The 72089-nt window shown below is 36.3% G+C and overlaps 2 protein-coding genes across 6 annotated transcripts; both read left to right on the top strand.

Moving 5' to 3' along the window:
* Window positions 1-38136: 38136 nt before the first annotated feature.
* Window positions 38137-43510, top strand: LOC110872026 (putative zinc finger protein At1g68190). Of its 5 annotated transcripts, none has more exons than XM_022120784.2 (6): window positions 38137-38287; window positions 39591-40029; window positions 40592-40903; window positions 42029-42175; window positions 42975-43180; window positions 43258-43510. In XM_022120784.2, exons 2-6 carry the CDS (start codon window positions 39598-39600, stop codon window positions 43400-43402), a joined length of 1242 nt encoding a protein of 413 aa, XP_021976476.1. In that variant the 5' UTR covers window positions 38137-38287; window positions 39591-39597; the 3' UTR covers window positions 43403-43510. The 5 variants fall into 5 exon arrangements, with proteins under 5 accessions (XP_021976476.1, XP_021976475.1, XP_035832317.1 ...); XM_022120783.2 differs by having other exon boundaries at window positions 38176-38287; window positions 39575-40029; XM_035976424.1 differs by having other exon boundaries at window positions 38272-40029; window positions 43009-43180; window positions 43269-43510.
* A 5761-nt stretch (window positions 43511-49271) lies between these two features.
* Window positions 49272-51591, top strand: LOC110872025 (zinc finger CCCH domain-containing protein 15). The gene is made up of 2 exons (XM_022120781.2): window positions 49272-50062; window positions 50946-51591. Exons 1-2 carry the CDS (start codon window positions 49457-49459, stop codon window positions 51234-51236), a joined length of 897 nt encoding a protein of 298 aa, XP_021976473.1. The 5' UTR covers window positions 49272-49456; the 3' UTR covers window positions 51237-51591.
* The last annotated feature ends 20498 nt before the right edge of the window (window positions 51592-72089 follow it).

The raw sequence follows: 72089 nt of genomic DNA, 5'->3' as shown, positions 1-72089 counted from the left end.
ATATATATATATATATATATATATATATATATAGGGGAGGGTTAGATAGAAAACCCAACCTCCCGACTTTTTTTTTTGAAAAAAATAACACATGTAATATACATGTTTTTAAGAGTTTTGAGCCAAAATAATCAAAAAGCGCCGAGTGGTTTTTTAAAAAAAAATAAACAAGTTTTAGCACTTTTTGTCTAACACATGTTAGTGATGAAAGTTGCTGAAACTTGTCAGCCGTCCGATCGTACATTATGTACGCTACAATCTCAGCCGTCCGATCATCTTCCCGCATTGAATTCGCATGTTGTTTTTTTGTAACAATTTCGCATGTTGGTTTTTTAACATGCGATTTCATCAAAATTACTACATGCAAAATTGTTACAAAAAAAACAACATGCTATTTCATCAAAATTATCACATGCGAAATTGGTACGAAAAACAACATGCGAATTCATCAAAAATTATCACATGCGAATTCATCAAAAATTATCACATGCGAAATTGTTATAAAAAAACAACATGCTATTTCATCAAAATTATCACATGCGAAATTGGTACAAAAAAACAAAATGCGAATTCATAAAAAATTATCACATGCGAAATTGTTATAAAAAAAACAACATGCGATTTTAAAATGCGGGAAGATGATCTGGCGGCTGAGATTGAAGCGTACGTAATGTACGATAAGCAATATTGTATAGTACTCTTTACCTATATATATATATATATATATATATATATATATATATATATATATATATATATATATATATATATATAGGGAGGGAGCCGCTAAAATAGAAACCACTTGCAGTTGTAAGAACCGCGAGAATCACTCTCAACCAATCAGATTATGCCAACTAAAAGGGTGTTTTGGTCTTTTACCCCAAATGTCTAATCTCTCACTATCTCTCTTCATTAATACCACCAGACACCCTTCTCTCTCAAATATTCAAAACCTGCCATTCTCTCTCTAAAATCAAAACCTCTCTCTTCTCTCATACCCACCTAAATCAAGAACAATGTTTTGATCGGTGGTGATTAATACCATCTGATGTCAACTTCTTCTTCATCAAACACCCACAACAAAGAAACAGCAGCGGTGGGGGTGATGCGGTGGGGTTAACGGCGGTGGCGAAGGCGGTGGAAAACAGTGGTGTGGAGGCGAAGGTGGTAGAACAAGTTGATGGTGGTCGCCAGAGCTGAGAAGGTTGGCATGAGAACGACGGTCGTCGGCGGTGATCGATTTCGGTTAAAAACCCAAAACACATAAAGATCAAACCCAATCCCTCATTACCCACATCTTTTCTTGCATATTGCTCGAGTTTCTTGTTTTTTTCACTGATAAAGTTTGGATCTTTGTGTGTAAATCACCTTGATTTCCATCTGGGTATCCAAGATTTCTGGAGAAAAACCCATAAAACATTAAAAAGATCGAACCCCAATCCCTCATTAGGGTTTGTTTCCACTGACCCATTTTCAAGAAACCTTAAAAGCCCTTGAATTTATGGTCAAATCATCAAAATACAAAATGGCTGGAGGGAATGGTTTGTTCTTTCCAATACTTGGATTTGCATCCATTGTTGCTTTTATGTATTTGTCTTTTGGGGATTTGTTCTCTGTAAATTACAAGAATGAGATCAGTTTGAGTTTTGTGGGAAAAAATGGGAGTAACTTTGTTGTGGACTGCAAAAATGGGTTTGACTGTTAATTTTTGAAAAAGTTTAGATTTTTTGTTGGCTTGATTACCTGTCTTCGGTAGTCGGTGCTGGTGCAGGTGGCTGGTGGGGGTCCAAAGGTTCGATTTTTGTTTCTGTTGGATTATTTACCTGTACAGCTTGTTTTGTTTTGATTATGTTTGTTGGATTTTTTCTTTGATTTCTGTACAGCGGTGCCCGGTGGTGCCCCGTGGTGCCCGCTGGTGCCGGTGGTGCCCGTTGTGCCGACTGAAACTTTTTTTGCCGACAATTGATATTGACGATCGTTCTTGGCAGTGATGATGCAAAAAAAACACATATTTTTAAGACGATGCCGCGGCAAGGATGGTGGAGGGTAGGTTTTTGAACGTGCAACCCCACTTTGCAGCCTCTGATTATCGGAAAATCTGAGCCAAACCGTGTTTTTTTTCTGAGATACACATTGTTTTGATGTTGTTGGTTTTTAAATTTTTTCCACCCAGTCGATGATGATAACAATCTATCTGAGACACCTACCGAGTTTGCGATTTATGGGTGCGTTCGTTTTAACGTAAAAACGTAAAACGTAAAAAGTTTTACGTAAAAACGTAAAAAGTTTTACGTAAAAACGTAAAAAGTTTTACGTAAAAAGTTTTACGTAAAACGTAAATCGTAAAAAGTTTTACGTAAAACGTAAAACGTAACACGTAAAAATTTTAACGTAAAACGTAAAAAGTTTAACGTAAAACTTAAAACGTAAAAAGTTTAAAAACTTAAATGTAAAACGTAAAACGTAAAACGTAAAACGTAAAAAGTGTAAAAAACGGCGCGTCAAAAAACATGAAAAAACGGCGCGTTAAAACAACGTGTAAAAAAACATGTAACAAACGGCGTGTAAAAAACAGCCCGTTTAAAAACGTGTAAAACGATGTTTGAAAAAACGGCGCGTAAAAAACAAGAGGCGTGAATGTGGTGCATAAAAACGCCGCGAAAAAAAACGGGACGTAAAAAAACGTCGTGGTAAAACGGGACGGCAAAAACCGGCGCATAAAAAACAAGAGGCGTGAATGCGGCGCATAAAAACGCCGCGAAAAAAAACGGGACGTAAAAAAACGTCACGGTAAAAGGGAACACCAAAAACCGGCGCGCAAAAAAATTCTCTTGGTTTAAGAAATCTGAATTCAAAAAATGCTTTTAATAAAAAAATTGTTTTTAAAAAATAAAAAGTAATATAATAAAAAAAAGTAATAAAAAATTAATAAAGACAAAAAGACAAAATAGAGTAATTTTACTATACTACCCTTTTGAATTGAAATATTAATGACATAATAAGACAAAATCTATTTAATTAATTTTATACTTTAAATCTCATCCATCCATCTTCTTGATCTAAATGCTAGAAAGTGGTTCTCTCAGTTCTTACAACTAGAGGTGGTTTTCATGTTAGCGGTCCCCTATATATATATATATATATATATATATATATATATATATATATATATATATATATATATATATATATTGTGAGGTTCATTGGGGAACACTAAAAAAGTGGGGAACCGACTCAAACGAACTCCGATTGGACTCATTCCAGTGGCGTTGAAACCGGCTCGTCGAACCCTAACTAGGATCTTTTAACCCGAAACCCTAAATCATAACCCCTAAACCCTAAATATATTAGGGTTTGGCTTTTAGGGTTTAGCTTTACGGTTTAGCTTTAGGGTTTAGTTTTAGGGTTTAGTTTTAGGGTTTAGCTTTAGGGTTTAGGGTTTAGCTTTAGGGTTTGGGGTTTAGCTTTAGGGTTAGCCTTTAGGGTTTAGCTTTTAGGGTTTATAGTTTAGGTTTTACGGTTTAGCTTATATTAATTTAGCCTTGTTTTTTAGCTTTAGGGTTTAGAGTTTAGGAGTTAGTATTTAGGGTTTAGGGTTAAGAGGTCCAAGTTAGGGTTCGACGAGCCGGTTCCAACGCCGCTGGAATGAGTCTAATCGAAGTTCGTTTGAGTCGGTTCCCCGCTGTTCCCCACTTTTTTAGTGTTCCCCAATGAACCTTCCCCTATATATATAGGGGAGGGTTTAAATGAGAACGCTAAATATTGTGAGAACCGTGAGAACAAATGAAAAAACTGCGAGAACTTGGTCAAAAACGAATCAAATTCAAATTTTTTTTCTACATTTGTCATTATTATTCGAATACAATGTTAAAAATTTAATTTACACGTTTAGATTTACGTGAATTCGAAAATAAAGAAAATTTACACATGTGTAATTTTGTTATTTACACATGTGTAAATCTGTTATATTTACACATTGTAAAAAAATCTGAAAAGAGTGATTTTGAAAGGAGAAATGGATTATTTGATGTTGTAAATTCTTGTTTTGATGTTGTATCTTAATTACAATGAGGTGTGTATTAAAAAAATTGGTTTTGATTGGTGTTCTCATTCGTTCTCATGGTTCTCGCAATATTTAGCGTTCTCAAGATAACCATCCCCTATATATATATATATATATATATATATATATATATATCTATATATATGTATATATATATATATATATATATATATAGGATTAGGTTCAAGAGTGAACACTAGTGTTGCTTGCGAACTGAGTGAACTAATCCTGGCCATACACATGTGTAGATCAATGGCTAGGATTTGAAGTTGAAATACACTAGTGTATTTTACGATTTGATGACGATATCCTGGCCATACATGTGACAACCCGAACTTTCAAGGTCGGTAACGTTCCATCTTTTGATCCTTACTTCTCGTTACCTTTCTCAAATATGTTAAAACATTCTATTTGTATAACCGTTGTTGATTTAATTGAGTTGTCGGCCATTGTTGTGTTTATTGATATGATAAATTGTTATCATGTGATAGTTATAAATGTCTAGTATGCTAAATCAGTTTGTCAGAACCACTATCTTGGTCCAATAGAAGGACAATAGGATTAATGTTGGTCAAATAGCAACATGAAAGCTATATACAATTGTCGGCCATGGTGGATATTTTAATGATGATTTTGTGAGTAAACCAAACAGTAGGTTAGTAAATCTAGATCACTTATCATATGGTTGTGTTACTTGAGCCGATTCCGAGCCCAATTCCTTATGTATATCATGGCCGGTCCACTTTTTAAATGATTGGCAATAGTACAAGCCCACAAGGAAGCCTGATAAGTTGTTAATAAGTATATCTTTAAGAGTAAACTTGTAGGATACGTCTACATATTTTGCGTATAATAAACAAACCCTACCCCTACATCCTCTTCCCTGATCGCACGACTACAGCAGCGAAACACCCCCCTTTTCTACTGAAATCATCTTCTTGGCCTGGCACTTCCTTGTTACATCTTGATACGGGTTAGTATGGTCGCTACGGTTCTTGCAATATTTCTGTTGAACATACATGTGTATAATCTGAATTATATTGTGTCACAAATCACACGTGGAATAACCAAATGGTCGGGTGTGATTATGTGAAATATGATCGAGTTGATTAGTTGTTTATAATTAGCTTTGTCTTGTCTACTGGGTATTCGTTGGTGTGTACGTATGAATTGTAATCGGTTAGGGTTGTGATCATGTACATAGGCACTAAGGTTTGATTTATGAATTTTGGTAATGATGAGGTTTGGGTTTATATTGTGATTTCGATTGATTAATTGCTTGAATCATAACCTGTTGATGTGTTATTAGTGATCTCTGAATAATAGGGATACCATAATTGCCATAGATGGATGCCTAAAATATGAAACTATCTGATTTAAATGATAGCAATTATTAGATAAAGTGCACAAATTAATTGAGGTTGGCTTATTGATCAGAATAATAACTGCGGTATAAAATTCATATCAGGTCACATTGGGTTAAGACACTTTTATGGGCCGCACATGGTTGCTGAACATCCACACACCCACTTAGATTAGTTTGTTAATTTTGGGCCACAACAATGGCACTAGGCCACGGGCTGTAGTGATCACACAATCTAGCCGGGCCTAAATCAATGGAACCATGTGAGTGGATTTGGGCCAGCTATGTTTGGGCCTTACACGATTAATAGCTGGGTTGAAGTGTGTATTCGGGTGAGAAAGTCTCAACTCGTAAAGCCGTATGCAAACAGTGAAAGGATGTGGTATAATTTGTTTTATATGACTCAAGTGTCTAGTGTATGGAATGGTTGGGATTTATGCTATGGCTAAATGTGTTATGTGATTAATTATTGCTAGTGGTGTATATATATTTCATGAATGTAATTTGTGATAAGTTACGTGATTAGATGCGAATACTAAACTCATTGTTATTGGTAAACCATGATAGGACGTATCTAATCAACTGTTAAACAAGTAACATAACCTACCGAGCACTCTAAGGTGAGTTCATCTTTCTTGAGCATGCGTCCCGGTGGTTGGGACAGTCAGTGGGTATCCCGTGGAGGGATAAGTCTTTTGGGTAAAAACGGGAATGTTGGATAATATACTCTTCCTATCACCTTTAAAGTCCCTCCGTGTTGTTTGGTTACCTGGGAGGTAACAAGGTGTTAGTTAGTAGCGCTACTTAGGTTTGGCAACCTCACCCCGTTCCTGGGAGGACGGGTGTTGAACTAATGACCTAGTCATGACCAATGCTTTGATAGGAGCATTGGAGAAAGGGTAAAATAATCAGAAGCCGTCTTGTATTGGGGTATTATCAACATTGTTTTCAACATTACTTCGGGAATTAACTTCAATGGATTAATTTCATACTTGGTAAACAACGTTTTCGTAAAACCATGAACTCACCAGCGTTGTCTGATACACTTGTTGCATGCTCGCAGGTCGTTAGATTGTATGGATTTGGAAACTTGCTGTCTGAAGTAGCTGGAGTGGTCATGGGTCGTGCTGGTTGGATACAAATGATGGGTTATTGATTTCATACATTTAATTTGAAACAGTTAACTATGTTTTCTTTTATTTGCTTCCGCTGAACATATTGGTTTTCATTTAAACATATTGATGGTATTTTAATAATAAATGAGAACTTTATTTAGAAACTTGTATGGGTTCAATGTGATTAGTGGCTCAGTGTTGGTACGTCACACGCCTAACAGGGATACTCCCTAGGTGGTATTTTGGGGGTGTGACAGTTTGGTATCAGAGCTACTGGTTATAGTGAACTTGGTTTTAAAACGTTTTCATAAAACCAGACTATAACCGAACAGTACCGAAATCGACCATGACACTCAGCTCCAGACTGCAAGGTTCGTTTCTCGTTTACTTGCATAGTATATCTAGTGTTTGCATATGAATAACATCACACGTGAATGCACACTTAGCACTGCAGTATGAACCTCTATGTTACCAACCCATGTTACGTGTTTTAAGAGTGCGACTCTTCTTGAACTTTCATGATCTATGTTGTGGCGTCATCTGTCTTATTGCTCGAATTCGGGGAACCTTTCAGCGCGAGTTAAGAGGCACTGAGATAAGCATGCAAATTGCCTTATTATTATGGGTGCACACATAATAATAACGTGAGGTGCATGTAAGTCCCAGTGAGGCTTAACAAACGTGAGAAGGATTCTGCCCTATTATGTGTAAACTTGATAGTTAGTATATTTCAACGTGATATTTGACTTTTACCTCGTTTCGACCCTTAAGATAGTTCCCCTCTCTTATTTAGAACCATGAGTGGACGAGGAGGAGGCCGAGGTGGTGGACGTGGCCACATTGCTATGACGCAGGCCGAATTAACCAACCTGATCAACACTCGTGTAGCTGAAGCCCTAGCGGCTTACCAGGCTGGTCAACCTGCGAATCAAAACAATCCACCTGCTCCACCTGTTTGTACGTACAAGATGTTCATGGATTGTAAGCCACAGACCTTCAGTGGGATTGAAGGGGCTGTAGGACTCCTGCGATGGTTTGAGAAGGCAGAATCGGTATTTGCAATGTGTAACTGTCCAGCTGGGGACAGAGTGAAGTATGCTACGGGCACACTCGAGGATGGTGCCCTGACATGGTGGAATGCCCAGGTTCAGATGTTGGGTATTGAGATGGCGAATGCCACTACTTGGGATGATTTCAAGGAGTTGATGCGAGAGGAGTATTGTCCTCGTGATGAGATTCAGAAACTGGAGAACGAGTTCTACAATCTGAAAATGGAGGGATCTGAGATTGAAGCATACACTAGGAGGTCTAATGATTTAGCAACTTTGTGCCCTAACATGTCTCGACCCCCACCTCGGCGGATTGAGTTGTATCTCAAGGGCTTAGCACCAGCTGTTAAGGGGTACGTTACTGCTGCAAACTTAGACAATCTGCCCCGTATCGTCTGTTTGGCGCATAAGATTACTGACCAAGAGGTCGAACGTGGCAACTTGCCGCCACGTGTTTCTGCTACTACCTCGACTGCTACAGCTACCACACCTGCTAGTGATCACAAGCGAAAATGGAACGATGCTGACAAAGCAACCAGTGCCAGCCAATCCCAGAAAAGGGCAGACAACAGCATCCACCGTAGTTTCAGCCAGTCGTCTTCTGTGAACCAGAATCAGAGCAACAATTCAAATCAGGGTTCTTACGCGGGAAAGCTACCAAAGTGTGATAAGTGTATGTTCCACCATCGCGAACCGTGCACCCGGGTATGTCATAGGTGCAACAAGGTGGGTCATATGGCTAAGGATTGTAGGGTCTGGCTCCCAAGGCCGCCGCAGCAACAGGAGAGGCAGCAGCCCCAACAGAACCGGGGAAATCAGAAGGGGTGCTTTCAGTGTGGTGAAGAGGGCCATTTTAAGCGGGATTGCCCTCAGCCTAACCAGAGTGCTAGCAACAACAACAACGCAGGGAATAACAACAACGGGAACAACGGTGGGAACGGGGCACGTGGAAGAGTATTTACTATTGGCGCTGGGGAAGCTCGCAATGAAGGGTAATGCTGAGAGTGGTACGTCTTCTTTGAATGATCTTTTTGTTTCTATTTTATTCGACTTTGGTGCCGATTTGAGTTATGTGTCTCTGGGGTTCAATCGTTAGCTAGGACTGACTCCCACCCTTCTTGTAAATAAACATGTAGTAGAATTAACTGATAGTAAATCGATAGAAGCTTATCATGTTCTTTTTGGTTGTAAACTTGATCTCGTGGGTCAAGTGTTCGACATTGACCTACTTCCCTATATTCTTGTAAGTTTTGACGTAGTCGTTGAGCGAAAATTCTCGGTAAAGAGAAAATCATGCGTATCCCTCTCCCTAGTGGGGAATCCTTATCAGTTCAAGATCATCGTAATGGTGCCATTGTTGGCATCGTCTTAGTCATGAAAGCCCAGAAGTGTCTACTGAAGGGCTACCCTGCTATTCTAGCTCTCGTCACCAATTCGCAACCTTACGAAAGGAAAATCAAGTATCTTCCAGTCATTCGTGAATTTTCTGACGTGTCTTTTGGAGAGTTATCTGGTTTACTTCCACATCGTTAGGTGGAATTTTAGATTGACCTTAGGCAAACCCTGATTTCCTTCTGGGATACAGCAATCCCTTGGGTTCGCTGGATACTATCGCAGATTCATCATGGGATTTTCGAATTGCGCAGCCTTAACCTCGTTAGCACAGCGGGGAGCGGTGAACTCATGGGAACCAAAGTAGCAGGACGTCTTCTCAGCTTTTGAAACCCAACCCTGTAACGCAAGGAGCATCACTTCTATCCGAGGGTACTGATGATCTGGCAATATACTATGATGGTTTGAATCAGAGTCCCAGTCACACACCAATGCAACATGAGAGGGCAATGGCTTACGTGGTGGACTTACAGGAAGAACTGCACGAGTCACGACCTACGGTGGAAACCATGGTCTTTGGATTTAAGTTGGAGGAATTACTTGGACGGTACCAAATACATCACTTAGACCGATCACGAGGGCCTCCCGTGTATCGTTGTTTCAAAAGGACCTAAAGCCTGCAATGACAGGTTAGGATGAACCTCTTGAATAATTAAGACTGTGAGACCGGAACGTGCACGATCTTTGCAACTCGCTATCCACTCTAACGTACCCGATCAGACTCGCTTTGTTCAAACGAAAGAACTGAAGGAAGAAAGTTCACAAGAATGGCTCATGCGGGGCATGGGGAAGCAACCTTTGGCAGAACGGACGATATTTTCTACTTCATGGAACGAATATGAACCTCACTATACAGCAACCTTACGGAACTGGTACAGGCGAAGCATACGGGTCTCGATATCCTATTCATCAGAGTTTTGGTAGGATGTATTTAAAACCTGAAGACCATGTGCGGGTGATCGGGCCTGAAGGCCCACATAGGGACACATGGGAACGATGTTTGGCGTGTGGGAAAGTCAAGGTGGGATATTAGTAGCCAAAAACGCATATATGGAAAGTGAGAACAGACGGCCATGGATTTTGTCACTGACCTACTTACAACTCGAAACGGAAACATTATCGCCGGGATGATCGTTGATGGACACACGTTACTAGCATACTTTTTTTTTTTTGCAATTAAGAGAGCGGACGAGTCTTCACAGCTATGAATACTCCTCGGAGAGGGGCGACTTTTACGTACGAGGTGCCAACTCCTATTACCCCTGTATTTGATCGAACTTAACTGACGTCACGATGGACCATTCAACAGTCTGGGAAGAATCGGTAGCGTAACCTACAAATTCGATAACGTACACGACGTCATTTATGTCACGAACCTAAAGAAGTGTCTGTTTGACGCAACACTTGTGATACCCTTGTTGAGAGACCCACTGTTAACACAGACAAATTTTAATCGTGAGAGTTCGTTGGAACTCAAGACGTGAACTGAGGATCCTGTGAGAACACAAAGATCAAGTGAAGCTCTGTTATCCCTGATTGTTCAAACGGTGGGACCGACTTTCGATATCATTGGCGAATTTCGGGACGAAATTCCCTTTCAAGTTGGGGATGATGTAACACCCAACTGACCTCGCAATCCTGTTTTACAATTTGGTTTACGTGGTGTCTGTGCAGTTATCTGGATGCCTAGTGATTGCGTGTAATGCTTGACTATTATTTGTAATTATTATTTGTGTAGTATTACATATAGTTTAACTGGAGTTTCTATCGCTTCATTTTTTCGTGCTTACTTATCAAATTTCGGGACGAAATTTCTTTCAAGTTGGGGATGATGTGACAACCCGAACTTTCAAGGTCGGTAACGTTCCATCTTTTGATCCTTACTTCTCGTTACCTTTCTCAAATATGTTAAAACATTCTATTTGTATAACCGTTGTTGATTTAATTGAGTTGTCGGCCATTGTTGTGTTTATTGATATGATAAATTGTTATCATGTGATAGTTATAAATGTCTAGTATTCTAAATCAGTTTGTCAGAACCACTATCTTGGTCCAATAGAAGGACAATAGGATTAATGTTGGTCAAATAGCAACATGAAAGCTATATACAATTGTCGGCCATGGTGGATATTTTAATGATGATTTTGTGAGTAAACCAAACAGTAGGTTAGTAAATCTAGATCACTTATCATATAGTTGTGTTACTTGAGCCGATTCCGAGCCCAATTCCTTATGTATATCATGGCCGGTCCACTTTTTAAATGATTGGCAATAGTACAAGCCCACAAGGAAGCCTGATAAGTTGTTAATAAGTATATCTTTAAGAGTAAACTTGTAGGATACGTCTACATATTTTGCGTATAATAAACAAACCCTACCCCTACATCCTCTTCCCTGATCGCACGACTACAGCAGCGAAACACCCCCCTTTTCTACTGAAATCATCTTCTTGGCCTGGCACTTCCTTGTTACATCTTGATACGGGTTAGTATGGTCGCTACGGTTCTTGCAATATTTCTGTTGAACATACATGTGTATAATCTGAATTATATTGTGTCACAAATCACACGTGGAATAACCAAATGGTCGGGTGTGATTATGTGAAATATGATCGAGTTGATTAGTTGTTTATAATTAGCTTTGTCTTGTCTACTGGGTATTCGTTGGTGTGTACGTATGAATTGTAATCGGTTAGGGTTGTGATCATGTACATAGGCACTAAGGTTTGATTTATGAATTTTGGTAATGATGAGGTTTGGGTTTATATTGTGATTTCGATTGATTAATTGCTTGAATCATAACCTGTTGATGTGTTATTAGTGATCTCTGAATAATAGGGATACCATAATTGCCATAGATGGATGCCTAAAATATGAAACTATCTGATTTAAATGATAGCAATTATTAGATAAAGTGCACAAATTAATTGAGGTTGGCTTATTGATCAGAATAATAGCTGCGGTATAAAATTCATATCAGGTCACATTGGGTTAAGACACTTTTATGGGCCGCACATGGTTGCTGAACATCCACACACCCACTTAGATTAGTTTGTTAATTTTGGGCCACAACAATGGCACTAGGCCACGGGCTGTAGTGATCACACAATCTAGCCGGGCCTAAATCAATGGAACCATGTGAGTGGATTTGGGCCAGCTATGTTTGGGCCTTACACGATTAATAGCTGGGTTGAAGTGTGTATTCGGGTGAGAAAGTCTCAACTCGTAAAGCCGTATGCAAACAGTGAAAGGATGTGGTATAATTTGTTTTATATGACTCAAGTGTCTAGTGTATGGAATGGTTGGGATTTATGCTATGGCTAAATGTGTTATGTGATTAATTATTGCTAGTGGTGTATATATATTTCATGAATGTAATTTGTGATAAGTTACGTGATTAGATGCGAATACTAAACTCATTGTTATTGGTAAACCATGATAGGACGTATCTAATCAACTGTTAAACAAGTAACATAACCTACGGAGCACTCTAAGGTGAGTTCATCTTTCTTGAGCATGCGTCCCGGTGGTTGGGACAGTCAGTGGGTATCCCGTGGAGGGATAAGTCTTTTGGGTAAAAACGGGAATGTTGGATAATATACTCTTCCTATCACCTTTAAAGTCCCTCCGTGTTGTTTGGTTACCTGGGAGGTAACAAGGTGTTAGTTAGTAGCGCTACTTAGGTTTGGCAACCTCACCCCGTTCCTGGGAGGACGGGTGTTGAACTAATGACCTAGTCATGACCAATGCTTTGATAGGAGCATTGGAGAAAGGGTAAAATAATCAGAAGCCGTCTTGTATTGGGGTATTATCAACATTGTTTTCAACATTACTTCGGGAATTAACTTCAATGGATTAATTTCATACTTGGTAAACAACGTTTTCGTAAAACCATGAACTCACCAGCGTTGTCTGGTACACTTGTTGCATGCTCGCAGGTCATTAGATTGTATGGATTTGGAAACTTGCTGTCTGAAGTAGCTGGAGTGGTCATGGGTCGTGCTGGTTGGATACAAATGATGGGTTATTGATTTCATACATTTAATTTGAAACAGTTAACTATGTTTTCTTTTATTTGCTTCCGCTGAACATATTGGTTTTCATTTAAACATATTGATGGTATTTTAATAATAAATGAGAACTTTATTTAGAAACTTGTATGGGTTCAATGTGATTAGTGGCTCAGTGCTGGTACGTCACACGCCTAACAGGGATACTCCCTAGGTGGTATTTTGGGGGTGTGACAATACACGTGTGTAGATCAATGGCCAGGATTTGTTCACTCAGTTCGCAAATACACTAGTGTTCACTCTAGAACCCCACCCTGTATATATATATATATATATATATATATATATATATATATATATGTAACACCCCCAAAATTCCACCTGCAGAAACCCCGCGAGGCGTGTTACGCATCAGAGTTCGAGCCACCAATCACATTGAACCAATGATAAATATTTAGATAAGTCATGACATTAATTACCAAATAAGATGTCAACATGATATCAATTCTCAAAAGTTGTGTAGCGGAAGCATGTAATCGTTTAGCAATCGTTTCATAATAATAATCAAATCAATGTATTGTTTATAAGTGAATCCAAGAGTCTCGATCCATGACCACTCCAGCACTCCCAGATAGCAAGTCCATGTTCCAAGGTTAACGACCTACAAGCATGCAAACAAGTGTGTCAGACTACGCTGGTGAGTTCAAGGTTTTGTTAACGTGTTGAGTTACCAGATGTATGTTAATGCGATTCAATGTTGCGTTACGACGTTGCTCATGTTAGATACCCTAGGGAGTGTGCCCATGTGTATCCGGGGAGTGGGTACCCCTTAACGACTGTTTGCTATGTTGCCATCGTTAGATACCCTAGGGAGTGTGCCCATATGTATCCGAGGAGTGTGCCTCTAACAACCATAGCCATACCCAGATAATTAGTTCACGCCCGTCCTTACGGCCCGGTGTGAGGTTTCCCACCTAATAGCGCTATCAACTAATTACCCCCATTGCCCTCCAGGCAATCCGATGATAGATCCCATGTTCAATACCCAAAACCGATTAAGTTGTTTACCCAAAGTTTCCCTTCCAAATGTTTACCAGTTGTCCCAAACCACCGGGACGCATGCTTGAGAAAATGCAATGAACTCACATGGAGTTGCTCGGTATGATACACGAAAAGGTTCAGTTAAGCTACAATGTGATCAACCACGTCCTAGCAGGTTTATCATACAGGTCAGGTTTGTATTCAAATATTGCACGTACAGTTACACAGAGTTAACACGTTACAAACACGTAGAGATCATGTCAACAGTTTAGCAGTCAAGCAACACGTTCAACTTATGCAATTTATATGTCTAATGGTGATCGGCCCAAATAGATAAACAGTCCAAACGTATACGGCCCAACAATCGATAAACAAATGACAATCTTGTGCGATCCCAACACCTTGTACGACTGGGTTGGGTTGTGCGATCAGGTTTGGGCCTTGAGGCCCAACCGCTAAGAACATTACCCACTTGTGCGATTGGTTATGCCTTGTGCGGTCCGTACCAGTCCAGTCCAATAGGTATGCCCGGCCCAACAGGTTAAGTAATTAATCCAACATATACTGCCCAAGCAACAAGTCAGCAAATATCTTGTACAACCCGACCAAACTTGTGCGACCCGAACAATTGTGTGCTTCAAATAAGTTGTGCGATTGATAGTTTGGGCCATTCGGCCCAACAGTGTATCAACACTAGATGAGAGTGTGTGGCCCAACCCCTTGTGCGATCGACACTTACTTGTGCGATCCACAGGGTGTTGTGCGATCATGTAATACTAAGCTGTACCATGTGTTTTGTGCGATTGGGCCACCTTGTACGATTAGATCAGATCGTGTAGGATTTGATCTTGTGCGGTTCGGAAATCTCGTGCGATTGATTAAGTATTTCCGGATATTATGCAATCGGTTACAACTTAATAGTTTCCAACTTTTACACAATCAATCAACAGTTACTCGGTTTCCATATTTATCATTTACCAATCAACAATTAATCTCTTACAAATCATGCCCACATTCGATCAAATGAGGGTTTTAACATTTAAATTATCATGAACCCTAATTACACAAAGACATGAACGACTCATCATAACACTTAAACATAACCGACTAGGGTTTCAAGCCATCACGTAACACTTCATGATCGACCCTACATCTAAACCGATTTGCAAACACACAGCCGATTAATGAACATCGAACCAAGGTGAAATCCGATTAGTATGATCATTGTCTAGAACACGTATACAATCCGGTTATCATGCATATACTAAATTAATGATCTAGATTACATTCAAACACAAGACATCATTAACCCATCATGTATTCAATCCGAAAACAATACCTCATGGCCGATTAACACTATTATACATATCATTCACACACACACACACGGTATCATAGCAATCATAGAATCAATAATCATACACGTGTGTAGATCATGACGAGATCCTGGCCATACACGTGTGTAGATCAATGGCCAGGATTTGTTCACTCAGTTCGCAAATACACTAGTGTTCACTCTAGAACCCCACCCTATATATATATATATATATATATATATATATATATATATATATATATATATATATATATATATATATATATATATATATAATTTCTTTGTAAAAAGATCTCGATACTATTACTAATGGTATCAGAGCCATGGAATAAAAGGGGGGAGATGTGTTATTAGTGTCATGATTCGGTACTTGCATCATCATCATGATAAACTTATTTAAAAAGAAAAATACTGTTACAAACAGTATTAACGAGGAATATGATATTCCTCAAGATCTTGATTTATTAAATAAATGGACTATACCTCATATTTTCATATAAGGGATTATTTTGATTAATTTGGATATCTCCTGTATCTGTGCTGCTTATGACCTCATTTGAGCTAGAAGCGATATTTGAAGTTATGAGTCTTCTGTTTCCTATTTGGGCTAAAACCATATCCTGCCTGTTATTACTAGCAGAATCGTGACCTCTCCCCCTATAAGAAGGAGTCTGGCTTCTTCCATAAGAGGAGGATTTTCCTCTTCCCCTAGGAATCATAGCTGAGAAAACAAAATCATAAAAGTTATCCGCAAGAAAGTATAATTTCCTTATCATACAAGGCTTTTATTCTGCCATGTGCTTCATAAATTGTTTTATAATAAGACCTGATACTCATTTCTTTATGAAGAGGATGTTGAGTAAAATCATGTCTGATGCTATTGATTCTGATCATTTGATCTCTTATAATTAAATCCTGAATATTCATGTCATCCCATAATTTATGAATTGAGATTTTAAGAGGGCCTTTAATTTTCATCTAGATATTCCCTGAAAGAAAATCAGGAAGACTATTATCACTCCCTTTTTATATGATATCTCAAAATCAAATGGGGCTAATTGGGATTGCCATCTAGCAAACATTTGCTTGGATACATCATGTTTGAAGTCCTTATTGAACATAAACTTAGCTGCTTGGCAATCTGCTTTTATTAGAAATTTTTGATTATATAAATCATCTTGAAATTTTAACACGCATTTTAAAATAGCTAGTATCTCTTTCGCTATAGTAGCGTAGTTCTTTTGGCTTTCTATCCATTTTCCTGAATGAAACCTTACAAGATATTCTTGTTTATTATGCGGAGAAATTTGTTTCAATATGCCTCCGTATCCTATGTCTGAGGCATCTGTTTCAACTATCTTTTCCCAATTTGGATTTGCAATAGATAAACAAGGAAGATTAGAGACCTTTTGTTTTATTTTAATAACTGCCTTGGTATGATTTTCATTCCAAGGTTTGGGACTCTTTTTTAATCTATCATTTAATATAGATAAGTCTTTAGCCAAGTTTTCATAATAAGGAGCTATATAATTTAAACTTCCTAGGAATCTTTGAAGCTGGTTTTTATCTATAATTTTGTCTGGAAATCTATTAGCAAATTCGATACTTCTATTAATAGGAATTATCTTTCCTTTTTCTATAATATGCCCTAAAATCTGACATTTGTTTGAAATAACATCATTTTGGGACTAGAGATAACCAACCCATTTCTTATAATAATATCTTTAAATAAATTTAAATGTTTAAAATGGGTTTCAATGTCTTTTGAAAATACTAGAATATCATCTATATAAACTATTATAAAGTTTGAGAAAGGTATGAATATATCATTCATAAGCTTTTGAAATTCTGAAGGGGCATTTTTGAGACCGAAAGGCATAACATTCCATTCATATTGTCCGAAAGGAACATTAAAAGCTGTCTTATATCTATCCTTTTGATCTATTTGGATTTGCCAATATCCTGATTTTAAATCAAATTTTGAAAATATTAGTGCGTCATATAACCTATCTAGTAAGTCTTTCTTGTTTGGAATTGGATATCTTATCCACTTTAAAACTTTGTTTAAAGGTTTATAGTTTATAACTAGTCTTGGAACACCTCTTTCTTGTTCCGAATATTTGTTTACATAAAAAGTAGTGCATGACCAAGGTGACTTTGAAGGATTTATTAATCCCTTTTGTTGAAGAGAGGCTATTTCCTTCTTGCATAATTCTAAATATTCAGAGTTCACTTGACAAGGTCTCGCCTTAGTTGGAACATTACTCTCCTGAAAATCCTTTTCATAAGGAAGAGAGACTATATGTTGTTTTCTATTCCAAAAAGCATTTGGATGATCATTACATATTTCATTATTAAATTGGTTCTTTATTAACTCAATTTTTTATATGAGTTTTGGATTTTTTAAATTATCTTCTATTGTATGTATACTGGTTTCTTCTTTAAGAAAATTTATTTGATTTATCTTTGCCTGTATTAAGATTTCATTTATCATTTTTTCAATAGGTTGAGTTATAAACTTAAAATGAAGGTTTTTCCCCTTATAAGTTGTTGAAAACCCTTTGTGGTCAACTTCTTTTAAAGGAAATATCTTGTTTAAAAAAGGGGTTCCTAAAATAGCTTCATTTGAAATGTTTTTAACAAGGACAAATGAAGTGGGAACACATTCTTCGTTATTACAAATTTTTACATTGGGAAGTTTATACTTTACTCCCATATCCTTTTTATCGGCTGCCTTTAAGACTTGAGTAGTTTTTTTAAAATATTTTTTAGGGATAAGACCCTCTCTTAAGCAATTTAAATCTGCTCCTAAGTCTATAAGAGCAATAAAATCCTTTTGGAAACTGTTTTCGATTAGCAAGGTTATTTTTACTAACCATTTTTGAGAAATAATAGTTTCCATAGCTTGCAAATATTGCTCATTTGTATTAGTTTCCCTTCCTTCTTTATTATCATCCTTTTTAAATAATTGTGCCCATGTAGAAGGTTTTGACGAGGTCTCTCCGGTACTTGATATCTCAGCATGTTTTTTCAGATTTAATATTCTTTTTTCAAAATCAAAATTTTGTTTTTTTAAATTCATTATTTCTCCTTTTAATCTTATAATCTCAACTTTCAAATCCTCAAGGGTTGAAGAGGATTTTTCTTTTTTTATTATTTAACATGTTATGAACATGTTTCATCGAATAAGGACCTTCTGGTTCTTCAATATTATTTTCTTCTTTTTTATTTTCTTAATATATCATATCAAGGATTTTGATTTTTTCTTCCGGATTTTTTATTCTTTTAAGAACATCTTCCAAAGTCTTGCTATTCAAGACATTAATCTCACTACTTTCTCCTGTATTAATCTCATTATCTTGAAATTGAGATATGATCCTATAAATCATGTCATCTGGGTTTTCTTCTTTACAACAATTTTCACAATCCTCGGAATTTGAAGTTGGATCGGAATCATAATCGGTAGATTCTTCTGATTCAAAGATTTTATATAATTCATTTTTGGTTTCCTCTTCAATATTTAGATTATTAATTTTCTTTTTTATATTCCTTCTTTGGTAGCATTTATTTGTCATATGGCCTTTCTTTTTACATATATAACATGTTGGTGTCCAATTTTCTTTTCTGGTTTGCTTTCTCCTATAACGTTTTTCTCTTCTTTTCTGGAAATATTTATCCCTAGAAGATTTCTTATGATATATATAATTTTCTCTTCCTTTTGTTTCTTTAGTACATTCCATACCAAATTGTTCACAAAATTGACCTTATTGTCTTTTTTCTGTTAAATTATGTTTTTTAATTTGGTGGTTTAGCTTTAATTCATTGCATAGAGCTAATCCTTCTTGCACACAGACTCCTATAAGTCTGCCATAGGTATAATTATCATATAAAATCTGAACATTATCTCCTCTAAGAGTTTTTCTAACTCTTTCCGCGAATAGAGGAGGAAGACCATCAATAAATTTTGATTTCCAATGAGAACTATTATTTTCTGGGAGCTCATAAACTCTGCTTAAGAAAACATCCTTATACCATCTAAATGATGTTAAAGTATTACATCTTAGGCCATTTAATAATATTCGTATTGTTTCAGAATTATCTGACCATCTTCCAGTAAAATGCTCTATAATTGTGACTATCAAAGTGTAGACAGCATCAGAGATATCTCTTTCATTTTCCTTTTTAACATGACTATAAATTTGAGCTTGATTTTCTGGTTTTATATAATTATCCCACTATCCTTTTAATTGACCTGTAAATCCTGCAGTTATCATTTTACAAACGGTACTATCAGTGTTTTGATTATTTTTTGCTATCGTTGCATACATCATCATTCGATGTTCATCATATATATTTGTCTATCTGTGTATCCGTCTAGATTCCATTCATAAATGGATTTTCCATTATAGGAGTTAGTGATCTCATATTCTTGCTCCTCATGGAGTACATCTTGAGGGGTTGGCCTAGGATAGTAAAACATTCTTTGCCTTGGTTTATCTGCAAATTTTGTATTATATGATGCAGATTTGCCTCTGTTGTCTAACCTTTTAATAGAATTAGTGTCATCACTAAATTCTTCTTCTCCTTCTAAAGCATTTAATTCTGTTTTAGAAAGTTTTTCTCTGATAGTTTCTATCAGTTGATCTAAAGGTTTTACCTTATAATCTTCTATTTCTGGAGGTGGTTGAATAGTTGGCTGAACTTTTATAAAGTTGTCTTCTTTTGTATTACTTGTTTCTCCTTTTTCATAATTTTGATTTTCTATATATTTCTCAAGTTTGTTATTTGTTTCATGAAGGAGATCTGAAATATTTGTGAGGCACAAGTTTGTATAATTGTTCTGTTTTATTATTTGATTTATATGAAGAATAGTTGCTTGAAGAGAATCATTGCTTATTAATTTTTTAAAAGCAGAGAAGTAAATTTCTTCATTTTCTCTTTTCAGTTCAAAATCTTGTGTAGGAGGAAATACTGATTTTACAATAGTACCTGTGGCTAATTTGTAATTTTTTCTATTACAGAAATATATTTCTGTGAATATTTATTAATGAACCAGACAGGGAATTCTATGATTTGTTGGATATTATCAAGATCCTTATAAAATTCTTTCCCAATTCTAAATCTTTCTTCTCTATGAAAAGATTCCATAAACCAACTTTTAAAAGGTTCCCATTTCTCATTTCTATATTTTTCGCATATCTGCTTCCTAGCAGCAGATCCTGGACTAAAATCAAAGGATTTGCTATTCATTTATAAAGTAAAACTCATTTGAGAGACTGTATCATCCTCTCTTACTTGGTGGTAAACACCATAGACTAAATTATCGTTATTAATATTTAAATTTTCTACTCTATTAACTTTCATTTGAGAAGTTGAAGCTCTTGATGGTTCTGGGAATTCTACTTTATAATCTAAGGGCGAAATATAAGATTTTGCAGATTTAGATTTTATAAATCTTTGTGACATTGACTCATTTGAATCATTTTCTTCAAATTCTACCTCTATATTTCCTTTAGGGGTTTCTATGAGTTTACTTAACCTATGTTTTATTTGTGGTTGTTTTTTAATTGCTTTATCTATGACCCATGTTTCAGGAAAGGTTATTTCTTCCCACTTAACTGGTCTCCTAATGGAAATATTTGATTTTCCATAATTTGTTTCTATCAGAATTGTTTCATTATTTTGTTTGTTTATTCATTTGCATCTAGCATTCATAGTAGTTAACAATCTAAAATATATTCTATAACAAATACAAATTATCTCTGATCCTGGAGCATAATTATAGCCATGAGTTTTAACATATAAAGTCAAGGCGTCATCTACATTATGATCAGATAAAGATAGGTGTACGTCTGGGTATACATCAAAATATACCGGACCATGTGCTAGACTAGTTTCTATAATTCCCATTAGGGATTGTTTCCAATTTAAATTACGAGCATCTCGTAAAACTACTATAAAACTTTCTAGTAACCCTTGTAGAGTTAAAGGTTTAAAAGCCACCTGAACTAATCCTATATGAATAAAATTATAATCGTGTTTATATCTGACTAGATCGGGAAGATTTAATAGTTTTTATTATCATTTCTTCATTACTAATTGAAACAGATTCTTTAGTTGTCTTAACAACTTGTTTTGTTTTTAGGAAGCTATCAAAACTTCCAATTTGGTATATGACCTTTGGATTGATATGAGGTATAGTCCATTTATTTAATAAATCAAGATCTTGAGGAATATCATATTCCTCGTTAATACTGTTTTTAACAGTATTTTTCTTTTTAAATAAGTTTATCGTCGTGATGATGCAACTACCGAATCATGACACTAATAACACATCTCCACCCTTTTATTCCATGGCTCTGATACCATAGTAATAGTATCGAGATCTTTTTACAAGATTAACAAATCATATAGTTTAGCTTATAAGGCAAATTAAAACCGGTCGTATTTCAAAACTCCTTTAAATTTGATAGTTGGAGAAACATAGACAAGGTTCCCTTAAATCACTTAGCTATTGACTTGTTATCTTAACTTTATACCAAAATTACTCATAATATTAGGACCATTTGTAAAAGAGGGTAAGAGGATGTTACTTATGCCATGATTCAATACTTGATGAGCTTAACTCATCATGATTTTTATGAACAAAATAGAATTTGAAACTATCTTACTTGAGGTCAAAGAGAGATTACTTGAACAACGGAGAGTCTTCAATGCTTGAAGATTTTATTTATTTATTATTTTACAAGTACAAAAATAAGGAAAAGAGAGAGATGCCCAAAATTGGCGTGCCTCCCATATTACACAAATCCCCTATTTATACTAAAAGAAAAGATAATTGATAAGATACTCGGGTACTCATTGGGCCCCATAGACAGCTATCTTCAATCAATTTTTCTTTTCTTTTGATACACACCATACATTTTTTTGAAAGTAGAATAAGATACTATGTTAGTGGGTATAGCCCACCATTAGCTCTTGTCTTCTGCTTTCATTATTGTTATAGTAATTATTCGATGCTATATAATGGCACCTATGACCCTAATCAGGTCTAAAATGCAGAGATTCCCTCATATAATGGAGGGACATTATATCTTCTTTTTCTTCTTGTCTTCTTTCTCTTTGTCAGTCTTGATTTGAGAAGACTGTTCTTGTGGGTCTTCTTGTAATTCCCCAAACTCTTCTTTCATTTTTTCCAAATATTCATTTATTTGGGTATCAAGATTCTTGTCATCAATTTCTTCAGTTTCTTGCCCTTCTCCTGCTAGACATGAGAATTGATTATAATCTTCTTGACTGTTTGATGATATGGACGTGGCTTTAGACGAATTTTCTGTTGAGAAATGTTTTAATTTTCCCTTTTCATCTCTTCCATATAAGACTTTATAATTTCATCTTTTGAAACATCCTGCTTTTCCGTGATGAGTCTTCTAGAAATTTGCTCCCATGGACTAAGAAGCTGTCTTTGTTGTTTCTTTGCGATCTGTAGCTTATACTGTTCGATCTTGGTATTAATCAAATTTACAGTTTCTTGAGCTTCTATAAGCTTGGTGGATTCCTTTGTTGGAATCATCTTGTTCCAGAACTTTGTATAACAAGTTCTTTTGAGACATGGAAAATTATCTCTTAGGGTATAACCTGTAGTTGGCTTCCACTTCCAGATCCATGGAATAGAGAATTCTATAAAAAAGTACATCGAAGCTATACCTTCAAACCAAGTGTTGTTATAATTTGCTTCTATAAGATCTGGTGATACACGAACCCATTCTGTATATAAACTTTTGAATGGTTTAGGCAAAATTTAAACTGTTGGTCCATATAATAGGAACCATTTTTGAAACCAGCAAGGTATTCCTTGTTTGAACACATTATCACTGACTTTTATAAACCATGAATGTTTCTTCTTTGAGTTTTCGTAAAACAGACATTTTTCAAAACTCTGGATATAATCCCAGTAATTATACTTATAAGTTTGTCTATTATTTGTTTCTGGATATATAAATTCCCTTTCTTTTAGAGTACTTAGCCCCCATTTTTGTGGAGGTATGATACCCTTAATAAAGATTTTGCTGAAATTATACATATGTTTTTCCCTATCACTAGGATAAAAATGTCTAATTTCAGCTGTTTCCGTTAATTGGAGAATATTTTCAAAATACTGACGAGTTTTATAAGAAGTTGCATCATAGGATGCGGGGTCTAAATATTTTTGCATGAGGACCCAAGGATCATCAAGAAGTTTTATGTCTTCTTGGTTTAGAATTATTATCTTCTTTTGCCTCTCGGTTATGAACCAGGAGTCATCTTCATCATTGTCTTGTACCGTTGTAGCATAGGTAGGAGGTTTTGTGATCTCTTTCTCCTTTTGAGCCTTTATAAGGTCCATGATCTTTTCATATAAGGGATCATTTTGATTAATTTGGATATCTCCTGTATCTGTGCTGCTTATGACCTCATTTGAGCTAGAAGCGATATTTGAAGCTATGAGTCTTCTGTTTCCTATTTGGGCTAAAACCATATCCTGCATGTTATTACTAGCAGAATTGTGACCTCTCCCCCTATAAGAAGGAGTCTGGCTTCTTCCATAAGAGGAGGATTTTCCTCTTCCCCTAGGAATCATAGCTGAGAAAACAAAATCATAAAAGTTATCCGCAGGAAAGTATAATTTCCTTATCATACAAGGCTTTTATTCTGCCCTGTGCTTCATAAATTGTTTTATAATAAGACCTGATACTCATTTCTTTATGAAGAGGATGTTGAGTAAAATCATGTCTGATACCATTAGTAATAGTATCGAGATCTTTTTGGTATAAAGTTAAGATAACAAGTCAATAGCTAAGTGATTTTATATATATATATATATATATATATATATATATATATAGGCTAATTATAAGGAGAAAACCCATTCCAGTTGACTAAACCCAGGAAACTGTTATATGTGGCTAGGATTGATCCACGTTGCTTGTTAGTTTGAGATGAGACAAGGGCATTTTTGACATTTTCCTTTTAACATTTTGACTGATGAATGTGCAAGTGTGTAAGAGACTTGATGGCATAGACTTCTTTTCTTTTTTTCATAGTTTCATTTAATAGCTTTGTACTTGATGTATCTCTCTCGTCTCTCACATAATCTTCATCAACTGGAGATCTTCAAAAGTCACCAAACACTCACTCTCTCTCATAATCTTCATCATACCCTCTCAATATTCAGACAATCGCCACACAAAAAAGACGATCGTTGCAGATCTTCAAAAATCACCGGAGAAAATCAAACATGGCTGAGTTGAACAGCCAAAAACCTCGGACTGTTGCCGGTGGTACGGCGAGACTCAATGATCATCCGGGTTCACCCTTAAATGTTGTCCCACATAATCTTTTACCTGATTTTGCATTTAATGAAGATGAAGATGCATTGGGTGAGAGTAGAGTTGTTGATGATCCTGAACCTATTTCTTCAGAGTTTCCAGGTGAGTGATATTTTTTTTTTCATTGTTGATTTTATTTTTTGGTTTTTTGGTACTTTTTTTATGTCTAGCCTCAGATCTACATCAAAATGGCACAAATGATGATGAGGATGGTGTTCAGAATTGTACTTTTACAGAGCTTCTATCCACGGGTCATTGTTTATGTGAAAGCATGATTTTTTTCTATAGGGTTATTGTAACACCCCTAGTTTTAATGTTTGTAGTTTGTTATTATTATTATTTTTTGTTGGTATAGAAGGAAAAAAAACAGAGGATGTGTTGGTTAGTTTGGTTGAAAATGTGGTAAACTTGTATTAACAATACCATTTTTATTTTTTATTTTTATGAAACAAGCTTTTATATTTTGTAGAAGGTAAAAACATGTGTGGTTACACTTGTATTAAGTTTTTATATTTTTTGGAAGGGAAAAACATTCGAGATTACATTTTTGGATCACATAAAAAAATGTACCACCATGTTTTGTTTGCATTGTAGCAAAATGTGTTAAACTTGTATTGACAATACAGTAAAATGTATCAGTTTGTTAGGTTTCATGTTACAAGTAATTTTTTTTTAACTTATACGTGTTAAAATTTATTAACAATACAATGTTTTCTAAAAGACTCGTGACCTTTTTTGTAGGTATTCATGCGGACGAGGAATTTTATGTTCACCACACACCCAATGGCACTAGAATGTGGTGTCCTAATGTTCCTATTTTTTAAAGTCTGTTGTTGGTTGTGTTTATGAAACGTAGAAGGACGTTACACATAATGTAATACTTATTGCTCATTTTTTTTGTTTACTGGGTGTTTACATTTTTTTGAAATTATACAGAAAATGTATGTTTACACGTGGTGTAACTTCATATATATGTATAATATATGTAACATCTTTTTTTGTAGTGTACGTACCAACATGTAACATCTTTTTCTAGGAAGACGACATTTGTAACAATGTGATGTAATATAACACTTTGTGTCGGAGGAGAAAGAAAAGAAAACGCGTTACACTATTATGTATGTGGATATCCTTTAAATGGTAAAAAAAACAAGCATTTTTTCTTGTATACTGGGTGTTTACATGTTTTGAACTTATACAGAAAATGTAACGTTATTTTTTGTACTCTTTTTTTTTGTAAAATGTTACATATAATGTAATACTTATTGCTCATTTTATAGAATGTAACCTTAATAAGATGGTACATATAAAGTAACATTTTTCCTCATTGGTTACATTTTTTTTTTTTTTTTTGTTTTTTTTTTTTTTTTTGTAAAATGTTACATATAATGTAATATGTATTGCTCATTTGTAGAATGTAACCTTAATAAGATGGTACATATAAAGTAACATATAATGTAACCTTATTCAACGTGTATATCCAGTTTTTCACCTAATGCTTTTACATTTATTTGTTATATACAACACCGGTGGACCAAACACCGATAAATTAAAAAAAGTATCGTAAAACAACTTTATGAATAAAATACTTAAGTTACAAAATTTTGCCCCCACAAATGTGAAGGTGCAACATTGTTATATAACCTAACAACGCATACAACACACTTGTTCCCTAAAAAACAAAATACTTAATTACAAAAATACCTTTTTCTTTTCTTTCAAATCCTTTGTTGGTGTGTCCGATTCACTGCCTTCCAACACTATTACAAAATAAATTGTCAAACATAAATCATCTAACAATTTAATGTTACATACCAATTAGTTTCTTTATTTCAAATTAATTGTCAAACATAAATGTAATCTTTTCTTCCCAATAGAACAATTTTTGATCATGTATTCACCCAAAAAACTGTTGTATCCAAGCGATTAAAAAGTGAGATTATTCAAAAGAAAGTAAAGAGGAACAAAGAGGGTCAAAAGATTTTTTGTCATTGATATTGAATGCAAGAGAATCCGAGACTGTTTCCAAGAACTTGTTCAAATTATTCAAAACTAACTATTTTGAGATTATTCAAAAGAAAGTAAAAACCCTAACTTAACTGATTAAAGGAAAAAATTCCAATCAACTGAATAAAACCGTATAAAACCAATAGATCAAACAGCAATAATTAATACCCAAATCACCATCTATAATTATATTCCTCAAAAAAAAAAAAAAACTCAATTCGCTTAAAGATCTAAAACAAAAATAAAAATAAAAAAAAACTAAAACAAGAATTGAATAAATTAAAGAAACTAACCAGAGTTTTTTGCTGAATATTTCTGGCTATTTTTGAATATCTCCGGCGATTGTTGAATATCTCCGGCAATTGTTGAATATGTTCAGCGATTTTTGCTCAGTATTATGGTTTTTGTTGAATCTCTCCTGTGAATTTGGGTATGGATGAAGATTGTGAAGGAGAGAGAATGTGTTTTGGAATTTTGAATAAATGAAGACTGGCAGGTTTAATGTAATGATGAAGCAGGATGTGATGTTTCTTACACATGAAGGGTTTTGTTTGTTTGTAAGAGAATTTGTATCATTTTTCCAATATTACCCTTAACGTACATGAAATGTATTAAAAATAGAAATAAAGGGATACAAAAGCATTTGATGCCCCAAAGTGAATCTCAACCATCAATCAAGTTTGATCAATGGTTATTAATGGGTTTTCAGGGTTTAGTCAAGTGGGTTTTCAATTTATCCTTGCCCTATATATATATATATATATATATATATATATATATATAGGTAAAGAGTATGGTACAAATATGGTTATCGTACATTACATACGCTATATTTTGCGCCGTACACGTGTCCTGATTCATTTTCGGTTCACTAATCATCAGAGGGCAAATTCGTCTCTTCATTCATTTAGCGAGAAGTTCGTTATACTATATCCCGGTAATTATTATTCAAATCAGTTTCAAATTTTGCATAATTCTCAATTGGCAGTTTTCGTTCTTCTGTTAGGGTTTCATTCAATTTGTATATTTCGATGGATCCACAGAGTAGCACTGGACGAACAGATGTTGATTTTGAAGAAAATCGACCGATCGGCGATCATGCTCAATTATCTGCTTATCAGAGAGTTTCTATTGAGGATGTTTTAAATCCGCGCCCTGCAAATCCAATTCCAATTCCAAGTACAAGTTCTGCAAACGAGTGTTCTAATGGTAATTATGTTTATTCAGATATCTAAATTGTTCGTATAATTGTTTTTTGTTTTAATCGTAGCAATGTTTGTTTGTTGTTGTTTTTTAAGGTTGAATGTTAATTATACTTTTGTATTGAAATCAACATGCAGAATTTTCGCATGTTATTACTCTAACAATTCGCATTTGATATTATTTTTTATGCATTTTCGCATGTTATTGTATAATAAATCGCATATGTAATTCAGATTAATCAATATCATCATTTCGCATGTTTTGATCATATATTTCGCATGTGTTTTTATGACGTTTTATGTTTCTTATTTTGATTCATGTAGTTGAAAGGGTTTACACTCCGGAAGTTCAAGCATCAGCTACACCTGTTGTTGGAATGCAATTTATCTCTATTGAACAAGCATTTGCGTTTTATCAATCATATGCTAAGTTAGCTGGTTTTTCTATTCGGAAAGGTGGTGAAGTATATAGTGGTGGTATAATCAAAACTAAGTATTTTGTTTGTTCTAAAGAGGGACATAAGCCTCTGTGTATTGATGATCATTCGAAGCCAAAAAAGCAATTTAAAACAAGGAACAGGGGGACTATTAGGACTGGATGCAAAGCTCAACCTATGATTTGCACTGTGGATGGTAGATTATATACAGTAAAGAGATTTGTTGATGGCCATGATCATAAGTTTGTATGTCAAAATGATATTCACTTGCTGCCAGCTTACAGACAATTGTCAGATGTCCAGGAGGAGATGGTATGGGAACTAGGCACTTTAAACCTTGGTCCTGTCAAAGCTTTCCATATAATGAGGAAACGTTATGGTGGTTTCGAGAACGTTGGTGCCACGGTTGATGATTGCAAAAATTTTAGGAAGTGAATAAACAGCTATATAGGAGAGTATGACGCTGACATGGTAATAAATAGGATGACTGACAAAAAAAAATATTTAGCTGATTATTCGTTTGAATACTCTGTTGATGATGGCAAACGGTTAACTGGTTTGTTCTGGGCTGATGGTTTATGCAAGCTTAACTATATGGAATTTGGGGATGTGATATCGTTCGATGCAACTTTCAAGACAAACAGGTAAGTGTTTCAAAGACAAACATGTTTGTTATTGATTTCGCATGTTTGTTTGCTAATGAGTGTTCAATATCGCATGTGTAGACAAAAGAGTGGTGTTGAATATATCGCATGCTTTTTTTCTGGTTTCGCATATGATTTTTAGTAATTCGCATATAATAAACGTGATTTCGCATGTGTTGTTCAGGTACAAGATGGTGTTTGTTCTATTCACAGGCATTGACAACCACTGTCGAAATGTAACACTCTCAGCTGGGTTGTTGGCATCAGTTAGTATTGAATCATATAAATGGCTTCTGAATTCATTTTTAAAGTCATTTGGTCGGCAGCTAAATGTTGTAGTGACGGATCAAGACCCTGCTATGAAACAGGCTATTGAGGAGGTTTTCCCTATTAGCAGACACAGATTGTGTATGTGGCACATAATGAAAAAAGTGGCAGATAAGGTATAGCATGCAATATTTTTGTGTTTTGTTGGCGTTATTTTTTTTATTATAGTTTTTTGTAATAGACTGATATAAAAAGCATTTATTGTTAAAGGTTGGACACGAGTTGTGCAATAATGATGAGTTTAAAAGGAGGATGTGCGACATTGTTTGGACTGATTCGATTGAGCCCGAAGAATTCGAGAGACTGTGGAAGTTGGTGATGATTGAGTTCGGTCTTACTGAAAACAAATGGATTGATGATATGTTTGGGATGAGATCCATGTGGATTCCGGTTTTTTACCGGCACGAGCCAATGTTAGGTCTTATGAGAACAACTTCAAGATCAGAGAGTGAGAACCATTTTTTTTTGTCAGGTTGCTAATTCACAACTCACACTCGTAGAGTTTATGAATCATTTTGATGGTGCAATGGATGTACAAAGGTTCAATCATAGAAAAAATGATCATATTTCAAGATATACTGAGCCAGCTGATTGGAGTCAAACTACCTTGGAAAAAGATGCTACTAAGATCTACACCAGGTCTATATTTTTTGATCAGCAATTAGAGATACATGGAACAATTTCCGAATGTTTGCCGATGGACACCAAAGTTGAAGGTCCACATATCAGAATATTGTTGAAGGACTTTAAAGCCCATGGAGATGGTTTATTGGAGGTATTTTACATGTTTTTAGACATGCGAATTTGTTACATTACATATGCGATTTTAGTTTATTTATTTTACATAATTTTTTAGACATGCGAAATTGTTATGTTCCACATGCGATTTTAATTTTATATACTTACATGATTGTTTAGACATGCGAAATTGTTATGTTTATACATGCGATTTTAAATTTTATTATTTTTTTTATTTGGTTATTGCTAGGTGTGGTTCAAGAATCTTGAAAATGATGTAACTGCACAGTGTAGCTGTTTGCGTTTTGAGCAGTATGGGCTGCTATGTAAACACATCTATTTTCTTTTCAAGATATTTGGTGTTAAAGAAATTCCAAACAAATATGTTACAAAGAGATGGACGAAGGATGTGGTGCCCAATGCGTTAAATGTGAAGTACAATCTAAATATTGGTGGTAAGGATGTGCAACACAAGGCTAAACGGATTGCTCGTGAAATCATCCACACAGGGGAGTATTTGGTTAGTAATTTGATTTCCGGCCTTGATCAACTTCTCTTAGTGAGGGATCAAATGATGCAGCTTAAAGAGAGAGTTGATCGGAGTCGCATAACCAAGCAACTTGATCCAAAATTTGACCGATTTTCAAAGTTGATTGGTTATCAACAACCAGTAACTAATGCTCCCCCTACTGTTCGTGTGCCGGCTGGTATAAGAAACAAAGGTCGCGGCTCGCATAGAAGGATTAAATCTAAGAAGGAACAAATGATCAGCCGCAAAGGGAAAAGGTCAAGGACATGTAGCGTATGCAATGAAAAAGGTCATGACATTCGGACTTGAGGCGAGCTTAAAGCCAAACAACAAGGTAAACAGGGAAAAAAGAAGATGAAGGATGTCCAGATTGAAAATGGTGTGAGAGACAAAGACAATGAGGGTGAAGACGACGAAGAGGAAGATGACTTTGAAGATTACAGTAGTGATGATGGATCTGATGAAGAAGATCAGTGGGAAGAGGTGTCTGAAGATGACGAGGATGAGTAGGTTTTTATAAATGCACATACGAATTATACTAAACACATGCGATTTTATATTCATCTGTTTATATCATTTTATCATGCGATTTTTAGTTTAAAACATGCGATTTTCTATAAGCTACAATGTATAATCATTCGTACATGCGATTTCATTTTTATTACATGCGATATATGAGGTATCTTTATTTGTTTTGTTATGTGACAATGATTGCTATATCATTCATTCGATTTAATATATTATATAGCAAACATAAAATGTGTTCAAAACATGTACCAAAAATATAATATTAGTTATTGTCTAACACAGCCCCAACCACAAAACGATTAAAAATTAGATTTTAGTTACTTGGAGCAAATATTTTGTCTCGTTCAGAAGAGCTGAACTCCATCTTCTCATTCACAGTCTTCAGAGCATCTGTCAGGAAAGAGAAGGCTAAGTCATCAGCTCGAGATTGCTCTTTTATGTGATCCAAAGCTTTGTCTCTGAAGCTTGATGGTGGTTCTTGAAGCAGCTTTTCCCATACTGCTTGATTTTTCTTGATTTGTTCAAGAATTTTGCCCTACACATCAAGAACCAGATGAGAAGAGGTGACATCAGTGTTTATTTCTGTCAACGTGCGAGTTGACAATAGCTCTTTGATTGCAATGTTTTTGATTTTTTCTATATCTTCAGATGCCATTTTTGTTTTGGTCTGTGTTTTTGTGTGTGTTTTATTTCTGTCTTAATATGGAAGGTAGTTATCTAGGTTTTTTATATTAATATAGTAAATTTATTATATAGGTAGGGTGGTAAGTTCAGCAGTATTTATTGTAAAATTCATCATTACATGTCAAATTATAGTCATATCGTTAATAAATTAAGTTGTTTTATATAAAATAATACTATTTTTAGTTTTTAAGATTGGTAGTTTGTTTGTTTTTTTTTTTTTTTTTTTTTTGCATTTTTATTACAAACTATTTTTTAAGTAGTGTTCTTATTCAAAATCGCACTTGATTCGTAAACAATTCGCAAACTATATGAAACCAACATATAAATATCCTGTTTTTGATATCGCATGTGTAAAATATCTGAAATCGTACACTATATGAAAAGTTTTTTGAAAAGTTTTTTGAAATCGCATGTGCATTATCATGAATTCGCAAACTATATGAAATATCATAGAATACTTAATTTTTTTACTGAAATCGCATTTGCATATCATGAATTCACAAACTATATGAAATTTCAAAGAATTTCCTTTTTTACTGAATTCGCATTTACATTGTCGATGATTTCGCACATGATTTGACATTCTGCATCATCTTCTTCGATAGTAAGTCCTTCCAGAATTTCTAAATTTATCAGAAGTTCATTTTTCTCAGAAGAATTTGTGAATAGGAATCGATCGATTTGGTGAATAGGAATCGATCAATTTTTGATTAATTTTTATAATTTCGTTTTTGGTTTTGATTTTAGGATCTGTCGTTATGATTTTTGAGGTTTTGTTTGCCGTTTATCAGGTGTTTTGATCTTAAATTTGATGATTTTAACCTTGGCGGTCTCTTTTTTATTAATCCTAATTTGATAAATTTAATTGTTAAACACGCGCTTTAAATGAGATGATCGGACGGTTGTTGTTGTAGCGTACATAATGTACGATTAGTGTATTTGTATGTTAACCGGCCTCTATATATATATATATATATATATATATCACTCAGTTTAATAAGTTTTTATCCCAAACATCAGTTATAGTTCAATATTTATCATCTGTATAAATAATATTTTTCAAAAAAAAATTATATCATCTCTCAAGGAAGAATTGTACTTGAAAGCTCTTACAAAAAGATGAAATAGAGATGGATTTTGAAGGACCTATGAGAATTTATTCTTAAATGATTTTGTATTAAATTCCACAAATTTCTCTTACTTTTTAGTGATTGAATTTGGACTTGTTTGATGCTAGTATAGTATAGACACAAACAAATCATTATAATTAGTAATTTATTTGGAATATTATACTAGTCACCCACCTCTTTTTCACGATGTTGAAGATGACAAGGGTGAAGGGTTAACATATTAGTGTTAGAAGGATAATTATGGCATTAAAGATATTAGTATGTATATAAGTGTAATGTAAATAATGTGTGACAATTATATGAATTAGCGGTGTTTTTAGCTTGGCAGTTATGCCAAAAGCCCAAACGTTGTCTCTAGAATAACACTAGTTCTACATGTATAAATAGGGAAAACACACAATTAGTTTCTATGTTATTGAGAGTTACAATTCCCTATCTTTTATTTCCCTAGCAATACTTTTCTTTTATTAAGTTTTCTTCAAGTTTGTTTGTTTAACACCTGTTGATCACTAACATGGCTTTAGAGTTATGTTATTGGACCTGTGGTGGGAAATTCGTGTATGATAGCCTAGGCATTAAAGTTAACGAGTATAACACAAAATCATACACTCGTTCATTGGCAGAAAAGAGAATGGTGGAACAAATGGAAGTTGATTTTCAAACTTGTGCAAAGAAGAAGAAACCAAAGTACGTACCCTAAGAGAATATGTTGCACTTATTGTAAAAAGCCTCACCATTTCAGGAAGAGACTGCCAGACAAAACCAGAAACAATAAATTTATTATCAAAGGCACAAACAATTGGAATTGGAATCAAATTTGGATGGCATGTAGGGATGGGCTTTTTTCCCAAATACCCGTACTCGTACCCATATCGTATCTGTATCTATACCCATATCGATTTTAGGTATTCGGTACATGTATCGGTACCCAGTTTTATCGAGTTTGGTATTCGGTACTTTCGGTATTGGTACGAGTACGGGTAAAAACGAGTACCGATACCTGACGTGGTGCGAGCGTGGTAGAATTTTTGATATATTTTTAGCATTTTTTACTCGTTATCAAGCATTAAATTTATAAGATACGATACAATACAATCACTCTCTACAACACGTTAGGGCAAGTGCACCCATCGCTGGCGTAGTATAGTGATTATAAGATACCGAGATTGTTCAAGGACACAAGAGCTTTTAATACCGGAATATCGTCGACGTCTAATTTAACAAAATATTTGAGAAAAGACGTTAGTAAATTTAAAAAGATGAAAAAGAAATAGAAATTAAATGTTATAAGAAAAAACAATAAACAAGATAGAATCACTTGGTTTCGACTTCCCTTTTACATATCCTTTGATGATTTCCGCACTTTGGACTTTTTAAGATATTATCTTAGTTATTGTGGCATGTCCCTCTTTTGGAGGCAACGCTACCCTCAACCATATTGGTCTTAGTCAGCAGGGATACAGTCCCGCAATGCCGGATTATTGAAAGATAATTAAGTAAGTTATTAACGCAAAATGTTGCATGTCCCTCTTTTGGAGGCAACGTTACCCTCGGCCATATTGGTCTGAGTCAACAGGGTTACAGTTCCGCAAGGCCGGGTTAAAGTTTAGTAGTAGTTTATTTATAAAAGATTCAAGCCGTTCTTACTTCCCCCGATTTGATGCTATCTGCCTCAAGAGAAGTCCTAATAAACTTGAATCATGTCCCCGTAGGCTCTAAACACTGAACAAGGCAAGAACTTTACCCAAACCACCCTTCTAACCCCCTTCCATGCAGTTAACGCCCTTTATATAGACCGTAAAGACACGAATGAGTGAATCAACAAAACATGAAGAAATGATAGAGTAAAGTTCACTTTCAATATAAAAACCTAGTTATTAAAGTTATTAATACAAACCCAATAGAAAGTAGCCAAAGCTTGAAAATCAAAATTAATACATAAAAGGTTTGTCTTCACCAAGTGATGCAAAAGATTAGCCAAACATGGCCTTTGATTGACTAGAACTCTTACAATCAATCTTGGATCCCGAGACTACTACACACACACTCTAACGGTGGATAATAGGGGAATGTGGTGGATGATGGTGTTGTAGTGGTGGTGAAATGGTGGCAAGTAGGAGAAGTGGTTTGCCAAGGGATGGGTTGGAAGTGAACCAAGCCCCTCTATTTATAGCTGAAATCAGAACCTTCACACGGTCCTGTGTCCTTCCTTCCATGTCTTCATTCAATGCCTGGTATCAGTTCGTATACACACGGGGTCCCGTGTGACAGTAGGCACGGCCCCGTGGTCAACTTAGTGGGGTCCATTGTGAGATTCTGCATATCTGGGAGTTGAGCACGGCCCCGTGTTTATGGGACACGACCCCATGTCTCTAGTCTGTTGTGTTTTGTCTTAATCTGCATGGCCTTGAATACATTCTGTAGTGGGGCACGGCGTGCTTGCCTTCTGGTTTGTTGTTTTGGCCTTGAGGTGTAGCTTGGAGGGTAAGCATGGTATGTCAACTCCTCTTTCTTGTATTTGGGTTTGTTTTTACTGTTAATTTGTTCCTTTTGTACGTTTAAGCTTATTTAGTCCTGAAAATCAAAAGTATACAAAGAAACGCATTTTTTCCAACATTAGTACATAAAAGGGTTAATTTTATGTCTTGTTTGATATATTTTATATGTTGCATTTTGCGCATATCAATGCCCAATTTTATATAAACCATATCGTATTGGTACTCGTACCAATTTTACCTATTTCATACTCGTACTATATTGGTACTCATGTCAATTTTACATATTTAGTATCTGTACGAGTGCTTAAAAACTAAATAAAAACAAAATGGTACGAAAGCGGGTACCATATCGAAATACCTGTACCTTACCAATATATTTGATACGCCATTTGGTACCTAGTTTTGTTCATATTCGGTACTGGTATTTTTGGTACCTGTACGGGTATGGATACGGGTACTGTATCAATCTCATCCCTAATGGCAAGTCTCATCAGAAAGGAACACGCAACAAACAATGGAAACTTATTCAAAAAAAACTAAGCAATTCCTTTGGAATCAAAGCATACTCTCATGGGTATACGAAGGAATTCTTTAGAGGAAAGGGTAGTATAGAAATAACAAGTAGTGGGCAATTACACATAAAAGACGTGTATTATGTTCAATTCCCACTAAAAAAGAATCTATTAAGTGTTTAAAAATTGGCAAGGCAAGGTTTTGATATAGTGTTTGAAGGGGAAGTGTGTTTTGTTGTGAATCCAAACAAAGAACAATTTGGTAATCATGAAGATGTAAATATAAATTAAGTGATCATCAACGTGATCACCATGCACACAATAGGGTTACTCATCCAAACAACACATCAGATAAGAAAAGCAAGTGTATAATGAAAAAGATGTGTGGAAAAGGAAAAAAAGACTAGTGTTTCATGCTAGATTTGCAAAAAGGGAGCATACATGTGTCTAAACACCAAAGGAAGGTATGTGAAAAAGTTTGTATCAGAAAAGGATGATGAAGTAGGAACAAGTCATGTGTGAGAACCATCATCGACTTAGAAAAATCAGGAAGAATTTAACGAAGACAAGGAACGGGCTATATACCCATACCTCCGAGGGACAATTATAGTTACCATATAAGCCTCATATACCCAAACCTCCAAGGGACAATTATAGTTACCATATAAGCCTCATGGACTTGTACATGAGTGTACAGACGTTTGGAGGTTATGATGCAGACTGCTTCAGATATCGGATATGGTGTAGGCATGCAGAATGTGAGTGAAGATATTGCAAAGACACTATGAATCATTTATCTACAATACCTCGAAATGCTGGTGCGGTATCATCACACTTATAAAGGAAGGGAGCTTATGATTGAAGCCAGAGAACCAAGCAAGACCACCCCAAGTAAAGAACAAGAAGTGTGAAAGGAAGGTGACTTGCCTCCTAAGAAAAGAAACAAGAACTGGAGATTCAAGATGAAGACTTTAATGCCAAATTAAGAGTTAAATTGTAAGAAGTGTAATTATGTCATTGAAGATATTAGTATGTTTATAAGTGTAATGTAAATAATGTGTCACAATTATATGTAATTATGTCTTAAGAATTAGTGGTGTCTGTTGGCTTGATAGTTATGCCAAAAGCCCAAACGTCTTGTCTCTAAAATCATACTGGTTCTACATGTTCTTAATTTCTTTTTCTCCTCTTTTCTTTTTCTGTTAGACCATGTGTAGTGGTTTACATGAATAATGCTCCCACCTATGGGTATTGTGTGATACGTGTCATCCCAGTCAGCAAAGGGGCATTATGGGCGTTTTTCACAAATAGGCGTAGTGGGATAATGCCCAATAATGCCCCATCAATGATTACCCAATTATTTAAAAAAATAAAAAAAAGTACATAATATTAGTTGTAATATTCTTATTGGCCAAACACATCAACGATTACCCATCAATGGCGTGGTTTTAAAAACGCCAAAACAAAATTTGGCCAAGAAAACGCCTGAAAACGTCGGGCCATAATGGCTATGGGGCGTGTTTCGGCGTTTTTTTTTGAAATTTAAAAAAAAACGCCCCACTACGGGGGTTTTAGTAAAGATCCACTAATTTACAATATATGAAAAATTAGGACCACCACTGATTATCTTTTAAAACTAGAATAGTTGACGGCCAATAACTAATAATTAGGATTATGTCAAACAATATCAAATTTTTGTTTAACCTTTGTATAAAAGAACTTCAATTTCTCAAATAAAAAATAATCATATAAGTGGATAACCCTTTTGACCCCACATATGCATAGTTCTTGCTTATTTTGGTTAAGTGTACTTCCCCATAACTCTTCATTTTATCTTAAAGTGCAAAACATTTTAGAACAAAAAAAAAATACAGCTCATGTGGACCTGACCTAAATTCCCATCTCACGTGGCCAGTTTCTATTCGTCCGGATCACGGGCCCGACACATGCACTAGATAATGCCAGCGGGTCCTACACTTGTATCTTACATGGCAAGGACCACGTCACAAAAGGTCAGCCACTTCAGCCCCAAAAAGCATAGGTAAGATAGGGTCATTCCTTATTTCCAGACCCAAAACTCATAAATCCAGAACACTAGTGCTTAAATGACTTGTACATTGTGCATATATGTTTGTACAATGCTGTGGATTGGAAGGTTTCAGCTCTGGATAATGGACAGTTGTTGGATAGATGGATAGATAACAATCTTTCTCCCAGACTCTTTGAGCATGTGATAGAAGCTCAAAGCCAATGGTGCATGATCATCATCATCAATATCATACTTTATCCTCTTTAACACATAATAAAAGTTGCAGGTATGGTTTCTTTGAATTTTGATATTTAGTTTTCAAAACTGTGTATATGTGTTGTATATATTGATCATTTATCTTGGATCTTGGAGTGTTACCGTTTAACAGTTAACACCTTGTTTTTGTTCAAGAAACTGTACATCTCTTTAAATTTGAAAGATCTAGTTGGTTAATACTTTTAATGTTAAAAAGATCATGTTTTTTCAATTGGGTATATGTGTTTTGACTCATCTTTTAATCCTAGAGTTTGATCTTTGATGTTTGAGGTTATAAGATATGTGGTTCAGAGCAGGGGAGGAGCTTAGAGGAGGCCAGACCGGGCCTCGGCCCGTGCGGTTTTTTCGCCAAGTAGTGTTAAATTTCAGGTTTTCGAGAATTTTTTTAAATGTGTATTGGTTCGGCCCAGGCTAATTTTATCTCCAAAAAAATCGGCCCATGCTGAGTTTTAGGTCAAGATCCGCCACTGGTTCAGAGAGCACCTGCAATTGTTTGTTTTTGTTCCAAATATTGCACATTTTTTTTTTTTTTTTGAATTAGGAACTGAATTTATCTCATTTTTTGCTAAGGTGTTACACATGTTTTTGACTTAGTTTTGTTAATTAGCACCAGATCTTGATCTTTTTACACTAAACCATGTTGTTTAGGGTAAATCTAAATTTGGCAGGTGGAGTCACATTTTAGAAAAATGAGATTGACTTCCTAATGAGCAAACTGTCTTCCTAAAAAAAGCGGAAATTACTCAAATCAAAGATTCATGCGTTTTCACACTTGAAATTAAGCAAATCATCTATTAAACGTTGAGTATGAAACTTGATGTAATTCGGGTGTGAGATTCGGGGCAAACTTTGTCACATGATCTGGCCCATTGAGACGTTTCCATCCATCACTTATAGGCCCATAACTCTAAAAGTGACACGAGTTACGATATTTTTAAGTTAGGTTAAGTTCTAGTCCGTTTTACCGCGGACTAACATAAGTCAGGTCAACTCAAACGAACTCCGATTAGAGTCATTCTAGCGGACTAACACGAGTTACGCTATTTTTAAGTTAGGTCAAGTTCTAGCCCATTTAGTTAAATATTATTTAGCCTCCAAAGAAATTTATTAATAATTTTAAATTGCCTAATTAACCAGTGCTTGGTTTTCTTCCAAGTTTAATTAATTTTGTAGCTATATTAGTTAACTTTCTAGCATTAGTTTTTTCTTAAATATCTCAAAAAAAATGTTTTTCTTAAATTGAATTGTTATTTACAAAAAGGTTCCTAAATGCCATATTTAACCCAAAAGGTCAAAGTGTATATTTGTTTCAGGTGATTGATGATGGATAGATATTGTGAATACTGTGTGAATTTAAGATCAGTTGTTTACTGTAAGGCGGATGCAGCCTACCTTTGTCTTTCATGTGATACTAAGGTTCACTTGGCCAATCCACTCTCGAAGCGCCATCATAGGACCCTCATTTGTGACACTTGCAGACGACGCCCAACCTATGTCCGATGTTATGATCATCAAAGGTTCATGTGTCGTGGTTGTGACCTTAGCCAACACGATGCTTCTTCTCAGCATATAAAAAGAGTCATGAGTAGTTATGCTGGTTGCCCATCTGCCCGCGATTTAGGGGCGTTGTGGGGTTTTGATTTGAGTCGGTTTGGTGATGGTAGTAGCACTCTTGACCCTAAATACGGTTCGAATTCATGTGCCTCTTCAAACACAAGTGGTGTCAGTTTAGAAACCAACGTACACGTTAAGGTATGTTTCATTTTTTAGATGTTAAATGGGTCGTGTCCACAGGTTGGGGGATCGAACCTTAAAATTGTGTCAGACATATAAATCCTAACACGAGACAAATTTTTAAGGGTTGACGCGAAGACAACGTGTTCAACTCAAAACTTTATTATAATTATTTTGTAAATAATACTTGATTTACAAGTTTGAACAAATATTACAATCGTATATAGTATATAAAACTTGATGCTCTTTTCTCATACATCTTTTAACATTTTACATAAAATACTTAAATCCGTTTATGTAATGGGACATTAAAAAAAATGTAGATATAATATTAAATGGTTTGTCCCACGAACCTGCTAGGTTGACCTAAACACAACATGATTAGCTAATCATGTTCACAGGTTTAACTGAAATTGACCTGACCCGTTTAGACTAAACCACAACTCGTGAATTTTGTATTAGGCTTATTTCATGTTTTCAATTCGTAATCGAATATTGTGATGTTTATACTTGATAAAGGTTAGTTTATAATTTTACTAATAGTGAAATGGTGTTGTGTGGTTCATTTTTTTGTCAATAGGAAATATGTGGTGGTATGCAATCGGTCATTCTTCAACAACTTGTCGATTTGTTAAGATATCAAACGACATCGGATGTTGATCAGATTCCATCGGTAATACGCTGCGAAGATCACAAAGTGGATCCGAACGACGTTGATCAAACCTCTCAACAATTCTGGCTTGGCGAAAAGCATCCTGAACACCATGAAATGATTTTGGATCCTTGTTCTTCGCCTTTCACACAATTGGACCGTTTAGAGTCTGAAACCGATGAAACTGATCTCCCAGGAGACCCGTTTTGGCAATGCAAAAGTCGGGTTCCGAGCGGCCAGGTTTCACCATTCCTATGCTTGTTTTAGTCCATTTGTTATCTAAACTTATATATTTGTTTTACCCGGAGGAAATATTAATTACTAGGTGAAAACTAATAAACTGTTAGGCCCACTAGCATTTTCTTTTCCACAAGCAAACATGCATATGAATACTGGGCCCAAATCTAGGCCCATTGGTTTGACTAGTTAATAAAACGTGTTTGGACAATTGGACCTGTACCCTGTGCAGCCTAACTCAAACTTGGATACAGGCCCGGTTAGGCCCAGGTTCTAAAAAAAATACCTCAGCCTTATTATTTTGAACATTTAAAATTAAAGTTTTCTTCTATTATTTCAGAATTTTGACTCTTATAGCTAAATTTAATTAATCATAGTTGTTTATTTATGTTCATTTTATCAATTAACATTAATCAATCTGATTTTTGAGTTCATTGGGATAGTGATACAAAAAGACGATACCAAATAGATTAGTACAAAGATTTTGCAGGTTAATTTATAGCTTTAATTGATACGTTATTTCCTTATTTTTTATCCTAAATTGTGATGTAAGACAGTACGTGTATGCATCGGGTTATTTGCATATAACATGGATGTTACGGATCACGGACAGCATAAAAAATGAAAAATATGATAAAAATGAAAAATGTGAGTGATAGAACAACATAATATATAGGAAACTCAAAAATTAAAATTAGGGATACGTGTATATCCTTAACATACTAAAGGAGCTCCCATTATTGGTGTCAAATCAATAACGATTTATTCAAGCTAAATCCTCTAATCGATAATGAGGTAACAGAAAAAAAGAACTTTAATTTAATTAATTCATTTTTTTCTGTCAAAATTCAAAAAAATTATAAAGGTAAAAAAAAAAGAACTTTAATTTAATTAATTCATTTTTTTCTGTCAAAATTCAAAAAAGAAATTTATAAAGGTAAAAAAAGAACTTTAATTTAATTAATTCATTTTTTTCTATAAAAATTCAAAAAAATTATAAATATTTAAGGAAGTAGTAACTATAAAAAGTTATCGTTAACAATTACTTTACAGTTACTTTTATTATTGATAAAAGAAAATATATCCTGGCCATGTGCATCTTTAATTTGTGTTTGAATGTCTATGTAGCTTTGGTCTCAAAATATGCAAGATCTTGGTGTATGCGAAGAAGAACCATCATGCTTGGATGATTTGAACATACCTGATATCGATCTCACGTTTCGAAACTTCGAAGAACTCTTCCGAATCGAGCAAGAACCCACAAGACCGGATCAGGTAAATTCACTACAAATAACGTCATCATGGGAGATTGACTAAATTGTTTGGTGAGTTTGAGATCCAATCGGTTTGGTTTTGGCGGTTTTTTGGTTTAACGATGGTTGTGTTAACCAAACCTAAAGTTTAACTTCTTTTTTGTTCATATTTAGGAATATGCAATTATGTATATTTAAAATGGAACAGGTGAATTCAGTACAAATAACATAAGGAGTCTTCATAAACCGTTGAGATTGACTGAACTGTTTGGTCAGTTTGAGATCCAAACACTGTTTTGACGGTTTTTTGGCTTAACGGTGGTTGTGTAAACCGAACCTAAAGTTTAACTTTATTATTGAGTGAGTTGCAAGTTTTGTCTTTTATCTATATACTCAATTTCAGTCGGTGTCCTTTGTCTTTCAAATTGATGAAATTTGTAGTTTATGTTTCAAAATCTTGCACCTTACGTCATTTGACCCTAACCAGGTTAATTTTTCTTGTTAAATCAGGGTACTTTTGTAATTTTAATAGGAGATGAGAGTATTTTTGTGATATTACCTATTTAATTAAAAAATATGTTAATTAAAAAACAAAAAAATAAATAAAATTTTAAGATAAACTAACGTTTTGGAAAATAATTTAAAAAAAGTTGTTATTTTTTTTGGCAATTTTTTTTAATCATTGTCGTCTGTAAGACTTGAATCCGAGACCTCTCTCTTTTCAAACCTGGTGTTTTATTTAGAACTTTCATCATGATATAAGTCCCAACCACCTAAGCAACTAGTGTTGGTTAATCTTTTAAACATTTTGATTGCGTCAGGATAAGTTCATAACCACTCCCCTGACCAACTCAGAGTCATCACCAAAGAAAGCGCGATACGCTTCTCATCCCATGCCATTCTCTCACTCAAGACTCGGCGCTGAAAGCAGTGGTACCGCGTGCATTGATAGTGGTACGTCACCCTCGTGTGGATCATTTGAGCACCATGAGTCAGCAAAATTGGAAGGAAACAAGAACATTCAGCAGTATGCAACCATTATATTGTTTGTAGCCTTATAATAATTTTTGTTTTGAAATGTGCTAACTTTTGTTGGGTTTTGAGTTTATCATCAGGGAAGATTCAAAACAAGGCCAATGTGGTTACAAAAAAGCCCGATCCGACACAAGAAAACGAACAAAATCGCAGAATTGGAAGTTTGAAAGCCATGGATCTATTACAAGAAGCTTGTGAAAGTCATATGTTTTAAACTTTTAGTTCATTGTTTGTTGTAGATCATAGTAATTGCTATGCCATGAATAATCACTACAAGTTTTGTTGTTTGTGATATAGATTATTTACTTTTATGTTTTACCTATACGAGTCAAACAAATCTCTCAAAGAATATAAATAAAAAGAGAACGGATCCAAAATATATTTTTAACGTATACTAACCTTCTAATTTGATAAAGTACATATGTTTCTATAGTCATATTTTATGATATGACTATTCAAATATAAATATTGCAATATTTGTGTTGGATATGTTTATTTATACATCCTCAAAACACACATTTACACAAAGCTGTGGGGATAAGCTTGTTACCATGTTGTTTTCCTCTATTTGGTATGTCACAAGACTGTTTAAAACAACCATCAAGTGGTCTCTATAAAGTTACTTTTTTCTGTTTAAATACACTTTTGGCATGAAAGTTATAGTGATTCTTCCAACAACCAAATTCATAAATTTTTCAAAGTATCAAAGTAAGATATTGAAAAATTAAGATTGTTACTCTATTAATATTTCTAAGACACAAAAATAAACTGTACGATTATATACGTTAATTGTTTTTTTATATATATTTTCTAGTAATACCAATGTCAAAATTAAATAAGTATACAAGTTGGGTAACTCTTGGTTGGTTTGTAAATCTTTTTATCTGTGTTTAAGTATATAAATAGTTATGTTATTGAAAAAGTTTATATATATTTCACCAACAAACTTGTCAATTTACTTGAAGGTAGATAGGTAACAAGTTGCACCGCCACCTCTTTCTAAATTGCAAATCCTAACCTTCCAAAGACAAACCCCTGCCCCCTGAGGTTGAACAATTGTTGTGGATGACCAGTTGGACCCTGGTCAAGAAGTGGATAGCTTCTGGCGCTAGGGAGTCAAATGTATCAAAGGTAAAAGGGATAAAGACATGCTGGTTATCTGCGCAAGCTTTAGCGTGCTTATCCACTTTCTTTGATTCTGCCTTTCTTGCTACTTCTCCAGCTAGAAACCCGTTTTCCCTTAAACAAACCAAAGTGGAAACCCTCGTGAGGTCCATACAAGCATGTTTCCCCCCAGCCCAATCAAAGACGAGCAGATCCACTGATCGCAGAGTAGATCTCCCTTCTATAGGGTTTGTGAGGAAATTCACAGGGGCCTCTTTCTTAGTAGAAATCCTAGCTCTTCTTAGGATGTCTCACAAAACATCCCGCACCCAGTCATGTCGATATTTGAACCCAGGTAACTCTTTACAATGAACTGTGTGCTCCCCGTATTTATCCATACAAGCTTTAGTCATATCGGGTAGGTTTCATCTTCCGGGTACATAGGGATCATCAACCGGTATTTAAGAATGGCTCTGTATTGTACTGCAGACATACATTGTCCCAACCCCTCAATCGGGGTAACGATCAAAAAAATCTTGGGCATGGGGACCCTTCAGGCACTCCAACACCGTCTTCTGGCAGGATGATAAATCAAAAACTTCTCCCAGGCTTTGAGCGATTTTGCTAAACAGAGAATTCGCCAAAGTTTTTTGTGGCTTTGAGGGGGCGGTGTCCTTACTAGAGAACCCGCCAATATCCAAGTCTGGGAGAGAGACATTTAAGCGTTCAAGCGTCTGCTGGTAGTCCAGGTAAAGTCCGACGACCCCACTGTTTCGACGGATATGATCCTGTAGTTCCCAAGACTGAGCTCTAGGCGCCACAGATGAATAAGCCCAAACATCTCGAGCTGAGAGAATGCCCAAACCACCTAGACGCATTGGCAGAGATGCCAGACGCCACAGGAGGTCACCAAAGAAGTGGCTGCCACCCACGACTATGCCTTCTATAGCCTCCCTAAGGCCATCATCGAACCGAGATACTACATCCTCCATCAAATGGGATTGACAAGTCCGTAGCCTAAAAAGTAACATAGCAACCCCCATGCACGTTCTTAGCAGAAGAAGTTCACATTGTGGATCCCTAAGGCAGGGTAAGAGTTTCATGAGGTCAACCGCCCTCGAGGCCCGCCGCCCAGCCAACTCCTCAATAAAGCTAGGATCATTGCTAACAGCTCAACCAATGAGCTTAACCCCCCTCTCTGTTTTACCAATCCCTCTCGGGAAAAGTCCGTCCTGAACTTTCCGTCTTTCGCATGTCGGCCAAAAAACCTCTCTTTTCTTAATGTTGAGATAAAGCCCCAGAGATGACCCCTCCTCATTAGGGGTGTTCAAAACCGGATATCCGCAAATTCGGATATCCGAAATTTTCGGATACCAGATTTCGCTATCCGAATCCGTAATCGGATATCCGAAAATCCAACTTTTTATTTAATTTTTATTTTTTTATTATTTTTTCATATTCGGAAACGGATATTTTAGATAGTTTCGGATATCCGAATATAAGTTTTCGGATATTTTCTCGGATATTTTCGGATATTTCGGATATTTTTCGGATACTTCGGATATTTTTGGATAATCGGATATCCGAAAAAATAAAAATTAAATTTTCGGATATCCGAAATATCCAAAAATTTTGAAAATCACTATCCGAATCCGAATCCGAAAAATTCGGATATCCGAAAATTCGGATATCCGATATTTCGGATTCGAATATCAGATATTTCGGATCGGATTTTCGGATACGGATAGTTTTGAACACCCCTACTCCTCATTGATGATGTCTAAGGCCTTAGCAACCTCAGATACGTTGCCGATAATCGTCCCATCATCCAAGTACCAAGCATGAAACGAGAGGTTACAGCAGTCCTGAACCCGAAGAATAAAGGGGTGTAAGGCAAGGGCAAAGAGAAGAGGCCCCAAGGGTTATTGAAATTATTACGAAAACTAAATCCTTTAAATTGTACTCCATAATGCATATTATCCTTATATTCTCCTATATATTAATAAGTGAATAAAATGAACAGTAACTTATATTATAATATAATAAAATATTATGTACAGTTTTTTTATAGTTTATTATTTTAATACTATAATTATAATAATTGTTATCTTCTTTACTTTTTAAGTTTGATAAGCTTGTATCGAAAATACCGGTTCGTTATCGGTACATGAAGGTAAAAACCAGCACCAACGTGGTACATAAAACGCCAAAGTCGTTACCGGAATGAGTTTCCTGATCACAGGTACCGTACGAACAACAATGGTATCGTACAACTTTTTTTTAGTTTCAGGGGTAGTGATGAGCTTGGTGCCAACTGATACCGAATCGGTTTTGGTACAGAAAATACCGGTTACGGTATTGGTATATGAAGGTAAAAACCGTTAGCGAACCGGTACCAGGAACGCCAAACGTCAGTACCGAACTGGTACTTAGGATCTTTCGGTTCAGGAAATTCGGTACCGCTACCCGTTATTATTTGCTCATCTCTGACTACGGGTTTCTACCGAACAACATCATTACCGTACAACTTTTTTAGTTGATTTTCTTTCGATTATTTTTTAGTGTTTCTTTCTACATTTTTTTTCTTGTCAGCGATTCCATGTGAAGGCGCTTATAGTGATTTCAAACACATATAAACACAGACTAAATAACAAAATAAGTTCGCCGCAACACGGCGATGGTTTTTATAACTAGTTGATTTAAAAGTTTCTTCTCACTCACATATTTACTATTTAACTTTTTACTACTTTTCATACTCAAATTACTGCTATGCACAGTTACTTCTCTCTTGTATCTTTTACTAACTTTTATTAAGATAATTATCCTTATACATATTTTGTTTTTCATATATAACTTTCAAATATTATGTTTTATAAAATTTCAAGTATTCAGTTGTGATATGTTTTTTATAAGTTTTATTTAAAACTAGGTTGTGAAAAGTAATAATGCACAAGTGACCGAACAAACAAATATACATGTTATCAAATCTACATCACGGTTTAGTTTTTAGTTTTTCAGATATAGCAATAGTGTTTACCCTTTTTATTTTTTAATAATATAATATAATGTTGGATAAAATTCCGAAAATACCATTGCTACGTGCTTATACTTCTCTTTCGGATGTTATACCGAATGGCGGTACCATATCCATACCATAATGAAACAAACTAATACCAGCCGAATTCTCACCGCAACGCGCGGGAGCATTTTACTAGTTTTTTTTTTAAATATGCATTTAAGATCTTTTTTTAAATTTGAAGGGATCCTGATTGTTTGTCTTTCAAGAAAGTATTATTAACTAAATAGTTTTAATCAAACTAGACATAAGTTATAGGTCAAAGTAACTTAATTTAGATAAATGGGTCCTAATTCTCACTTAAGAGTGATTATGTGATGGGAATGTTTGGGGGTTGAAGAAATGTGGGAATCAAGTGTGGGGTATACATATTATACACCAAACAAAAGGGTTTTTAGAAGTGATGGCAACCTATGAATGGGAAGATGATAAAGAGTTAGTTAAGTGTTGTATTAAAGAAGCAAACCTTTGAATTCAAAGCTAGAAATCAACACCTCCAACTAATGAATCATTCAACTAAACTTCTAAATGAAGCATTTCAAATCCATTGTTCATCTATTGAAATGTCTCTATTCATAAGTACAAGATTTCAAATTATAATTTTTTTAGTTGACGCAAATAATATATTACCGTACAAATTATAGACTAATAAAATTTGCACATGCAAGTATACATCTAAAATGTTGTTTTGTTATATTTATATTCATATCTAGTAGAAGAACGTCGATACATACATCTATGGCGTGTAAAGTATTTTTAGTAATTTACATGATCTTTATGATCTCCTGATTTGTTTATGACATTACACATAGAAAAATAGTCTCTACTAATGTCAAAACCAAATTTAATATACAACAAAAAGAAAAAAAAATACTTAAAACAGTTTTTTAATTAGATATATGGGTATATACTAATTATACCCACACATGATATATACTACAATGAGTGCAAATTATTTTTGTAGGGTTCTACAACTTGGCAAGTGTGGTTAGTATACGTCAAGCAATTTTCAAATTCTTTTCTACTCTAAGAGATTTTATGTTTCCACTTTTAAGTAATTACACTTATATGTATAACTATAAGTAAACATTAGATTAGCAATATCGACTAATCATATATTCCAATAAAACGTTATGTTATTTAAGTTAGGGCATCTTCAACGCTAAACATTTCAAATGTTACAAACGTGTTATGGCAGCTGCCAAATCAAATTAATTCCAATTTCCAAACACCGATTTCATCTCCAACACTATATTCTCTTTAAGGCGTAATTTTAAATATTAAATAAGTTTATATACTGTGGGTGTATTGTTTGTGTAGAGGGCCCCACCATTTGTCGTTTGCCCTCGTTTGAACATACGGGTGAGGAGCCGTGTGAAACAGGCGGATGAGAGCCACAATGAGTGTGTCTGATGTTTTATTTTTGTCTACGTACTCATTTGAAAAATTCTAGATACTCACGTTGAACATACTCTCACAGATAATCTTTATTTGTCATCGAGATATTCAACTCCGTAAAATTCATGTAACTTAAAGTTGTATTGTATCTAGTTGGACTTAAATGATCATTATACATTCATGAAATCGTTATCGATAAATCACATATCATTTTTAATTTAATATATATACATGTGTAATAAAATCATTTCAGTACCCAAAAATATCAAACAAACGTGACATGCCTACGTGTACTTCAGTTTTACTTCCCGCCAAAATCACAAGACGAGAAACTAGAACCTCCAACTGGTTACAACCGGCCCAACTACTTTTATGATCTAAATTGACTAAAACACCCCTCTCAGTTAGCCACCCAATCAAAGTTTACAAGGTCAAGAATGTAAAATTACAACATCCCGTTGGATAAATTCCGTTACGTAATAACGGTTTTTATATAACTCATCACGTCACGTCGTTCCTCATACACACACTCTCTCTCTCTCTCTAAAATGCCTCCATCTCTCTCTCTCTAGATTAATCAACAAATTATCATCTCTTTCGATTCAAGAATCAAGAATCATGCAATTAAATAACTAAACACTGAAATTCAACCTTCAATTTACGTTTTTCCATTACAAAATCATTGAAAAAATGCAGAATTACACCGATTTTTCATACGGTAATGATGACGACAGCAAGCTCTGGTCATCGTTCATCCACCGATCAAGCGGTGGTGTGTGTAATGAGTTTAACACACCGCTGTACTCACCGATCTTCTCCATGACTCCACCGGTGGCGCGTATGAGAAACTCGCCGGAATTCGCACCGTTTCAAGACCTAATTGACCGGCGAAACTGGTGCCTGAATAATCTCCGGCTAAGTTCCAAAGAAGCAGAAGCGCTCCGGCAAGAGAATGTTAATCTTCAGATGATGAATTCGGAGCTAAACAAGCAGTTATCTCAGTTGCAACAGGTTTCGGTTTCGGTTTCGGATTCGGTTCCGGTTTCTTCCGTTGCGAATTGTTTTGGACGGATGAGGATTGGGGAGAAAGGAACGGCGGCGAGTGAGAAACGAGTGGCGCGTGGAGTGGAGAATGTGGATCCGGTTAAGAAAACGGATGTGGAGCGGGTTAAGTTGCCGAAGAGTATTTCTGTTAGGTCTAATGGATACTTGAAGACGGTTGGAGCGAGTGATGGTGGTTCGGGTCGGGTACGGGCTGCACGGGCTGTGGATCGGGTTAAACTTGGTTCTGATATGGTAAATTCTAATTTTAATATTTTATGGGCTTATTGGAATAACCCGAATTTACATTACATAAAATTAATTTTATCATTTTATATATACATAAAATTAATTTTTATCATTATTTATATAACATGTATATGAGATTTTGGGCTATGTCCAAGTTTTTTTATATTATATAAAATTATATATTTATTTAGGGATTCTTTATTTAGAAATTTTTGTTTTGATATTTTTAAGTTTTGAATCTATCAATATCTGTATATCTATATATCTATATCTATATATACTAAAACTCATGGATGATGAAAACTATTTATTATTTTGTTATTATTGTTACTCTTAAACTCGTTTTGTTTTTCTTTTATAATTTTTAAAAGAATGTTGTTTTATAAAGTTTGAGTTTGTCACCGTGACGTTCTTGTTTTTATCTACCTCTCAATACAAATTTTACTCAAAACCAATTTGTAAATAGTAATATACAAGTGATTAAAGCAAAAACGTCATAAAAATATCTCACGCTTTTACTAGTTTTGTTTACTTTTTAGATTTTTATATTTAATTTTATTTTATTTTGGTTTATTCAAATAGGTGCTAATTCAAACCAAATTTTAATAAATCTTATTTGAATCAGTTTTATTGAATTTAGTTTTATAATTTTCAAACTCGAATTACCCAAATTCGGTTCGATGAACACCCCTAGCGTAGCTTGCACAAGATAAATCAATAATGCAATTCGTAACTTGTTTATCATTAAGTATTCTCCCATGATGCCTGCCTGCCTAATAATGTTGAATTATTCCCTATTTGCATGCACCATAACTCAAGAAAACATATATTATGGTGTTCATTCTTTTAATTAACTTGTACATGTGTTGTGATGTTGAAAATTAATCAGCAAAAGGTGTATGTACGTGGGAAGAAAGAGGAGGAACCATTGGAGCTGAAGGTATACAATCAAGGTATGACAAAGACCGAATTATGCAACAAATGGCAACAAACCGGTGCATGCCCATACGGAGATCATTGTCAATTTGCTCATGGCATTGAGGAACTCAGGCCAGTCATACGCCACCCACGCTACAAAACCGAAGTCTGTCGAATGGTCCTTGCGGGTGACCCATGCCCGTATGGTCACCGTTGCCATTTCCGCCATGCTCTCACCGAGGAGGAGAAGCTCATGAGATGAACCACCACAGAAGCAGTTATCCACTGGTATATGATCTCTAAGGCAAATACTATAATTTTTTTTTAAGTTTCTTTAATAAATTCCTTTTTCTAGCAACAGAAATGAAAAAGGAAAAGATAAAGTGACATGACACACTGCTTGCTATAAGAAAGTAAATAGATATAGTCTTGTAATCACTGCATTAATCCTTGATTTGAGTTGAAAGTGAAGTGATTATTAGATATTGAAAGCAAGTGTTGTAATGCTGAAAGGGGGTGCATGATGGATTGATTAGTGGGTGAATTAGTTTGGTGGTTTCACTCATCATCTCTGTCCCCAAGCACTCCATTTATATCATAGATACATTTTATATGTTTCATAGGCAGGCAGGCAGGAAATTGAGTTAGCTTATGGTACTTGTCTCTCACATCCATCATTGTGTCTATTCACTAAAATATTATATAGAGAAAAAACGTGTTCAATACAAAACCAAATTTAAGTAAAAAAAAAAAAGTGTCTTACATCCATCATTTTGTCCAATTACTAGATAAATTATAGAGAGAGTGTGTTTAATAGAATACCAAGTTTAGGTAGAGAATGCCAAACCTAAGTAGATATTTATACATAATCTTTTATATGTGATACATGAGGCGGTCTTTAACCACCTTTTTTTCTCATTCGTGAAAAGTAATTGTCTTCCGTACGCTACTTATAATTGTGTATATAGGTTTTGTTCTTCTATACTTAAACTTAAATATAACGAGCCATATATATATACAGTTTTTTTAATATGTGTGTCCAAGGTAATACTACATCATGTTAGTTGTTATACATGTAAAGGTTAGAATGTAAAGAAGAAAAGTGGTTATACATGTAAAGGTTAGAATGGAGTCAATGGACTTGAAGGCGGAAGGCCTATACTATGTACAAAATAAGGCCCACACAAGGCCCAAGCTTAAATAACTTTCTAGCAGGCAGCAGCTACCTATGGGTTTAGATAGTTACTCATTATAGCAAAAAAAAAAAAAAAAATTGTGTGACGGTTTCAATTTTCAAATCTTACCCGATCGAAGTCAAACAGTAGAATACGGTATATTTTAAATATTTCAATATTAAAAAAATGTTTATTTAGTATGTGGTTTTGCCCCATTTTGTTCTAAAAAATGTAATCATATGTATCAAATACCACACAAACAAATAAGAACACAAGAAGTCGAGAAGACCATAAAATTGAACATGAAAAATGATTAGTGGTACCTGAATATATGTGATTATATCAATAGCAAGTTAGTCTTCCATCGAACTTGAATTAGATCAACGTCTATGGTTATACAAAAGTTGAACACACATATATATGTTATGATCACGACTAAATTTATTAACAAGCCATAGCTCTAAATCGAATTATCATTTTAGGAAGGTTTACCCTTGACCTCTACACGTTGGGTGCCCTTGGACTCCTGCTTTGTAGCACGCTTTGTTGTCATATAATAATGTTATCGCACTTTGTTGTGATCTTTTCAACTAGACTCCATACTTGAACAGTCTTCTTACATTAGAGAAACCCAAACATATTATAAGATATCTCGCCCACGTATACAAGAATATGTTATCCTAAAATGGTGTATAGGATAGCAAAATGTTGTCACAGTTATTCGAAGACGATAAATGTTTTGTATGAATTAATGAACGAAATAGGTAAGTTTAAGAAGTATTTTGTGAATCTTTCTATACTGATACATGAAAATCTTTTTTGACGCGTATCAATTTGTGGTGTCGTCTCCTTATCTTATTTTTTAATTTCTTTTTCCTATTAAACAATAGTTTAACTAAATATAACTTAGATAAGGAAATAATTTTTTTATCAAACTTTGAATTAATTAATAATGTATAATTTGTATTTTCTCTTTTTTCATAGGAGATAGAAGAAGTTTTTTTTTCTTTATAGAACCAGGCAAATATATAAATTTTTATTCTCATTTAAATTAGATTTAGTTAAATTATTTTTTAATATTGTTATCATTTAATATTTAATAGGATACATAAATAAGAAATTTATATTAAATCACAAACTTCATGGACCTCTCTTATTTATTTACTATTTATTTTAATTATATTAAATCACAAACTTCATGGATCTCTCTTATTTATTTATTTACTATTTATTTTATTTTTTCCGATTGTTAATAATAATCTAATATTTCATTGGTTCTACCACATGTAATACACAAGTTTCTAAACTAATAATAAATAAATAAAACAAATTATAATTTTAATAAGTAATAGTACATTGAATTTATTATTTAAATACATATCTTAACGACCGTATGTGTTAATCGATTATGTTATATTTATTTAATGTGTGCAATAGACGGGGTATTTTAATGATACAACTATATTGTTTAATATATAAATTAAATTTATGCAATTCGTATATAACACGGTGTTCTAAGCTGGTATAAGTATATAATTAAAAGAAATTATAAAAAGTAGTATGGATATGTTTTGGACAAATAAAATATTTAACTTTATAAGTATGTAACCGATATTATTAAACTAAATGCAGGATCAATTTTGATGTAGTTGAAGGACGAAATATGGGAACATTGGGTTAAGTGGAAACTTGCAAAGAATTTTCCAAGCAAATGTATAAGCAAAAATGTTTCTTTTTTCATGTATCCATGTTTATTTGTTTCTTGATAAACTATTAGAGTGTTGATTTTTTTCAAGATATCAATTTGATTTTAGTTTTCCATTTTTTTCAAGACCCAAACTCCTCATCATCATACCTTCGATCATTATATACGTTTCCCCTATTCAAGTAACCCCAATCTTCATCATCATTGGCTCGATCATCATAATAACCCCCATCGTCCGAATTTTCCGTATGAATGCTCACGTGTTCCGGTGATTGATAACCGGGAACACTATACGGTTCGTCATCGGGAATTGCATTCCTTAAATCGTCAATGTTGAAGAATGGGTCTTCATTCACGGGATTGCCGTGATCACGGTTACCTCTTCGATCAGAGTTGACATTCCGATCATCAAGGTTAATAGGCAACGATGCTTGTCGGTGAATAGGTTGTTGCTGAGGTGTTCGTTGGGTGTTGTTGGTGTTTTGGTTTCGGAAAGGTGGAGTGGGTGGTCTTGCATTGGTGTTACCACCCGGTAGCTCTTGAGCGGGAAAAAAGGTTCCTCGGGTTTGGAATTGATTTGGGTGGAGGTTTTGGTTTGGGTTAAATTCTTGGTTGGAATTGTGGTTCGCCATTGAATCGGTTTCAATGGTCGGTGTGAGTGGTGGTGTTCGGTTGGTTTGATTAGAAGCAAGAGTTGCTTCTAACCGGCTTGCTAGGTTTCTTCTTGCAAGTCTTTCAATTTCCGGTTCGTAGACTAGAGGTGAAGTCCTACCGGAATTTCGTGTACGCATGCACTACCTGTAACCTGCACAAGTAACACACCCCGCGTAACAAGGAAAAAGACAATACAAAAAGAAAGCAAAACAAATTAAACAGTTAATCACACAAATTCAAACAATATCCAAACACAAAGCGCACGCACTCCCCGGCAACGGCGCCAAAATTTGATCGGAGTGTCGCGCTCCGGTCAAAGATAATATTTATATACCCTAATTACCCTTAACAAATAGCTAGTGGTAGCAAGGGGTCGAACCACGAAGAGTATGTGGTTTGTGTGCGGATTTGATTGAATGATGAATAGTTGTCACTTTTATGAAGCTTGCTAACTTGATTTTGAATATTTTGATTTGATTGAAAGATGTGAGTTGAAATTACTAAAACGATTAACTAAAATTAACTACTAAATGCAAGAAGTGAAAATGATTGTTTAAACAATAAGAAGAAAACAAGGCTCACACCCGGTTTCAACAATTGCAAGACTTAGGGTTACTATGTATTTTAATTAGCTTTACTTGAAATAGTTCGTTAACGGGTCGCAATCACAAAGCTTAGGTGTCAATCGCTATCAACGTTGTAAACAACGGACCATGATACACTTCGTTACTTTGGACTAACAAATCCTACCAAAAGACAAAGCATAAATACGTGCATTCATTTCACAAAGTCAAATTTAATCATTCACTCGACAATTTGCAAATTCAATACCAACGTAGGACAATTGTCTAAGATTCAAACGCAATTCAAGTTGTCACAAAACAATCAACAAAACATAGTAAACCCTAAATCTTACAAAAGTTTACACCGGGGTGAAACCTCCAAGAAATTAGCCGCTCATGGTGTAAACGGTACAATCAACGGATGCACAAGACTTCAATTGGATCATCTTGGAGCTTGAGGATGGATGGTGGAATGATTAGGGTTTGGAAACGGTTGGTGGTGATGGATGGATTGAAGGTGGTAAAATGGTTGTGATGATGATGAACTAGGGTTTGGAATCAAGAAGATGATGGTGCCTTTGTTCTTGATTCCGGATGTAGAAGTGATGGATGATGGATTGGTGATGAGATGATAGTGAAAGATGGCTCCAAGTTGTGTTTTTCAAACTCCAAACTAAGTGTAACTCCCCAATTGAATGAGTTAGAACCAATAGAAATCGAAATAAACCTCCATTGGCCAAAATTCCCGTTTCCGATTTCTACAGGCCGTCGCCGACGGGTCTGACCCCGTCGCCGACGGGCCCCCAAAATTCCGTATTTGGCCGACGGCCTAACCACCTGGATACGGGCAAACTCAGCCTACGGGGTTATACAGGGGGCGTCGCCGACGGCCTGGACCCCGTCGCCGACGGCCTCCTAAAAACCCACTTTCCATTTTTCGTTCCTTGCACTTCCGGTTGATCCGTAACACATCCCGGTGCTCCGGTTTTTGACCCGATGACCTGTAAAGCTCCCAAAAAGCTCCTTAAACTCCATCAAACCTGCAAAACACATTCTTGATTAAAAGTAGGCTATTCGAAACTAAAACTTACGTAAAAACGTTAAGTTAAACAATAACAAGCACTGGTTTTCAACTGCGTATCACATCCCCACACTTGTCTTTTGCTTGTCCTCAAGCAAATCTGTTTTTCACTTTCACGTGGGTCGAACAACGAATGCACATCCCATTCTCGAGACAGAAGTTAAGGTCTAATGTCATACAAAAGTTCAAACTCTTTATAATATTCAATGTATTTAGCGGTGACGTGCTTTAGATACACAAATGGTTACCCAAGATTAACCCGCCCGTAAAACTAACAAATCATGCATATCCCTCACAATGTGCTCTCCACTCGGCTTAAAGTTTGCTAACATGTGTAACGTGTTAGCTTTTCAACAATTAATCGCTCAAAACCAAATAGAACACGTACCCGCATAGGCTTGCAACTCAATCATTCTCCACTATCGAACACAAATACTAGGCACAAGTCAAAAGGTCTTTGAGGGGTTGTAACGGGGCTAGGCGAAGGGTAGGAATAGGTTATTTTTAAGTGGCTATGGTGATGAGAAATTCGAATTTTATTAACAAAGACTATCCTAAACAAAAGCAAACTATAAACATCCAACATGGGCAAAAACTTTCGCCTTTTATTCAACAACTACTAACACATCTTTTTGTGTTTTTCTCACTGCTTTTTCATTCTTTTTCGCAATTTTTTTTTTTTTTCACATAAACCACAACTATGCAAACAAATAATCCTAAAATCGAATTTCCATCACACGGGTTTAAAAGAAAAAGGTTTACGGTTATGGGCTATAGGGTGGTCAAAAGAAAGGTTTAGGCTCAAAGTGGGCGACTAGGGGATTTATTTTGGGTAAAGGTAAGCAAATGGTGTAAAAGAAAAAGGGTTACCTAATGCCTTAATCATTCTCGTGCTTGTATTCGGTCTATAGTCTCGAATGTATCAAAAGTTGCAAGTTCTACAATACGCGACTAATGGCCCACTCAACAATGAAACATGTAAATGTGAATCTATGATGTAGAATGGCTCAATCCTCACGTATAAGGGTATGATATGTGATATGCATACATTGCTAGTTCCTTAGGCGAATTATTCTCAAATAACCACCCACTAAATACCCGATATGCTTATTAATTTGAACTTGACCATGACAAAAGACCAAATGGTTTGTGACATCCCTCGTTGACTTGGTTACTTGTGCTTTTGAGATTGCTTTGAAAACAAGACATTTTTGAAAAATTTTTGAAATTTTCCCCATCCCCACACTTGAGGTAAACATTGTCCTCAATGTGTAGTATTTAAATGAACGGGTCAAAATCGAAAATTTTTACTACTCCCCCATCCCCACACTTGAGGTACATATTGTCCTCAATATGTAAGAACTAGAGTTTGTAAAACGCAAGGGATGTGACACGGCTAACCTCCCCAAAATTACACCCCGGAAATAAAATACAAAATACACTCCACTTATTTGCTAACTAAAGATCAAAGGTAAAAAGAAACGTATGCACCTGGTTTTTCGCTAGTTCCTTGTGTGCTCTTCATCTTTTCACCAAGCAGTTGTCTCACGAACATAACGTACCTACAAATCTTAACCCTTGTGTAGAAGCATGCTTCTCACAACCATCAAAATTTGTTAACTGCCTAGTTCTACCACTTTTATGAAATTATTACCAAGCCATACGTTATTGTACCTTTGACTTTATGTGGAAAATATTTTACAACAACAATCAACCTAACTCACTTTCGTAGGAATCACGGTTGCATTTAGCTTATGCAACAAGCCCTTTTAAACCTCCCGATAGCTCGGGAGGACGAGTAGGTCTCGTGAGGGTTATATAGGGAACACACCCACAAAGTTCATTTAACTAGGCAATAATTAAATAAAAACAAAAAGAAATAGCGGAAAATAATATACAACAACAACAACATAAAACATACCATACCTCTACCGCTGATATCGCTCGTTTGGATCCATGGGCGGGTTGGGTTGGTATGAATAACCAGTGAGGGCCTCGAACATCTCCCTATAGTTATCTAAGGGGCTTTGCTCCCCTTGGGGTGGTGGTTGGTACGGGATTGGAACGAAGCTAGACCCTACCGCTTCAGGCCAATGCGGAGTCGGGTCGGATGGGCCTTGAGGATAGGGAAGATCGGAGTAATTTGTCCACCCCGAGTGCTCGGCGTAGGGGAGGCCGGCTTGGTAGTCTCTATGGTGTCGCTCCTGATCATGCAACACTTTGGCGTTATTAAGCGCCATCTCTTGAGAGACATACATGGCACTCCAACGGCGGCGGTTCAATTCTTCTTCTTGTTGTCGACGCGCCGTTTCCGCTTCTTCCCATGCCCGCCTTCGGGCTGCTTCATCCTCCTGTTGCTTTGCTAACTGTTCCATATGTGACCTTTGCATGGCTTGAAACAGTTCTTGCTCTTCCATGAACTTATTCATTCTTTCACGTTGGGCTCCTTGAGCGTCCCAATATTCTTGCATTGAAGCTCCGTAAGACCCTTGCCAAGCTTCTCTCCTTTGATTGTATTCCCGACCCTCTCCTATACACGCGGAGACATTATCATATATCTCCTGTTGCCCCCTGTCAAAGTTTTTGTAGGAGGGTACCCGTCGTCGGGTCACAAAACCTGCCACCTCAGCGTTTATCTCCCTATGTGGCCGCATATAACGTTGCCTTGGCCTTCGTGCCTCGGAGGGTTCAGCTTCCTCCTCTTCTTCCTCTTCTTCCTCCATCTCCACATCCTCTTCCTGCACGGGTGGTGCCCCGGAAGTACGAACCTCAAACTTGTTCCCCAAATCATCGGTCACCACATACCGATTGCCCGAAAACTTGACCTCTATTCTCCAATTTTTCTTCATGTAACCCCAAGTAAATTCCTCCACTGGCTTAGAGACCCATAGTGCCTCCAAAGGTAAGCAATTCTGCTGCACAAGCATAGCACTGATGAGGCGTGCATACGGAATAAATCGCCTCTGGGACGACTCCCTGGTGGCCCATGTGTTCATCATGACTATGTGCCTCCACGACAGTGTCGGGGCTCCATACAATAGGGCATGCACCACCCTGCAATCACTAACTCGCACACCCCCACGATCACCAAATCTTGCTAAAATGTTCTCAACCGAGATCCCTTGAAGGATCTTTCCCTCGAGTGACATATGCTTTCGTTTCATATCACCCCCCGGGTGGGTTGGCAAGATAACATCTACCAATTGATCAATGTCGTTGGTGTTCAAATGATTATCCAAGAAATTTTCGATGGATGGATAATCATAGGCTTGTACCCCCAAAGAATCAAACCTAGCAATACGATTCATCGTTTCAAAAGACATCGTCATGTTTCCTCGGGATGTCTTCCCCACTAACTTCCATTGCGAAGGGGGTTCGTTCTTGTTGAGAAGCTTCAATGTGGACAACCACTCACATACTTCTGACAAGTAAATCCGGTGAGTGTTGTCTTCACACCAATCCAATACACTCTCCCAGCCCAACCTCTCAAACATTTGCACAATTCCGATTTTCCGGAATTCTTCTACATTCACGGTCCGTTCACAGATCACTCTTGTTGGAACCGGTGTGTTCACCCCATTTGTCATCTTCCATTTCCACAACTTAGCTTCCAACTTTCTGTCTTGGTAGCTCGACAACTGCTTGTTCTTCTCATCATCCCAAATTCGGGCACTTTGACTATCCCTGAACTTTGCCCATTCCCAATCTTGTCGGTATAACCTCGCATCATTTTCCTCAACAGAGCTCGGTTGCTCCCACTTCTTCGGTATTAAACCGGAAGAGGACCCAATCCCGGATGATGAAACTTGACCGGTAGTCTTTTGTCTCTTGCTTCCTGCCATGACTACAATCAAAAACAAGCAAAACATCAATATAGATTCGACCTTCATTACTTCCAAACTTTGAACATGATGTATGATGTTGACAATTTAATTAACGAGTATATGTAAAGTCGCCTCTTTAAACTTCCAAAGTCGCTTACTTTATCATAACTTATTAATCTTTTGTCAATCTTATAATATCTTATAATTTCAACAAAAATCAACATCATATTCATGTTCAATCATGTTCATAACAGTGTAATCACTTCACTATGGCTATGACATGCTCAAATTCCATTCAAAACTACTAATCTTGCCCAAAATCATGCTATCATAACATACATTGTCTAAACAACCTATTCTTAAACCAAAAGTTTAAAATTTCGGAAGAAAGACACTAAAATATAATAATCAAGCATAAATTTAAGAAGAAACCATACCTTTGATGTTGTTAGACAAGAAAAACTAAGAAAAGATGACAAGCAAGCACTTTGATGAACACCCTTTCAAAAACCCTCAAGAACACGCCCAGAAATCTTGCACAATAGCAAGAATTGATGAAAACCGTGTTAGGGGTTTTGTTCGTCTTGAAAAACTACTCAAGATGGACCCAAGAATCAGAGGATTTGGTGGAAAATTGAGGGAGTTATGGAAGCTTGAAGGTTGCTAGGGTTTGGGGAAGAAGGTGAAGAGGATGGAAGGAGTTGGGTGAATTTGGAGAGAGAGAAAGCAGGGAATTTGTGGTGAAAAAGTGAGGTAAGATGATTTAGGTTCGAGTTTGTGGTTCAAAGTGGGTTTGGAAAAGGTTTGGTGAGGTAAAAATGGGTTTTAAATCGTTTTTATTAACCTGGGAGCGGAGCTGCGTCGGAACGAAAAGGAGAGCCCGTCGCCGACGGGTCCCCCCCCGTCGCCGACGGCTCTTGGAATTGAAGAGTGGGGCCGACGGCCTAAGGGTCTGCCGACGGTTGTTTTTGAGCCTACGGGCATTTTCGAAGGCCGTAGCCGACGGTTATGCCCCCGTCGCCGACGGTCAGGCAATATATTTTTTTTTTTTCTTATTTTTTCTTATTTTTTTTTTTTCTTATTTTTTTTTTCTTATTTTTTTTTCTTATTTTCTTATTTTTCTTATTTTTTTCTTATTTTTTTTTTCTTATTTTTTTTTTCTTATTTTTTTTCTTATTTTTTTTCTTATTTTTTTTTTCTTATTTTTTTTTTCTTATTTTTCTTATTTTTTTTTTTTTTTTTTTTTTTTTTAGGAAGAAAATCATGAATATTTACCAAAGGGACTATTTACATCAAAAATTCCTAAAAATTATTAAAAATGTTTTTGTGATTTTTATAAGTTAAAATTTATAAACAAATAACCGTTAACGGCCCTACCACCCCCCAAAAATTCGTGTATTGTCCTCAATGCACCAAATCAAGTCTAAAACATACCTTGTATCGTCATGACCCGTTTGGAATGCCCGAACTTCACACAATCAAGAAAGGTTAGTATGAACCGGAAACGATTCACATCCAATTACGCAAACAATTAAATAAGTGTACATAACTTTACAAAACGTGTTACCGGACCTTTTAATTTACCTCATATGTTGGTACGCTTCCCAAGAAGCATACCAACTCCACATTTACATCCTTTTTCTCTTCATTACCATCAAGGAATGGTTTAAGACGGTGACCATTAACCGTTTGCTTCGACCCGTCCTTCGGGTCCTTGATTGTAACATCGCCAAGTTTCCCGACCCGTGTAATCACATACGGGCCCATCCACTTGCTCTTGAGCTTTCCCGGGAAGTATTTAATCCTCGAATTGTAGAGCCAAACCTTTTGACCCACTTCAAACTCCTTTGGCTTCAACTTTGCATCGTGTGCTCTCTTCATGTCATCCTTATACTTTGAAGCACACTCGTACGCTTCTTCCCTAAGCTCCTCCAACTCGCAAAGCTTCAACTTTCGCTCCTTTCCTGCATCGTCATATTTCATGTTAACCTCTTTTATAGCCCACCAAGCACGATGCACAAGTTCCACTGGCAAGTGACAATTTCGCCCATAAACTAAGCGATAAGGAGTAGTTCCAATAGGTGTTTTATGAGCCGTTCTATAAGCCCATAAAGCATCATTCAACTTTGTTGACCAATCCTTTCGGTCGGGTCGAACAGTCTTTTGCAAAATTTCTTTTATTTGCCTATTGGAAACTTCAACTTGACCGCTTGTTTGTGGGTGGTAGGGGGTAGCAATTCGATGGTCAACACCATACCGTTTTAAGAGTTTGCCAAAATTAAAGTTCTTGAAATGAGATCCCCCATCACTAATGATTACCCGGGGAACCCCAAATCGAGAAATTATATTCGTTTGAACAAAATTGCAAACAACGGTATGGTCATTCGTTTTGGTGGCAATCGCTTCGACCCATTTGGATACATAATCGACCGCCACCAAAATGTATAAGTTGCCATGTGAATTAGGGAATGGGCCCATGAAATCGATCCCCCATACATCAAAAATATCTACAATAAGGATCGGTTGCATGGGCATTTCATCCCTTTTAGAGATACTCCCCAACTTTTGACACTCAACACAGTTTTTAGCGAAATGAAAAGCATCCTTAAAAATAGTCGGCCAATAAAGGCCGCTATTTAGCACTTTGTGCCCTGTTTTGTGACCACTAAAATGGCCCCCACAAGCAAATGAATGCAAGTGCATCAAGACGCTAGGAATCTCCTCGTCGGGTATGCATCTTCGAACGACTTGATCCGGACAGATCTTGAATAAGTCCGGTTCTTCCAACGTATAGTACTTGATTTGAGACAGGAAATGCAACCTCTTCCTTCTATCCCAATGAGCCGGCAAGTCACCTGTAACCAAATAGTTAACAATGTTAGCATACCATGGTAAGATGCCAATTTTTAAGATGTGCTCATCTGGAAAAGTCTCATTAATTTCTTCACGGGAAGAATCCTCTATACTCAACCGAGACAAATGGTCCGCGACCACATTCTCACTCCCTTTCTTATCTCGAATCTCCAAATCAAACTCTTGTAATAGGAGTACCCATCGTATCAACCGCGGCTTAGCATCCTTTTTCTCCATGAGGTACCTGACAGCAGTGTGGTCAGAATAAATAATAACTTTGCTACCCCATATGTAAGCCCGGAACTTATCCAATGCATAAACTACCGCAAGTAGCTCTTTCTCGGTTGTTGTATAGTTAAGTTGTGCATCCGAGAGAGTCTTGCTTGCGTAGTAAATGGCAACCGGCTTTTTGTCTACCCGTTGACCCAACACGGCCCCAACCGCATAGTCGCTTGCATCACACATAATTTCAAAGGGTAATGACCAATTTGGTGATTGCAAGATCGGGGCCTCAACCAATTTCTGTTTCAACACATTAAAGGCATTTTCACACTGTTTGTCAAAATTAAAGTCTTGGTCTTTTAACAAAAGATTACATAGGGGTTTTGTAATATCACTAAACCCTTTTATAAACCTCCTATAAAACCCCGCGTGACCTAAAAATGACCTAATACCTTTAACGGTCGTGGGATAAGGTAAAGTAGATATGACTTGTACCTTAGCACGATCAACCTCTATCCCACGACTTGACACCACGTGCCCCAACACAATTCCCTCTTGAACCATAAAATGGCTCTTTTCCCAACTTAGGACCAAACTAGTTTCAACACATCTTTTTAACACTTTGTCTAGTTGGTCCAAACAAGTCTCAAATGATGATCCAAAAATTGAGAAATCATCCATGAAGATTTCTAAAGACTCTCCCACCATATCGGAGAAGATACTCATCATGCACCTTTGAAAGGTGGCGGGAGCATTACATAATCCAAACGGCATCCGCCTAAATGCGAAGGTACCGTAAGGACATGTAAAGGTAGTCTTTGCTTGATCCTCCGGATGGATGGCAATTTGGTTATAACCAGAATAACCATCTAGGAAGCAATAAAATTTTTGCCCCGATAATTTCTCAACAATTTGATCAATAAACGGTAAAGGAAAATGATCTTTAGAAGTTGCGTTATTCAACTTCCTATAATCAATACAAATTCGCCACCCGGTTACCGGCCGGGTAGCTACCTCTTCACCTGCGTCATTTTTGACGACTTGTATGCCGGCTTTCTTGGGAACCGTTTGTGTTGGGCTTACCCATTGGCTATCCGAGATCGGGTAAATGATACCCGCATCAAGCCACTTCAACACCTCTTTCTTCACGACCTCCCTCATGTTCGGATTTAAACGTCTTTGCGCATCTCTAACGGGAGTCACATTCTCCTCCGTGATGATTTTGTGCATCACCACCGAGGGACTAATACCTTTCAAATCCGCAATGGTCCATCCAATCGCCGCCCGATTGGTGACCAACACCTCCATCAACTTCTTCTCTTGCTCTCCGGTTAAATTTGATGCAATGATAACCGGGAGAGTATTGCCCTTTCCAACATAAGCATACTTGAGATGCTTTGGCAATGCTTTCAACTCAACTTCCGGGGGCTCCACTAAAGACGGCTTCAATTTAGTATCAATGCTCTCCGGTAAGCTCTCAACTTGGTGCGTCCATGTCGGTTTTCCTTCTCTAACCGCAAGCACCTCTAAGCTCCTCACTTCCTCGTCCATGCTTCGTTCCACCTCCACCTGTGACCTGTCAAACACATAACAATCCTCCATTGTGTTTTCCCCATAAACGACTGTGTCGCAAAGAGGTATGCACGTGTCAACAATGTCTGCCATAAAGCATTCATCATCAACTGGAGGGTTCATAAGTCCGGAAAAAACATGCAACCTCAACCTCCGGTTTCCAAATGTCATGTCAACCGTCCCCGTTCTGCAATCAATTTGAGCATTTGCAGTTGCTAAGAACGGTCGACCCAAAATCACCGTAGGTTGCTTGGTTGGGTCCTTGGCCACATAATCAAGTACAAGAAAGTCCACCGGATAGTAAAAATCCTCGATTTTCACTATCACATCCGAAACAACTCCACGGGGTAGTTTAGGTGTTAAATCGGCTAACACCACGGTGGTGTTTGACGATTGAAGTGGACCAAACTCATATTGGTCATATAAACTACCCGGTAGGATGCTTACACTAGCACCAAGATCTAGAAGTGCCCGGTTGATTTTAAAATCGCCCACTTGAATTGAAATGATAGGCGCACCCGGATCTTGGAGCTTAGGTGGAAGTGTACCCGAAAGGATCGAACTCACATTTTCGGTTAAATCTAATTTCTTTGGAAATTTGTGAGTGCGTTTTTGAGTACACAAATCTTTCAAGTACTTAGCATAAGACGGTACTTGTTTGATTGCATCCAAAAGAGGTAAATTGATTTTTACTTGTTTGAAAATTTCCAACAACTCTTCTTGTTGTGGACCTCTTTTGTTTACAACCTTTTTCGTCGGTCCCTTCAATGCTTCGGGATAAGGGGCGGTATTAACCTCCACACCCTTTTCCTTAGCCTTGGGGACGGGGATGGCCACAACGGGGGTAACATTATTCTTTTTCAAATCGTTTTTGTTTTGACCCGTTTGGCCATCCTCAAGCTCATCATCACTAGCATCTTCCACCACCCCTTCAACAAATTGGGGTGGTGGTGTTTTGACACCATTATCAACAACTCTACCACTACGTAAAGTAACTTTATTAATTGGTACCTCACGTGTGTTCCTTGAATTCGACCCTTGATGCTTAGGGTTTACGGTGGTGTCACTCGGAAGCTTTCCCGTGCCTCCCTTGATTTGGGCTACTTCTTCCGCTAGTTGGCCCACTTGCTTTGCTAATGCCTCATGTGCTTTGTCTCGAATCTCATTCTCCTTCTTAGATTCTTGCATCATCGAGAGCATCACATCCATCTTTGTATTCAAGTCATTGCCACCGGTTTGGTTGTTTGACCCACCTCCGTTACCGCCTTGGTTGTTGTAATTCTTTTGGTATCCACCTTGGTACCCTTGATTGTAATTTCGTTGGTAGCCTCCTTGGTTACCACCTTGGCGGTTTTGGTATGATGACCCGCTTCCCCCTTGATTACCCGCTTGGAAATTCGGGTTCATTTGATTTGAAGCATTACCATACCGAAAGTTGGGGTGATTTCTCAAACCCGGATGGTAAGTGTTGGAGTTCATGTCATAGTGCTTCCTATCTCCATACACTTGATTGACTTCTTCGGGGTAACCACTCGAACCCATTGAACATTGCTCGGTCGCATGTCCAATATCACCACATTCCTCACATACTTCGAATTGAACCGCGTTCACCTCTTTTTTCTTTTTCAATTGAGCTATCTCCCTTTCTAAAGAGGAAATCCGATCCTTAGAATCGAGATCGGGGAGTGACCGGGAAACTGGATGCCTTTTCGCTCTATCGGCCGATTCTTTTTGTTTGGACCGTTTGCTCATTCTCTCCAAAAATTCCCAATCGTCATCCTCATGGTTGCTCAAAAGTGTGCCATTGCTTGTCGTCTCAAGCCGATTCCAAGTCGCATCATCTAAGCCCCGTACGAAACATTTCACCAATTCCCATTTTTCTATTTGGTGATGTGGGCATCTCCTCATTAGTTCCTTGAATCGGGTGAAGGCTTCATGTAAGGGCTCACTTGAAAGTTGACGAAATGACCGAATTTCATCTCTAGCATCATCGGTCTTGGCCATGGAATAGTACTCGTCCAAAAATGCTTGTTGCATTTGTTCCCAAGTTCGAATACTATTAGGCGGAAGTGTAAAGAACCACTGCATTGCCTTATCCTTCAATGAGAATTGAAAAAGGCGAAGCTTCACTTCCTCCAATGCGAAGTTGTGTCCTCCAATAGTATCACAAATGGATGAGAACTCCGTTAAGTGGTTGTACGGCTCATCATTAGACCTTCCGTTGAAATGAGGAAGGATGTTGATGTAATGTGGTTTACAATCAAACATCCTCCTTTCACATACTATTGGAGAATTGTTTTCGGTCACTATCGGTCGGAAACGGTCATTGACTCCCCGTGGAGGTTGTGGACGACGTTGTGGCCCGTTGACTTCTTGATCGACTTGTCTCCGATTACCCCGTCTTTCATCCCTTCGCTCCTCTCTTCGATTATCTCTCGGGTTACCACCTCCCACAAAACGAGGCATCCGGTTAGGGTTTACATTGTTGTTGTTATTGTTGTTGTTGTAAAACCCTTCATTCCGGTTTCGTCGGTTGTTGTTTTGTGGTTGACGGTTGTTCCCATAACCCTCATTTCTTCCACCTCCATAACCATATTCCTCTTCCCCAACGTAATTGGCGTTTTGAGACCCAAACTCCTCATCATCATACCTTCGATCATTATATACGTTTCCCCTATTCAAGTAACCCCAATCTTCATCATCATTGGCTCGATCATCATAATAACCCCCATCGTCCGAATTTTCCGTATGAATGCTCACGTGTTCCGGTGATTGATAACCGGGAACACTATACGGTTCGTCATCGGGAATTGCATTCCTTAAATCGTCAATGTTGAAGAATGGGTCTTCATTCACGGGATTGCCGTGATCACGGTTACCTCTTCGATCAGAGTTGACATTCCGATCATCAAGGTTAATAGGCAACGATGCTTGTCGGTGAATAGGTTGTTGCTGAGGTGTTCGTTGGGTGTTGTTGGTGTTTTGGTTTCGGAAAGGTGGAGTGGGTGGTCTTGCATTGGTGTTACCACCCGGTAGCTCTTGAGCGGGAAAAAAGGTTCCTCGGGTTTGGAATTGATTTGGGTGGAGGTTTTGGTTTGGGTTAAATTCTTGGTTGGAATTGTGGTTCGCCATTGAATCGGTTTCAATGGTCGGTGTGAGTGGTGGTGTTCGGTTGGTTTGATTAGAAGCAAGAGTTGCTTCTAACCGGCTTGCTAGGTTTCTTCTTGCAAGTCTTTCAATTTCCGGTTCGTAGACTAGAGGTGAAGTCCTACCGGAATTTCGTGTACGCATGCACTACCTGTAACCTGCACAAGTAACACACCCCGCGTAACAAGGAAAAAGACAATACAAAAAGAAAGCAAAACAAATTAAACAGTTAATCACACAAATTCAAACAATATCCAAACACAAAGCGCACGCACTCCCCGGCAACGGCGCCAAAATTTGATCGGAGTGTCGCGCTCCGGTCAAAGATAATATTTATATACCCTAATTACCCTTAACAAATAGCTAGTGGTAGCAAGGGGTCGAACCACGAAGAGTATGTGGTTTGTGTGCGGATTTGATTGAATGATGAATAGTTGTCACTTTTATGAAGCTTGCTAACTTGATTTTGAATATTTTGATTTGATTGAAAGATGTGAGTTGAAATTACTAAAACGATTAACTAAAATTAACTACTAAATGCAAGAAGTGAAAATGATTGTTTAAACAATAAGAAGAAAACAAGGCTCACACCCGGTTTCAACAATTGCAAGACTTAGGGTTACTATGTATTTTAATTAGCTTTACTTGAAATAGTTCGTTAACGGGTCGCAATCACAAAGCTTAGGTGTCAATCGCTATCAACGTTGTAAACAACGGACCATGATACACTTCGTTACTTTGGACTAACAAATCCTACCAAAAGACAAAGCATAAATACGTGCATTCATTTCACAAAGTCAAATTTAATCATTCACTCGACAATTTGCAAATTCAATACCAACGTAGGACAATTGTCTAAGATTCAAACGCAATTCAAGTTGTCACAAAACAATCAACAAAACATAGTAAACCCTAAATCTTACAAAAGTTTACACCGGGGTGAAACCTCCAAGAAATTAGCCGCTCATGGTGTAAACGGTACAATCAACGGATGCACAAGACTTCAATTGGATCATCTTGGAGCTTGAGGATGGATGGTGGAATGATTAGGGTTTGGAAACGGTTGGTGGTGATGGATGGATTGAAGGTGGTAAAATGGTTGTGATGATGATGAACTAGGGTTTGGAATCAAGAAGATGATGGTGCCTTTGTTCTTGATTCCGGATGTAGAAGTGATGGATGATGGATTGGTGATGAGATGATAGTGAAAGATGGCTCCAAGTTGTGTTTTTCAAACTCCAAACTAAGTGTAACTCCCCAATTGAATGAGTTAGAACCAATAGAAATCGAAATAAACCTCCATTGGCCAAAATTCCCGTTTCCGATTTCTACAGGCCGTCGCCGACGGGTCTGACCCCGTCGCCGACGGGCCCCCAAAATTCCGTATTTGGCCGACGGCCTAACCACCTGGATACGGGCAAACTCAGCCTACGGGGTTATACAGGGGGCGTCGCCGACGGCCTGGACCCCGTCGCCGACGGCCTCCTAAAAACCCACTTTCCATTTTTCGTTCCTTGCACTTCCGGTTGATCCGTAACACATCCCGGTGCTCCGGTTTTTGACCCGATGACCTGTAAAGCTCCCAAAAAGCTCCTTAAACTCCATCAAACCTGCAAAACACATTCTTGATTAAAAGTAGGCTATTCGAAACTAAAACTTACGTAAAAACGTTAAGTTAAACAATAACAAGCACCGGTTTTCAACCGCGTATCAATGTGGGCATTGTGGGACATTATATTAAAAGGGGTGTAAAAAATTAAATAAAAAAAACACCAAAAAATGTTATTAGATAAAGATTGGGAAGGTGTGTGGTGATTGGCCCAAAAAATTAAAGGAAGGCGTGGATTTAAGAACGTCTGGGACCAAAAATTTGAAAAAAAAAACACCCGGGGGCGGCATATGGGGCGTTTGGGGGCGTTGTTGGGGCAAAAAACGTCCAAATTCTTGTCCACTACAGATGATGTTACACAAACGACTTTTTTTGTGTAAACATGTTTAAAAGAGTTTAGAATTTATCAAAAAGCCTTAGTAATATTACTTCTTTAAGAAGAATGAATATGAGATTTAATAGCAAGAAAACAACATAACTTATCATTGTAATCATATAATATCAAAGTTGACCGCTATGTATCTTATTCTAAAACAATCCCATCATATGGTATTCTTTCTTCAACTAGAGTTATTAGATCCGCGCGTTGCGCGCTGGGTGAGTATCAGTTCGTTTAATTACGGTACTGAGACTCGTTATAGTAACCAATAGAGGAAAAAAATCATGATATGACCAAAAATATATCAACACGGCGGGAATTTGATCGGTATCGGTTTGTTTTGTTACGTCACCTCACTCGTTACAACAACCCATAGAGAAAAAAAAATATTGATATGATCAAAAAATACTGACACGTGAATTACATCGATAAAAAAACAAACACAACTTACATAAGACTATGGGGTATGGGCCGGGGGTTGGGGCGTGGGTTGGGTACAAACGCCCAAGTCATCACCCCGGGTGGGTTTGGGTTTCGGCGTGGCCCCTTGGGCGGGGGTTTCAGCCCGGGCGTTGGGCATGCCTAGCGGTCCTCCATTGGTTGGTTGGCTAGGTCATAGTAGCTATGTTTAAAATTTAAAAAATAACTGTTTTTAGGCTTTTTTTTAATTTTATTAAAACTGGCCAACCCACGCGGGCTAGTCACGCCCCGCCCCACCGTACCGACCCAACACGTCACTCACCACCAAGGGACTCGAAGTCCACGTGTGAACCCATACCCCAAACCCCCGCCACACTATACCCCACAGTATAAGATATATAAAAGAATCACATAACACATGTAAAAACCTACTAAATAACACATATAAAAAATATTTAATAATATTTAATAAAAGATGAAGTGAATCTACTGTTCATTCACTTCATCTTTTATTAGTATATAATATAATTATATAATAATCTTATTAATTAATTAATATCTAATTCTAATTTATAATTCAAAAATATATAAATTTTCTATAATTTTAAAATCTATGATTTGTTTACTTCTTAAAATGGATAAGCATATGGTTTGATTTACTTTATCTGTTTTGGTTAAATCAAGTATAAATATAATTAAATGATATGTTTACCTTTGAAAAAAAAATTACAATTATCTAAGAAACATGGTGTTATGTTATTAAAAATACCTTTGAAAAATATTAATTGCTATTATCCAAGAAACATGGTGTTACGTTATTAAAAATGTTATTTTTTTAATTTACGCATTAATATTGATAACAACACCACAAAAAATATGTAACATAATAATACTCGGATTTGAGTTTATATATTAGAAATAGTGAAGTAAACTTATATCATAAGAACAAGGGTAAAACATAAACCCTAATGATGTAAATTCAATCATGAACAATAAAACAAGAGGTGTGTACCTGATTAGTAGTCACCACACCAGAGATGGAAGTAGACGTCATGTTCGTCAGATTGGTCTGGTTCCCCTTTAGGATGTATCTTCTTGATGGTAGTACCGAGTTTTTTAGGGTTGAAGAACTCGTAGTAATGGAGAGAGAGGAGGGGCGATTTTAGTGTGATGTTATAAGGGTCTAACCCTAATTCCTCTCTAGTAGTCTCCTTATATACACCCAAGGGGAAACCCAATTAGTTAATTAGGGTAATCTGGCCCATCAACAATTACCAACTAATTTATTATAGGTTTTAATATATTTTGATCCATATTATATAAATGATAATGATGGCTACTAGATTAAATATATAAATAAAATATTTAATCTTACATTCTACCACTTAGCCGAATAATCATTTATCATGAGTATTAGATTAGTCTGATCAGAAGTTAATACTCATTTTAGCCTTAAACAAGTACTATAGCAGAGAAATACAGCCGTTGAATCATTATGCGACTCAGGACCCCCATTAGTCATACTATAGCCTTAATTTAAAACCTAACAGTTATGATCAAAATACAAACAAGCCCTTTAGCGTTTGATTTGTATTTATAGTTGTCTATATGTCATTACACCGGCAGAACATATGTAAGAGACATACAAAATCAAACTGATGAGGAATATTAAAAGTTAATCATTCATAGTACGATATGCAGTTGTACATAGTCATCAATAAACCCGTGATTATTATAAGCGCTTACATAATAGTTATGGGTGATAGACTTTTAGTTATAGGATCCTTAAGCATATCATGAATGCATTCGATACAAAGATTTAGTTTCCTCAATTCGTTCATAAACGAATAATTAATTGTGTATCGAAATTCAATGCAGCACCTCTCGAACTGTTACTGTTCAAGGAGACAT

This window comes from Helianthus annuus, chromosome 8, assembly GCF_002127325.2.
Source record: "Helianthus annuus cultivar XRQ/B chromosome 8, HanXRQr2.0-SUNRISE, whole genome shotgun sequence".
NCBI lineage: Eukaryota > Viridiplantae > Streptophyta > Magnoliopsida > Asterales > Asteraceae > Helianthus > Helianthus annuus.
Note: the sequence above shows the minus strand (reverse complement) of the source record. Positions and strands in the feature narration are given on the sequence as shown.

What these genes read in the sequence shown, in the direction of transcription:
- LOC110872026 (XM_022120784.2), top strand. Translation starts at nt 39,598, where the DNA reads ATGATGGATAGATATTGTGAATACTGTGTGAATTTAAGATCAGTTGTT. An exon ending in AAACCAACGTACACGTTAAG is followed by an intron (nt 40,030 to 40,591) that starts GTATGTTTCATT and finishes TTTTGTCAATAG; the next exon opens with GAAATATGTGGTGGTATGCA. An exon ending in AACCCACAAGACCGGATCAG is followed by an intron (nt 42,176 to 42,974) that starts GTAAATTCACTA and finishes TGATTGCGTCAG; the next exon opens with GATAAGTTCATAACCACTCC.
- LOC110872025 (XM_022120781.2), top strand. Translation starts at nt 49,457, where the DNA reads ATGCAGAATTACACCGATTTTTCATACGGTAATGATGACGACAGCAAG. An exon ending in TTAAACTTGGTTCTGATATG is followed by an intron (nt 50,063 to 50,945) that starts GTAAATTCTAAT and finishes AAAATTAATCAG; the next exon opens with CAAAAGGTGTATGTACGTGG.